Here is a 60,948-nt window from a genome sequence, read left to right as displayed (position 1 = left end):
GACAAATCATTCAGTAACTGCATGAAATAAATGTACATTTTATATTATTTATTTATTGTAAAAGCTCCTCTCAAATTAACGGAACGTGTTTTATGATCACACATATTGCTATATGCTTACAGTTTACTGCTGAAAGCCAGAAATCTTACATGCTCTTTGTATTTATTTATTTATTTATTTAATTTTTTTTTTACAAAAGTCATTTTTACAGAGCAGATCACTGAAGAGACGCCTTTCAGTAGAAAAACAATTTTTGAAACTTCATTTATTATGAGGATTTTTTTTTTTTTTTTTGAAGAAAAAAGCTGTGATGTTATTGATTAAATGTTGATCAAATGTTATTGGACAGGCCTGCGTGTTGCTCTCCAGCCTCTAGGCGGCAGCAGCGTCTTCAGCGCAGCAGGAGAAGAAGAAGATCAACATGGTGGAGGAGAGTGGGATCCGCGTGGTTCGCTGCGGCGGCAATAAAATCAGCTTTAGAGCTCCGATCATCTCTAAAGACAGCAGGTATGAGCAGAGATATGATGAACCCTAAAGGCTTTTCTGGCCGGCCGGGTTTCTGGGTGAGGAACAGGAGCGTCCTGTTAGAATTTTCCCGTTCCACCTTAAATCGTGCAGAGGTTTCAGTTAAACTACTGCACCATTTAAGGTGGAACGGGAAAGTTATCATTTTTCTTACATTTCTAACAGCGTTTCCTTCTAAATCAGAGGCACAGCTTTACTCCACATGTTCGTTTAAGCAGTGAACGGTGCCAGAGCGAGTGTTCATGTGTTGATGGGCCGTCTAATCTTACTTGAATTGCAGACTTAAAGGGGAACTACACTGTCTTTTTAAAAAGAATCTGTATAATTTAGTGTTTGAGATGTGAACAAAGTCATTCAGAGTGTCTTGATGTGAAATGATTCATTATAGACAAACTTACAGGCTCAGAATTGTTTACAGTGGGGATGATAGGAACCAGGGGTGATAATGCCTACAACACAAGCAGAGCCGTTTTAGTTACTGTCCCAAACCACCAGTGAACCCACACGTGTCTTCTGAGTTATCATATGTGATGCTCATGATTCTAAATTAATCAGAAATCTGAAAAAAAAGTAAATGAAATATTTACCTAAGATCTCCCTCCACCATGAATGGGTTGAAAAGTTTATTAAAAATAAAATTTAGACCAAAACTTTGTCACAGAGCTACCATACAACAGTGTCTCCATATTCACATTTTGTGTAGTAACTTTCTGAGAGGGAGGCATTAAACTCTTAAGACGTCTGGTTCCTATCACCACCACTCTGAGCAATTCTGACTACAACACAGCATTTCACTTTAAACCACTCCGAATGGCTTTACCTCTCACCCATTCACTTGCGTAGAAAATTTGACACTCAACTCCCTCTTGATTTCAGGGGAAGCATACAGGCTACCAATACTATAGCAATAGCATTACTGAAACCTAGAAATGCCACAGAATTTATGCTGAGATTTCTGCAGCCAGGTGGAAAATGCTCATGTACGTAACGTGGCCTGATTGTCTTCAAAGTATTCCAGAAGTATTGAGCAGTTCTTTCACATCGCTGTCTGATTACTTGCGGTTAGACTGTTACACCTAACTCATTTCCCAGATGATGCTTATAGATGATGGATGGTATGTGCCAGCTCCCTCTCATATGTTTATTTATGTGCTCATATAGAATCGTTCAAACACTTTGAGCAAAATGAATGTTTCTTCAAACTGATTTGAAGCTTTGAAACCCGGATTCCACACAGCACCCAGTGTCATACAGGCTAACAGCCTATGGAATGTTTATATATGTATTTATTATGAACTGACAGCTGGCAGCCTCTTTTTTATTCACATTGTTCAAAGCTGATATGAAGAAAAAATGCAACTCTTATAGCTTTGATTTCAGCGCTTTGTCAGTTACACACACACACACACACAAGGCAGGTGTACAACCCCAATTTCAATGAAGTTGGGATGTTGTGTAAAACAAATAACAGAATACGATGATTTGCAAATCCTTTTCAACCTGTATTCAATTGAATACACTACAAAGACAAGATGTTTAATGTTCAAACGGATAAACTTTATTGTTTTTTGCAAATATTCACTCATTTTGAATTTGATGCCTGCAACACGTTTCAAAGAAGTTGGGACAGGGGCAACAAAAGACTGGGAAAGTTGAGGAATGCTCAAAAAACACCTGTTTGGAACATTCCACAGGTGAACAGGTTAATTGGAAATATTTTATTTATAATATATGCTGCCATCCAAGCAACGTCTTTTTCAGGAACGTCCTGCTTATTTCAGCAAGACGATGCCAAGCCACATTCTGCACGTGTTACAACAGCGTGGCTTCGTAGTAAGAGTGTGGGTACTAGACTGGCCTGCCTGCAGTCCAGACCTGTCTCCCATTGAAAATGTGTGGCGAATTATGAAGCATAAAATACGACAACAGAGACCCCGGACTGTTGAGCAACTGAAGTTGTACATCAAGCAAGAATGGGAAAGAATTCCACCTCCAAAGCTTCAACAATTAGTGTCCTCAGTTCCCAAACGCTTATTGAGTGTTGTTAAAAGGAAAGGTGATGTAACACAGTGGTAAACACGCCCCTGTCCCAACTTCTTTGGAACGTGTTGCAGGCATCAAATTCAAAATGAGTGAATATTTGCAAAAAACAATAAAGTTTATCCGTTTGAACATTAAACATCTTGTCTTTGTAGTGTATTGAATTGAATGTAGGTTGAAAAGGATTTGCTAATCATCGTATTCTGTTGTTATGTTTTACACAACGTCCCAACTTCATTGGAATTGGGGTTGTAATTAGAATTATTGTATGCAGAAGCTCAAATCCTTCTGATTGGAGTGAGCTGAGTGAGCTACACGTAATAATGCAGAATTTGTGCCCTTCAAAACTTCTACTTTGAGCACATGAGTCCCATGAGAATCAGAAAGTTTGAGACTGTCTACCTCACCTGTACCAGCGATTTCTGCATGTAAAGGGCAAAGATGGAAAAGACCTGTCAGTTTAGAATCAGACAGTGATTTTATATACGTATTATATGCACATGTATACATATACGTATATGTATGTATTGTTTGCTTGTTTGTTTGTAGGTTCCTGTTATGTGCTTCAGGGGATTTAGTCAAAGTGTTTAGCACCAGCACAGAGGAGTGCGTCCATGTGCTAGAGGGCCACACAGGCCAAGTCACCGGCGTTATCTTGAATCCTACCAACCACCTCCAGGTCTGTATTAATCTCATCTTGTTTTTAACCGAACAGCTTCAGTGTATTATAGAAGTGCTTGTGTATAGATGAATTGCACAAGATTTGCTGGAAGTTTTTTCCAACTCCAGACTGAGAGGCTTTCACTGAATTGCTGAGTTCAAAGTTCTGCCATCCCATCTGTACCATCAGAGCTTATAGGTCCCCAAAGTCATGACGTTAATTCTGTAGTAGGCGATGTTAGGAACAAGCAGAGTTCAGATTTCAGTGAGGAAATAAATGGAGTTTTTGGAAATTTTTGCCTTCTCGTCCTGTGGGGATACGTTTTGCCGCTGATTGGTAAACATTACACCTGTTCTGCAGCAATGGAAGTAAATTGGTACAAACAATTCCTACAGATATCCCAGCATTTGTCATTATTACTCTGTGTCTGCACAAATCACAAATCTGCCTAATCCCTCATACTGCACTGCAGGATGTAGTATATTGACATATAAGACAAAGTGTCAGTGAGGACAGTTTCAGGCACTTGGAAACTGGAGGAAACTCTGATGGAAGGAGGTATGACAGACCCAAAGCCCCAACAGATCACAAGACAAGTTTCTGAGGATCAACAGCTTGTCTCACAGGACATTTTACTTGTAATGCCTGAAGTAAGAAAGTCTTAGTTTGGAGCTGCAGGTTTGACCAGTCAAGGAGTAGTAAGAAGGCCATGATGGTCTGGGGCCCCTTTGCTGGATCCAAAGTCGGCAACTGGCACCCTGAACCAAAAAGGCTGCCCAATCATTTTTACAGCAAAATGCAGTTAAAAAAAAGTGGCTGCTTTGAGTCAAAAAAATTGGATAAAATTTAACCAGTAATTATTGATATTCATATATTGACTACTAATCAATCTTGTAATTCGGAGAATCCCGTGACCTTGATTTAAAAAAAAAACATACACAAGACAAAAACATATCATGTTGGGGGGCAGTCATGGGCTGGAGGTTAGGGTACTGGCCCTGTGACTGGAAGGTTGCTGGTTCAATCCCCAGTGCTGACAGTCCATGACTGAGGTGTCCTTGAGCAAGACACCTAACCCCCAACTGCTCCCCGGGCGCCGTGGATAGGGCTGCCCACCGCTCCGGGCAAGTGTGCTCACTGCCCCTAGTGTGTGTGTATTCACTAGTGTGTATGTGGTGTTTCACTTCACGGATGGGTTAAATGCGGAGGTGGAATTTCATCGTTTGTGGGATTAAAAAAGTATCACTAATGTTTGGAACATTCTTGTTTAACGCCACGCACGATAGTGGGGACCACTAGGTCCATTACGTGCTGTAGGTCTGCACTTTTTCTCTCCCCATTGATTGCATGCTAAATAAATGTGTATTTATGTGCATAAACCACAAATCAAAGTTGTTTACTTTCTCTTTTTTATTTTTCTTTAAGTTTTACTCAACATTTTCATTGTTTGGCTGATAAACTGAATTATGGTGGACCATAGTTGTTTTTTGTGGGCTGTGGCTTTCTATGTGTTTTTTGCTCTTTATTAGCAAAATGAATCCAAGAAAACGGTCACCTGACTTTGAAATCGCTTGCTGATGGTCACAGTGGTCATCAGTGCTGCTGTTAACTGACTTTTATTTAGTACATCATTATTAAGTGCTCGTAAAGCAGGACTCCTTTAAGATTAAGCTATAAACAGAAGGAAGCTGTAACCTTACTGCTTACTTTTTACTCTGCAGGTCTACTCTTGTTCAGCAGATGGCACTATTAGACTGTGGGACTTCATTGATGGCATCCTTATCAAGGTATAGTTAAAAAAAAATGTGTCAAAAGCTCAAATACATGTTTTTAGAACAATTTCTAATTTTCTGTTGGTTCTGTTTTTAGATATTTGTTTGTGGATGGCCGATATTCTCTATATATGTCTCAGAGAAACACGTTGGAATCGCTTTTATTACTATTCACATGGAAAGTAAGAAACATGGTGGTAAGTATTAGACTTAATCTGTCCTGATGTGATTGGCTTAGAGCAGTGGTCCTCAATCCTGCATGTTATACTGTTTTTTCCCTGGTCTAAAGTGCTGGAAAGACAGGATAAGTTATATATAAAGTTTTATGTATTCTAAAATTTTAACAATGGATATAATGTTAGACTGCACACAAGTAGAAAATGCTTTTTTAACATTTAATTTAATAATCATGTCATTCATCCCAACCATTGACAGAACTGAAGCCCTATTTGAGCTGGATTTGTTTTACCAGAGGGGCTCTGGTAATGTAATTTGACTGGTCGATTTGTACTGGATAAAGTAGTCATTATTTAAATGGTCGTGTAAACACCACACTGATTCCTTAGATCCGAGTAAGGTCTAGAAATCAGATAAAGAGAGCTGGATTTTAGCTCAGTAATCAGATTTCTCAATGCATGTGAACTCTTACTCTGATTTCTTTTGGATTTCTCGATCTGCACATGTGCGAAAATGGACGGTGGTACCAGAAATAAGCAAGTAGTGTTGCCAAGAGTTGGCAGCAAAACATTTTTGAAGCACTGTTGAAGCCAACTCCTGCTTCACAAAAGGAAGATTTGAAATTTAAAAGGAATTTAAATATTCATTTTCTAGAAGTGTTTTTTTAAACCTGCGGCGTGAAGTTTGAGTCTTACATTATGTTTACGTCACGCCGCCTTTTCTGAGTTTTTTTTGGCTGGTAGACCAAGAGTTTTCCCATTATCTGGTTACTCAAGTTCATGTAAACTCTTTGATTGGATTACTGACCAAATCTGATTTTCTGCAGTTATCAGGTTAATAAGTGCATGTAAATGCGCTCATTGCCATTCCCCTTATTGGACAATCAGCAATGTTGATTACAGTACATTTTTTAAATAATAAAGGAATAAATGTCCATTTTAACAATTATCCTTATCTCTTAATGGCCAAAAGACAGGGGTGTAATTGTCTGTTACTGGGATTTGTTATCACATTACCATTAGGTTATTACTATTTTGAAGAATTATGGAAGGCAGTTTTTTTTTCTGGAATTATTACATAGCAGATTTGTAAGAACTGTGGATGTTGTGCTAAAGTAAAATCAGCTGTTAAAATTTAGTAGTTATTACTCAAATTACACTGCCTCCTCAGGTAAAACTAACCCATCTCAAACTGGGCTCAGCACACCTGGTTCACTTCAGGATCAGTTTGTTAATTAGTTCATTAGTTGCATTAAGTGTGATGGGAGTAGAATGTGCATGGCAGTGGAACTCCAGGACCAGGGTTGAGAACCACTGCTGTAGAGCAAGATCAGTTCTCACATTCATCTTCCAGCCCTTTTGGTGTGTTATTAACAAGTGATTGCTGGTTTTTGTGACTTGTTGCTACATGATTTATGTTCAAGATATGTTTGTAGACACAAGTTTCAAAGTCTGTGTTTGTGTCTCCAGAGAACTTCCAGTTGGTGGCCTTACATCTTCCCAAAGTGCCGGAGCAAGAGGTCGAAGCAAGAGAGATGTCGGCTGTTTTGTGTAATATCAGCTCCAACCCTGGTTCCACAGCTATGGGCCGAGGGGTGAGTATTGTTAGGGCTGTTTTGGAGCACCTTGAGGTCTCCTGTATGGCCTCTGTTTAAGAGCTAGGCTTTAAGTGGGTGGAATTCATGAATAAACATGTTACGTAAATATTGTTCATAATGGGTTTGTTAATTTAGTGCTTGTTCAAAGAAAGCCAAGCAGGCTGTACAGTATTTGTCCATGTAATTGTTTGTAATTACAACTTAACCATTAGGGGCAACAACTCATCCTGTTATTTTTTTTGTCATATTGGAGCATTTCATCATGAAAAAAAAAAGTAAGGTAATTATGGAATGATAATGTCGTCTAGACCTAGGGACTCATCCTCTCTTTTCCGGAATAAGTGCAAACCTAATCTAGGGAGGAGTCAGAACATTCAAACATCCGTGAATATTAAATTAATATTAAATTAGCTTTTCAAATATGTAGATTGGCTTCTCTAAAAAAAATTTCATATTCAAGAGCCATGAGATGTCTGAACTCTGTACTTCAGCAGAGGGCAGCCTATACTCTGCTTCTTCCATTTTAGACGGTTTCTGATGTGTTTAGTACAAAGAAGGAAGCACATAAAGACCACTGCAGTGTGCTCACTGCCCCCTAGTGTGTGTGCATTCACTTGTGTGTGTAAGCGGTGTTTCACTGCACGGCTGGATTAAAATGCGGAGGTGAAACTTCCTATAGTGGGATTAATAAGGGGCACTTAACTATATATATATTTTGATATTTTTTGCAGGGTGAATATGTTGCCAGTGTTATGGGTCGCCAGCTCACTGTGTATTTCTTCAAGAAGCTGAAGACATACCGGTAAATCGCACACTAACAGTGATGCAGCTGTTCTTTTAATAGAGCCTGTGAGCTCAAGGGCGTGCTAGGACATGCCCAGTCACTGTTTACCTGCCTCTGTCAGGGGGCCCATGTTTTCCTCTTTGACTCTTCCACAGTTTCCAATTACGAAGTGCACGGGGGAGTGGCAGAGTCCACTATCTAATTCTCGTTTATTTTTAATGAAGGTTTTCCTTGAAGGCCACTGATAAGAAAGGTGCCAAAAATGCCTTCACCTGTGTAGCTTGTCACCCTAAGGATGACTGCATCGCTACTGGGCATGAAGACGGCAAGATCCGTCTGTGGTGAGTGAGTGGGCTGGGTGTCAGATGTGAATCACTCAAATTAAGTTACTCATTTTTTATAACAAGTTATTTGCTCTGTTTTTCTGTTCATCAAATACTATCCTAACAAGAAAAAAATGCTTTGTAAGGCATGTGAGCCATTCTAAGCACCTGCCTAGGAGAAAAAAACTGTCTTTTTCTCATGAACAGGAGAAACTTCAATCAGAAAAAAGAGTACACATATTCCACTCAACACTGGCACCATGATGCTGTAGGCACCTTATGTTTTACCACAGAAGGTACAGTAACTTACTGACCAGCGCAATCTAGCTTTCACACATCTTGGGAGGATATTTTTTTTGTTGGTGGATTTCTTTCAGAATCTGGCTTTTAAGCAACTCCTGTCCTCCTCTGCTACCTGGTCCTTCTATACAGGCATGCACCTGCTGAGTGGTGGCGTGGAGTCTGTGCTCGTCCAATGGCATTGCGAAGAAGTGAACAAGAAGGATTTCCTTCCTCGTCTGGGTGGAGCCATCTCTCATATCTGTGTGTCTCCAGATGGACAGATGTACAGCACAAGCCACTTGGACAACAGTAAGAGCTTCAACACATCAGCCAGCTCAATAGACCGAAGCGTTTACCAATATGATAACGTAATTAACACATCAATGTGGTGAAATTAGTTGAAGTTCTAAAGGCATCGATTCATTATGCATAGTCATAACTAGCCTTGAACCGAGAATTGATCCTTACAAACATAGATTTTATGTTGGTGGTGTGTCAAGGTATATGGACACCCGGGGGCAGTCATGGGCTGGAGGTTAGGGAACCAGCCTCGTGACCGGAAGTTCGCCGGTTCAATCCCCAGAGCCGACAGCACATGACTGAGGTGTCCTTGAGCAAGACACCTAACCCCCATCTGCTCCCCGGGCGCTGCGGATTGGGCTCCCCAGGCAAGTGTGCTCACTGCCCCCTAGTGTATGTGCGCTCACTAGAGTGTATGTGGTGTTTCACTTCACGGATGGGTTAAATGCAGAGGTGAAATTTCCCTGTTGTGGGACTAAATTTTTTGGAAAAGCAAGCTTTTATTTTGACCACTACATGAGTGCAATTCAGGTCATGAGAGGTAAAGTGCGAGAGACTGAAGGAGGCAGAGTGAGAGAAAGTGGAGTGGAGGTGCCAGCAGGAGAATAAGCAGCACTTGCCCTACTACTAACTAGTACAAGAAACTAGCACAGTTGGCCTGGCTGAATTTTCTATCTCTTCATTCGAAAGAATGCCAGGTTGCAGCTGCGCTAGTAATTTATCTAATATTTACGAACGAATGAGAACCGAGAAGCGTTTTAACAAGAAATCGCACAAGGAGAGACTCATAGCTTGTGGTTTGCAGCCAGTAAGCCTTAAACATTACTGAAATACGGTCTGAAGAAATGGCTCTTTATATTAGAAAAGTGTGTTTGGCCGTTTCTGTGGATGATATTTAAGTAAAAGGTGATATTTGTGTCTACTGCTGTCAAGCGTGAAACTTCAGTTCTGCAGGAGCAAAATGGACCAAAATACTTTTATAGCACTCGCAGAGATGCCAGGTTAAAACTGAGAGAAGTAAATTTCTGTTGCATTTACATTATTCACAGCATCGTAACTTTTTGGGAATTTGGGTGTGTGTGTGTGTATGTATGTGTGTGTGTGTATGTATATATATATGTGTGTGTGTGTATATATATATATATATATATATATATATATATATATATATATATATATATATATAGAGAGAGAGAGAGAGAGAGAGAGAGAGAGAGAGCAGTCGTGGGCTGGAGGTTAGGGATCCAGCCTTGTGACCGGAAGGTCGCCGGTTCAATCCCCAGAGCCGACAGCACATGACTGAGGTGTCCTTGAGCAAGACACCTAACCCCCAACTGAACTGCTCCCCGGGCGCTGCGGATTGGGGTACCCACCGCTCTGGGCAAGTGTGCTCACTGCACCCTAGTGTCTGTGTGCTCACTAGAGTGTATGTGGTGTTTCACTTCACGGATGGGTTAAATGCGGAGGTGAAATTTCCCCGTTGTGGGACTAATAAGGGTCTCTTAATCTTAAAGAAGACAAAGACTTTGACGGCTTAGTCTTGTGAACTAAAACTGTGTTTGTAATAGCTGAGTGCAGTCAATTATGTTTTATGCATATAATTTATAACATGTTATTTTCATGTAATATATTCATACTTTGGGTTCAGTGTCATGCCCCTACCTCAACGCTATTATTGTATATCATGATAACAATTGTGCCATGAAAAATTGAGTTGTCCCTCTCTTCTAATCCTTGACAGAGATCAACATCATTCACTGCAGCCTGAAACTGTCGGCGGTGATTCAGGGCCTGGTCAAAGGTGTGTAGTAACAGCCTTTTTTTACTTCCCTGTGACTCAGCTAAATGATTCCCTGCCTGTAACTTTAGCTCTTCTCCTCTGTTTCTCTTTCAGGAAACATTTGGACGGATCTGATGATTGACCCACGCACCAGGGCTCTGGTGATGAATGGAAGGCCAGGACACCTTCAGTTCTACTCTCTACAGCAGGACAAACAGCTTTACAGTGTAAGCATGAAACAGCAAACACAAGGGTCAGGTTGCCTTGACTCCATGGCTACAGTAACGCTGTGTTGTGATTCGGCGCAAATTTCTTTGTATCGTCAGCTGTAATCAGTCCTTCGCTCCTCTGCAATAACATTGTGCTCAAGAATTCATAACAACCAGTTTAGTTTTTTTGCATTAACTTTATATTTGTCGTATTTAAATAATCTGCCATAGTCGTGTCTTGTTTCAGGAAGTTGTCAAGTTCGTTAAGAGTTCACTTGCTTTTTTTTTTATCTAAAAGTGCGTCAGCTGATGGCAAGCAAATGCCTGAAGTTATGAAAGCCCAAGAAACATTTAATGAGAGAATCTTTGGTTCATCTAAGTACTTAGAGAATGTGACTGAAACAAAAATTTTCACATTGCATCACCGTGTGCTTCTCTGAGCACATTTTGGATGTCCCCAGTACTTACAGAACGTCAGCTGCATCTTTCATTACAGCATGATTAGTCCTGCTTAATTTGACTTATTGCAGCACAGTATGTGAAACATTTCAGAAAAATGTGTTCATTGTTTTCGTTATGTTTTTAGAGGAACCCCATCATTGAAAACTGACATTTCCTCACATATCTGACACAAAGGAGTTTGGAGTGGTATGAAAGCATTTCATTTCAGAACGTACCACTCGCTCCCTCGTCCTCACAGCCCATCCATGGAAACTAAGCTGAAACAAGAGCCTAATATGAATTGTTTTAGTAAAGTCATAAAAAAGATGCATTCACATATATCTGCCTTCTCAGCCTTCAGTAGTTTAGCTTTGTCCGTTCATGCTGAAGTTTTCAGGAGCGCTTCAGGCTGGACTTCTTCTTCTTCTTTCGGCTGCTCCCTTTAGGGGTCGCCACAGCGGATCATCTGCCTCCATCTTGCCCTATCCACTGCCTCCTCTACTTTCACACCAACCATCTCCATGTCCACCTTCACTACATCCATAAACCTTCTCTGAGGTCTACCTCTTCTCCTTCTACCCGGCAGCTCCATCTCCAACATTCTTTGCCCAATATATCCACTATTCCTCCTCAACACATGTCCAAACCATCTGAACCTGGCCTCTCTGGCTTTATCTCCAAACTGCTCCACCTTCACTGTCCCTCTGATCTGCTCATTTCGAATCTTGTCCATCCTTGTCACTCCCAACAAAAATATCAGCATCTTCATCTCTGCCACCTCCAGCTCAGCCTCCTGTCTTTTAGACAGAGCCACAGTCTCCAAACCATACATCATAGCAGGACGCACTACTGTCTTGTAAACCTTCCCTTTCACTCTTGCTGCTATCCTTCTGTCACACATCAGCCCTGACACCCGTCTCCACCCACTCCATCCTGCCTGCACCCTCTTCCTCACCTCTTTTTTGCACTGTCCATTGCTCTGGATGGTTGACCCAAGATATTTGAAGTCATCCACCTTTACGACCTCTACTCCTTGCATCTTCACCTTTCCACCTGCCTCCCTCTCATTCACACACATGTATTCTGTCTTATCTCTACTGACCTTCGTTCCTCTCCTCTCCAGTGCAAACCTCCACCTCTCCAGATTCTCTTCCACCTGCTCTCTACTCTCACCACAGATTACAATGTCATCTGCAAACATCATGGTCCATGGAGCCTCCTGCCTGACCTCATCTGTCAACCTGTCCATCACCATTGCAAACAAGAAGGGGCTCAAAGCTGATCCCTGATGTAACCCTACCTTCACCTTGAAACCATTTGTCACTCCAACTGCACACCTCACCACTGTCTCACTATCCTCATACAAGTCCTGCACCACCCTAACATACTTTTCAGCTACACCTGACTTCCTCATACAGTACCACAGTTCCTCTCTTGGCACCCTATCATATGCCTTCTCTAGATCCACAAAGACACAATGCAGCTTCTTCTGACCTTCTCTGTACTTCTCTACCAACACTCAATGCAAAAATTGCATCTGTGGTACTCTTTCTGGGCATGAAACCAAACTGCTGATCACTGATCTGGACCTCTCGCCTTAGCCTTGCTTCAACAACTCTTTCCCATACCTTCATGGTGTGGCTCATCAACTTTATACCTCTGTAGTTACTGCAGCTCTGCACATCACCCTTGTTCTTAAGAATGGGGACCAGTACACTGCTTCTCCACTCATCAGGCATCCTCTCACTCTCCAGGATTTTGTTAAACAACCTGGTTAAAAATCCACTGCCTTCTCTCCTAAACATCTCCATACCTCCACAGGTATGTCATCTGGACCAACTGCCTTTCCATTCTTCATCCTTTTTAAAGCTGCCCTCACTTCCACCTTACTAATTCTCTGCACTTCCTGATCCACTATCTCTCCCCCCGTTGTCCTCCTCTCTCTCTCGTTTTCCTCATTCATTAGTTCTTCAAAATACTCCTTCCATCTACTCAACACTCTCTGTTCACTCACTAGTACATTTCCCTCTCTATCCTTTATCAGCCTAACCTGCTGTACATCTCTCTGTTTAGCCAAATGATACAAGTCCCTTACTCCTTCTTTACTGTCCAGCCTCTCATACAGCTCGTCATAGGCCTGAGCCTTTGCCTTTGCCACCATTCTTTTCGCTATGCGACTAGCCTCACAGTACTCCTGCCTACTTCCTTCATCTCTCTGATTATCCCACTTTTCTTAGCTGCCTTCTTCTTCTGAATACTCTCCTGGACTTCCTCATTCCACCACCAACTTTCCATGTCTTCTTTCCTCTGACCAGACGAAACACCCAACACATTTTTGCCAGTTTCTCTCACCACCTTAGCTATAGTTTCCCAGTCCTCAGGTAGCTCCTCACTGCCCCCAAGGGCCTGTTGCAATTTTTCCCTGAACTGCCTGCAACCATCCTCCTCCTTCAGCTTCCACCATCTAATCTTTGGCTCTGTCTTCACTTTCTTATTCTTCTTTGTTTCTAATCTCATTCTACAGACAACCACCCTCTGCTGCCTTGCTACACTTTCCCCTGGCACCACTTTACAATCTCCAATCTCCTTTAGGTCGCATCTCCTGCTAAGGATATAATCCACCTGTGTGCACCACCCTCCACTCTTGTATGTCACCCTGTGTTCTTCCCTCTTCTGAAAATACGTGTTCACCACAGCCATTTCCATTCTCTTTGCAAAATCTACAACCATCTGACCTTCCGCATTTCTGTCTTTCACACCATACATACTCAGCACCTCTTCATCCCCTACGTTCCCTTCACCAACATGTCCATTGAAGTCTGCACCAATCACTAATCTCTCCTCTCTAGGGACACCATCTACCACTTCATCCATCTTACTCCAAAATTCCTCTTTCTCCTCTAACTGACAACCAACCTGTGGTGCATTTGAACTGACCACATTCAAGATTACACCATCAACCTCCAACTTCAGGCTCATGATCCTGTCTGACACTCTCTTTACATCCAGAACACTTTTCACAAGCTGTTCCTTTAGGATTATCCCTACTCCATTCCTCTTCCTCTCTACACCATGATAGAACGCTTCAGGCTGGACTTTTTAAAATTTCTTTTATTTATTTAAGCACATACAGTGCAGCTAGTCGTTACAGAGTTCATTCACATATATAAGTCTTAAAGGTACAGTGAAGAAAAACACTGTATATTAAGAGAGAAAATGATCTTGCAAAAATTGACTCCTTTCACACAAACTCACAAATAATGTTGTAAGTTGACATCAGGGGAGCAAATGAAAATACGAGGGAAATATAGGATCTGGACCATTCAAATATAGACCGTAGACCTTTTTCTAGAACTTATCAAACCACTGATAAACATCGTGACACGTCAAGCATCAAGAAAATATGCTGAAAGATCTTGATTTAATACTTTTGCTTAAGAATTCATTAAAACCAGTTCAGAGTTTTTTCTGCATCGGTTTTATATCCGGTCGTATTTAAATAATCTGGCATAGTTGTGTCTTGTTTCAGGAAGTCGTCAAGTTCATTAAGAGTTCACTTTTTGGGGGGGTTCAGCTGATAGCAAGCACATGCCTGAAGATGATTGAAAAAAAAAACTGTTCAGTTATGAAAGCCTAAGAAACTTTTAATGAGAGAATCTTTGGTTCATCTAAGTACTTAGTTTAGAGAACTGGACTGAAACAAAAATTTTCACATTGCATCACCGTGTGCTTCTCTGAGCACATTTTGGATGTCCCCAGTACTTACAGAACGTCAGCTGCATCTTTCATTACAGCATGATTAGTCCTGCTTAATTTGACTTATTGCAGCACAGTATGTGAAACATTTCAGAAAAATGTGTTCATTGTTTTCGTTATGTTTTTAGAGGAACCCCATCATTGAAAACTGACATTTCCTCACATATCTGACACAAAGGAGTTTGGAGTGGTATGAAACCATTTCATTTCAGAACGTACCACTCGCTCCCTCGTCCTCACAGCCCATCCATGGAAACTAAGCTGAAACAAGAGCCTAATATGAATTGTTTTAGTAAAGTCATAAAAAAGATGCATTCACATATATCTGCCTTCTCAGCCTTCAGTAGTTTAGCTTTGTCCGTTCATGCTGAAGTTTTCAGGAGCGCTTCAGGCTGGACTTCTTCTTCTTCTTTCGGCTGCTCCCTTTAGGGGTCGCCACAGCGGATCATCTGCCTCCATCTTGCCCTATCCACTGCCTCCTCTACTTTCACACCAACCATCTCCATGTCCACCTTCACTACATCCATAAACCTTCTCTGAGGTCTACCTCTTCTCCTTCTACCCGGCAGCTCCATCTCCAACATTCTTTGCCCAATATATCCACTATTCCTCCTCAACACATGTCCAAACCATCTGAACCTGGCCTCTCTGGCTTTATCTCCAAACTGCTCCACCTTCACTGTCCCTCTGATCTGCTCATTTCGAATCTTGTCCATCCTTGTCACTCCCAACAAAAATATCAGCATCTTCATCTCTGCCACCTCCAGCTCAGCCTCCTGTCTTTTAGACAGAGCCACAGTCTCCAAACCATACATCATAGCAGGACGCACTACTGTCTTGTAAACCTTCCCTTTCACTCTTGCTGCTATCCTTCTGTCACACATCAGCCCTGACACCCGTCTCCACCCACTCCATCCTGCCTGCACCCTCTTCCTCACCTCTTTTTTGCACTGTCCATTGCTCTGGATGGTTGACCCAAGATATTTGAAGTCATCCACCTTTACGACCTCTACTCCTTGCATCTTCACCTTTCCACCTGCCTCCCTCTCATTCACACACATGTATTCTGTCTTATCTCTACTGACCTTCGTTCCTCTCCTCTCCAGTGCAAACCTCCACCTCTCCAGATTCTCTTCCACCTGCTCTCTACTCTCACCACAGATTACAATGTCATCTGCAAACATCATGGTCCATGGAGCCTCCTGCCTGACCTCATCTGTCAACCTGTCCATCACCATTGCAAACAAGAAGGGGCTCAAAGCTGATCCCTGATGTAACCCTACCTTCACCTTGAAACCATTTGTCACTCCAACTGCACACCTCACCACTGTCTCACTATCCTCATACAAGTCCTGCACCACCCTAACATACTTTTCAGCTACACCTGACTTCCTCATACAGTACCACAGTTCCTCTCTTGGCACCCTATCATATGCCTTCTCTAGATCCACAAAGACACAATGCAGCTTCTTCTGACCTTCTCTGTACTTCTCTACCAACACTCAATGCAAAAATTGCATCTGTGGTACTCTTTCTGGGCATGAAACCAAACTGCTGATCACTGATCTGGACCTCTCGCCTTAGCCTTGCTTCAACAACTCTTTCCCATACCTTCATGGTGTGGCTCATCAACTTTATACCTCTGTAGTTACTGCAGCTCTGCACATCACCCTTGTTCTTAAGAATGGGGACCAGTACACTGCTTCTCCACTCATCAGGCATCCTCTCACTCTCCAGGATTTTGTTAAACAACCTGGTTAAAAATCCACTGCCTTCTCTCCTAAACATCTCCATACCTCCACAGGTATGTCATCTGGACCAACTGCCTTTCCATTCTTCATCCTTTTTAAAGCTGCCCTCACTTCCACCTTACTAATTCTCTGCACTTCCTGATCCACTATCTCTCCCCCCGTTGTCCTCCTCTCTCTCTCGTTTTCCTCATTCATTAGTTCTTCAAAATACTCCTTCCATCTACTCAACACTCTCTGTTCACTCACTAGTACATTTCCCTCTCTATCCTTTATCAGCCTAACCTGCTGTACATCTCTCTGTTTAGCCAAATGATACAAGTCCCTTACTCCTTCTTTACTGTCCAGCCTCTCATACAGCTCGTCATAGGCCTGAGCCTTTGCCTTTGCCACCATTCTTTTCGCTATGCGACTAGCCTCACAGTACTCCTGCCTACTTCCTTCATCTCTCTGATTATCCCACTTTTCTTAGCTGCCTTCTTCTTCTGAATACTCTCCTGGACTTCCTCATTCCACCACCAACTTTCCATGTCTTCTTTCCTCTGACCAGACGAAACACCCAACACATTTTTGCCAGTTTCTCTCACCACCTTAGCTATAGTTTCCCAGTCCTCAGGTAGCTCCTCACTGCCCCAAGGGCCTGTTGCAATTTTTCCCTGAACTGCCTGCAACCATCCTCCTCCTTCAGCTTCCACCATCTAATCTTTGGCTCTGTCTTCACTTTCTTATTCTTCTTTGTTTCTAATCTCATTCTACAGACAACCACCCTCTGCTGCCTTGCTACACTTTCCCCTGGCACCACTTTACAATCTCCAATCTCCTTTAGGTCGCATCTCCTGCTAAGGATATAATCCACCTGTGTGCACCACCCTCCACTCTTGTATGTCACCCTGTGTTCTTCCCTCTTCTGAAAATACGTGTTCACCACAGCCATTTCCATTCTCTTTGCAAAATCTACAACCATCTGACCTTCCGCATTTCTGTCTTTCACACCATACATACCCAGCACCTCTTCATCCCCTCTGTTCCCTTCACCAACATGTCCATTGAAGTCTGCACCAATCACTAATCTCTCCTCTCTAGGGACACCATCTACCACTTCATCCATCTTACTCCAAAATTCCTCTTTCTCCTCTAACTGACAACCAACCTGTGGTGCATTTGAACTGACCACATTCAAGATTACACCATCAACCTCCAACTTCAGGCTCATGATCCTGTCTGACACTCTCTTTACATCCAGAACACTTTTCCCAAGCTGTTCCTTTAGGATTATCCCTACTCCATTCCTCTTCCTCTCTACACCATGATAGAACGCTTCAGGCTGGACTTTTTAAAATTTCTTTTATTTATTTAAGCACATACAGTGCAGCTAGTCGTTACAGTTCATTCACATATATAAGTCTTAAAGGTACAGTGAAGAAAAACACTGTATATTAAGAGAGAAAATGATCTTGCAAAAATTGACTCCTTTCACACAAACTCACAAATAATGTTGTAAGTTGACATCAGGGGAGCAAATGAAAATACGAGGGAAATATAGGATCTGGACCATTCAAATATAGACCGTAGACCTTTTTCTAGAACTTATCAAACCACTGATAAACATCGTGACACGTCAAGCATCAAGAAAATATGCTGAAAGATCTTGATTTAATACTTTTGCTTAAGAATTCATTAAAACCAGTTCAGAGTTTTTCTGCATCGGTTTTATATCCGGTCGTATTTAAATAATCTGGCATAGTTGTGTCTTGTTTCAGGAAGTCGTCAAGTTCATTAAGAGTTCACTTTTTGGGGGGGTTCAGCTGATAGCAAGCACATGCCTGAAGATGATTGAAAAAAAAAACTGTTCAGTTATGAAAGCCTAAGAAACTTTTAATGAGAGAATCTTTGGTTCATCTAAGTACTTAGTTTAGAGAACTGGACTGAAACAAAAATTTTCACATTGCATCACCGTGTGCTTCTCTGAGCACATTTTGGATGTCCCCAGTACTTACAGAACGTCAGCTGCATCTTTCATTACAGCATGATTAGTCCTGCTTAATTTGACTTATTGCAGCACAGTATGTGAAACATTTCAGAAAAATGTGTTCATTGTTTTCGTTATGTTTTTAGAGGAACCCCATCATTGAAAACTGACATTTCCTCAAATATCTGACACAAAGGAGTTTGGAGTGGTATGAAAGCATTTCATTTCAGAACGTACCACTCGCTCCCTCGTCCTCACAGCCCATCCATGGAAACTAAGCTGAAACAAGAGCCTAATATGAATTGTTTTAGCAAAGTCATAAAGATGAATTCACATACACTCACCGGCCACTTTATTAGGTACTAATAATAAAGGTTGGACCTCCTTGCTAGTAAAAGGTTGGACCCCCTTTTGCCTTCAGAACTGCTTTAATTCTTTGTGGCAGACTTTCAATAAGGTGGAAACGTTCCTCAGAGATTTTGGTTGGTTATTTGAGTTCCTGTTGCCTTTCTATCATCTCAAACCAGTCTGCCCATTCTCCTCTGACCTCTCACATCAACAAGGCATTTTCATCCACACAACTGACCGCTCACTGGATATTTTCTCTTTTTTGGACCGTTCTCTGTAAACCCTAGTGATGGCTGTGTATGAAAATCCCAGTAGATCAGCAGTTTCTGAAATACTCAGACCAGCCCGTCTGGCACCAACAACCACGCCACGTTCAAAGTCACTTAAATCCCCTTTCTTCCCCGTTCTGATGCTCAGTCTGCACTTCAGCAAGTTGTCTTATAGTGTATATACAGTGGTTAGCTTTCAGCAGTCGGGCTGTGTCTGTTTATATGCATGGATGTCCCTGTGAACTCTAACAGCTCTCCACCTGCATCTTAAGAGGTCTCTTTTCCCACCACAAATAAATGGTCTCCATCTTCGTTCACAGCTGTGGTTGTTATTCATGTACTGACTAGCGTTTTGGTGTCATGCTCAAAGGTTTTGATAGTGTTTTGATGCCATATATTTGGTAGAGAAATAAAGTGTTTTATTTTTATAAACGTATTTAAGGCACAAGGTTATTCAAAGGATTCAGGAGGATTTTAGTCTAAAGCCTACATTGATTAAAACTCAACGTGTTTAACTCTGACTTTGAACTACTTTAGTACACTGATTCATGGCTGATTCAAAGTCTTTAACATCACTGGACACGTCACCCAACATGAGCATTTTAATTCGGTATTGATAAGAACATCTGCTAAAAACTGAAATGTAGTGTTTGCAGACGCATCTGTAGTTATATTTAGTCGACAGTCTGTCTCTCAAGTTCTCTGAAAGCCTGACTGTTATGAAGAAGCTACTGATGCTGCTGATTCAGTGCTGGATGTGCGAGCGATATACTGTATATTTAATGAAGCAGAAAAAAACAGCAAGAGAGCGAATAAGTGACATTATTTGTAATTAAAATAATGCTGTGGTCACTTTGTACTGTTACTGGTCACTGGTTTTGTAACGTTAGGCAGATGAGCCAGTGAACTACACATATAAAATATCTATCTGTAGTGTTGATCTGAGTTCATTTTAACAGCTTTTGCACATTAAACGTTAACATGCGTGACATGATATTATTGCTCAAACACTGAAGTAATTAGACATTGTTATGTCAGTTTACTTACACAGGAAAACAGTAATTCTGTTTTCTGATGGATGTTCTCACATTAAACTGTCAGCACCCATGATATATTTTAATTTTCCCAGTCATTAAAATAACAGCATGGTCATACAGTGACATCACGTGAGACAGAGGAATAGTGTGGTGTGCTTGTAATGGCTGGGAATCAAACCCCAGTCTGCCAAGTGGAGGTAAATGCTATTATTCACCGTGTTATGTCTACTGTATATCTAGGAGGAATTTATCCCTAATATATAATATAATGTTTAATGACGTCTGAGCCCATTTGAAAAGGTTTTTTTTAAACCGATTCAAATCTAATTTTTAAAACCTGAAAGCTTTAGAGTATTTAAATGTATTCATGTTTTCCCCCTGCAGCTGGACATTGTGCAGCAGGAGTACATCAATCAGGAAGGACTGGACCAGTTTGAGGTGATGAGGGCAGCGTTCAGTGTCGGAGGCACTTGGCTGGCTACGGTAGAGGAGAGGGGACGCTGCACATCAGATCTGGAGTCTTCTCTTAAACTTTGGGTCTACAATGAGAAAGCTCAAAGGTACACCGGTTATGAAATGCTTATTTGAAATGATTTGCACCCTGTTTATTGTGATCAAAAACTCATTGTGTCAAGACGGTCGTGCTTTGGAAGTAATCCCACGGTACAGTACCACAATGTTTCCTTATAAAACGCTTTTTTTCCACTCCTTGTCCTGAACTGTACTGTACCCGTCTGTACCTCCCTAGCTTTGAGCTGAACACCACCATAACGGCCGCCCACCAGGACAGGATTATGCACATGTGCTTCAGCCCCTCCACAGAGACCACCATGCTGGTGACCACAGCCTGGGACAACCAGTTCAAAGTCTGGCTACTGGGACTAGACTCGGACACACAGAGTGAGTCCCACCCTACAGATTCTAATTTACACACCAGAGCTGGATTTTCCATTGTTATAAACGGAGTGTTCATATTGAGCTTTGCAATTAATCACATTAATTTAATTTGCAATTAATAACATTTGGTGCAGTTAATCATGATTAATTGCATGTGTCCTGTATATACCGAAGGCTATGTTAACATTACCAGGCTGAAGTGGCACAAATCTGATTTTTGCTCTAATGTGACTCAGATCTGATGATTTCAGGGCTGTGTGAACACGCAAATCTGATCTTTTCAAATCCGAGCTAAGCCACTTTCATATGTGGTCCTAGATCAGCTACATATCCTTGATGCGATGCTCAGATGGGAATTCATGCTTGTTGTGTTTTTTTTTTTTTTTTTTTTCGTGCACGTGCCATCATTCAGTGTTGCCATGGCAGCAGCGCCAAACAGAAGATGTAGGGAAAAGACACACATCTGACCCTTTTCACCTTTGACTCGATCTGATAATGAACAGCTGATCAGAGTTAATTATCTTCTCAGCAAAGCTCCTTCTGCTCGTTAGTTTCTGATGATTCTGGACGCGATTCATTCACACGACGTTACTGAGCAGGATGTGCACGTGGGTCATTTCAGGACGCCGGTTCGGTCACATTAATGGCAGATTTTAATCACTTACCTAAACGAGTGTGAACCATCATGTCAGAGAGATCGGATTTGAGCAATGAGGCTTGTAATATGAACGTAGCCAAAAGACATGTTGAACCAGAAGCTGGTTTTGTATGAGAGCACTATAGATGTGGATTCATTCATATGACTAATTCATAAGGTTAAACTAGGAAAATGCACCAACTACTGTAAAGCAAATAATGCTGTTAATTTTTCACATTATATGCCAGCCTTACACACTTTTTTTTTTTTCAAAGCAGGAGCAGCAATCACAACAAAAATAAGATGCTAACATTGATAACATATTCCAGTCCTTGCTTTAGATTTTGTTGTTTTCTCCCAAGTTAACAAACCAAATACAAAAATACAAGGGAACAAACCAAAAACCCCACACAATCCCCGTTTTGCATTTACAAAATCCGCTTGTGCCAAACAAAACATATCCATTAGCACCCACCCGTACAGAGACGCAAAGACAAACGCACCAGACATGACCAAAAGACACTCAGCCTTACACACTTAATGATGGTTCTTCAAGGATTTCTTTAGTAAAGAAAATGGTTCTGTTTAGAACCATGAGCAGTCCACGAACCTTTTGCATGATTAAAGTGTTCTTTGCATCGTGAAAGTGTTCATCGGAATGATGGAAAATGTGAGGAAGATGGTTCTATATAGAACCTTTTTTTTTTTTTAAACCACCAAAAAGGTTCTTCTTCTGTTACAAGCTGGAAATCATAACAATAGAGGAACCCTTTTTGGTGCTATATTAGAAGGTTCTTTGAGTGTTCATGGTTTCATATAGAACCATTTTCTTTAAAGAACCCTTAAAGGAGCAACCGTTTTAAGAGTGTAATTTACATAACATATGTTTTTTTTATTATATTAAATGCGATTTAAAGAAAAGAATTAGACGTGTAAACGGTACTGAAAACAAATTAAACGACAGGCTCATTTCTTTTCTTTCTTCAATGTTTACTGTTATATTTTTCCTTAGTTCATCTTTCTGTATTCATATTGCTCTTCTTGTGTTACTGTTTTGCTTCTCTGGTGTGAACCCTGGTTCCTCTCAGGGTGTCATCTTCTTGCTCTTAGGGAGTTTCTCCTTGCCACTTGCATCCTTGGCTTGCTCTGTTTGGGCCTGGACCCAGATTTTCTTGTAAAGTGTTTTTTTTTTTTTTTTTTATGGCAGCCTATTGAAAGAAGCACTATACAGATACATGTGAATAAATAGATAAATAGTGACACTTAATTAAATGTTCAGGCAATTTGGTTCAATTTTCCTGTCCACATTTTACCTTCATGCCTTGTGTAAGTCCATTTTGGCTCTTGTTCCATGGCTTTTGCTTGAAACTCAGGACTGCAGATCTACATGGCTTGCATTTAACGTTTTTGTGTGTACTTGAGGTTGTGGAAGCCCCTCCACAAGCTTCTTGTTACTTGCTCAAGCTTTCTCTGCTTTTCTCTATGCAAATGCAATCATGTGCATCTTCACAGAAGTACAAGTTGTGAAGCTATTGAGAAGCTGTTGATGGACTCCAGTGGAAAGGTTATTCTGCTGTGGAAGGTTTGGGAAATGTTGATTTGCATTAGCACAGACACAGAGACCTCTATCCAGTCCAAATTGGAGCAATCGCTTGTTCACTTCCCCCACTCCCTTCCTCTGAGAACAGCTTTAAACCAGTGATTAACAAAGCTGCTGTTTCTGAACGTCATGGTGCTTAGTTGTTCTCGTTTTGGCTACAAGCTAATAAATTGTAACTAAGCTTTAGTTATGAAGTGAGAGACGTGAATAAAGATAACGGCTCCAATCAAACTTATTCTTGGTAAAGTAGAAGCTAATAAGGCAAGTGAGACTGAGTTTAATTTCTCCAAAGTGGAATTGGGCCTGAACCCCCCCACCCCCCAAAAAAATACTGACCTCAGCCTTTTCTTGTTTTTAGAGGAGCACGCATCCTGGTCATGTGACTATGTGGGCAGCTACCATGGCCTGCAGCCCACTAACTGCTGTTTCTCCAGTGACGGCTCTCTTCTGGCTGTAAGTTTCAAGGAGGTGGTCACCATCTGGAGTTCAGATACATGGGAACTTCTGACCACGCTGTGCCAGCCCCCAGGGCCCATCAGGTGAGGCCTACAGCTCAAAAAAAACTGCTTTTGACAGTGCCACAACACAAGGGTTGGCACAAAATGCCACAGGCAATGTCAGAGCTTCCTATGAAGGTTGAAGCAACAGTTTGGCTGGAAACAAATTTGCACACCTCAAATATACTTGGTCATTCCACACGTTTAGTGTCTGAAGTTTGCTTCTTTAGTTTTGCACTGGGGCTATGAAGCTAATGAGTAAGCACCAAGTTAGCACTTTGCAGACTGCATTACCTCAATTATACACAGGCTGCGTAATTAAGTAGTCTCATGTAGTACATTCTGACACTGTATGATATTCTGTTATGTAAGATTAAAAGCAGGGCAGAATTCAGCCTCTGAGATGGCTGCTTACGTTTTAAGTCGTATCAGTGTTGTGTGTGTGTTTGCACATTTTTATAGATAATCTTGTCAAACAGTGTGAGAAACCACGTAAGCAAGTCTGTTTGAGCTTACTTAACAACGGAAGGTAGGCTGAGGTAAGCTGAATGAGGATTGTTTTATTTTTACCTTTAAAAAACAAAAAAAGTGTAGTTCTGTTGTGGAGCTTGCAACAGGAGAGTAAAAGAGCCACATGCAACGCCTGATCTAGGCATTCAGTTTACCTGGAGGCTATAATCTTTCATCAATCTTTCATGTTGGTCCATTAGTGTCATAGCTTCAGTGCAAAGCACGTTTTGTCTTGGAATGTGGATTGTGCAAATCTATTGAAATTGTGCACAAAAACATTACACTGATACAACTGTAGAAAGGTGGTAGCAGCCCCTTTGAATTTATGCAGGTTTTTATCTGTCTTAGAGAAAAATGTTACATATTACATTTACAGCATTTGGCAGATGCTCTTATCCAGAGCGACTTACAGTTCAATCATTTTTACACAGTTAGGCAGAGATAATGTTAGGAGTCTTGCCCAAGGACTCATATTGGTATAGTCTACAGTGCTTCCCCTAGACAGGGATTGAACCCCAGTCTACATAAGGAGAAGGCAGACTTGTTGCCCACAACACTATACCAACAAACATGTCTTCATAGCTTCAATATTACGTAAGCAGCTCTGTTGGAATCACTTAAACAGACACCGTTTCTGTGATTTTATGCATGCAGTTTATGCTAAACTGCTGGATGTAAACCATTTGTTAACATTAGCCTTGTAGCTTCAGTGCAAAATTAAAGATGTAAACCTGGGACTCCAAACATGTTTTGTCCTATAAACATCTTTTGGGGGTTGGAATGAGGATGTGGGACACTTGTGTAATTTTCTTTTTTTGGGTCAGATCATTGCTTTAAGATGATCTTAGCAATACAGTGCTCTGGCCCAGGCCACACAAGGTTGCTAGTTCTGTATTTGGGTTAAATTCCTGAAATGAAGCTGGCTGCCAGATCAGGATCAGAGTGCTTTGTGAAGCTGGCACAATGCACAGTTGGTTTACACATGAACACCGTAGGAACATGATGTAATATCTAGGCTTAATCTTTCGAGCCGTTTGTTAAATTGGGTCTTTTGAGGTCTCTAAATGGAATGTTTATCCATCACACCAATGAGAAATCCTTGGCAGTTTCCAGGAGAGTGCATTCTGTTGGAATTGGAAGTCATCAGGGTGTGATTTTCTGGATGCATTACAGTGTGCTGAATTTTGGGATTGTGCAATAAAATGAAACAGTGACTGCAGGGAAGATACAGTGCTAGGAGCAGTTATTTTCAGTCATTGGACCAACATAAGGGCAATAATCTCTGTTCCTGATTAGATTTTGCAGTAGGTCCTGATTCTGAAATATCAGCCCAGTCTGATTGGGTACATTTTGCTGACATCATGTTGAAATAAATAGGTGGCAGTAGAAAGTACATTTTAGATAGCGTGAGTAAGATCAAGCTTGCATGCCGTTAAGCCTTTTAGCGGATTTATCATAGTCTCCAGTCTCTAGCACTGTTCTGCTGTCTACAGAAATAATTAAATGTATTTATTAATGCAACAACATTGCCTTTTTTTTGCAATACATGAGTTGTTAAAGCTTTTGAATGTAACATAGCTAGAAATGATTGCATTTATTGTTTGATGATGGGGAAAGTAGTGTTCTAAAAACCTCCTTCTGCCAGCCAGGCTAATCTGGTGAAATATGTCGGGGAGTATGACTGGCTCTTGAGGCTGGGTGGGCTGGGATATGATGGGTCAGAAAGGCTGTTCTCTAATTGCCTTTATTCCCCAGGGAGCTTTGTTTCGGCCGGCTGAGCTGCTCCAAGTACCTGCTTGGCACCACTGCCAAAAACCTCTTCTGCTGGAACCTCCTCACCTGCTCATGTCAGTATCCACTTCAGTGGTTCCCAAACATTTACAGCCCTGCGTTTCCTCAATCATTACACGTCTTGCTGAGTTCTCCCCGCTCATTAATAATGTTAGGGATGCTGAGCACAGGCATGTAAAGGGAATAATTTGTAATCCCAAAAGCAGCAGCACAGGGTAGTGGTTAATGCGAGGGCTCATGCCTGTCTGTGGAAGTTTCGCAGCTGTAAAATAAACAGGGAATAACAATGTTCACGAGCATTTGCCATGGGCCACATACATGACCTCATCTGCTAAGCATTTAACAGCGCTAAAATGATTGTTTTTTATAACGGTAAATAAGACACTGACTTCACGCGCACAACCGCACATGATAAACTAATGTTGTATTTCCTGAATGTGTGGTGCGCTGAAGGAACTAGAGTGAAACATCTTTTCAAACGCAGCCTACAAATAATCATAAACATAAAGATAAAAAATAAAGATAAAACCTATTAGAGATGGGTTTGCCTTGTGCTGGATGTTATGAATATCACTCTCACTTATCACTCGTGCATATATGGCAGCATAGTCCGATTTTATTTCATTCAAATGCAGATTTTGCAAATGCTAATTACATTGCAGAGTTACGATGGCGTTCCCATGTAACTGTGCACTATTTAACACATTTCAAATGCAAAACATGCAGTTTGTGTTTTCATTTGTGTGAAATGGCTATAAAAATTTAATATGGAAAAGCAAATATGTTTTATTTTCATTGTTTTAACTGCAGGATTCTGACACTCAAGTGCAGTAACAGTCACCTATTTACAGTGGCATTTCTCCATTGTCCCTTTTCAGCTCTGCCAAAATTAAAACTGTGTTTGACTCTTGCGCTCAGTTGCACTTTCACGGTCACTAACACACTCCTGTCACTACTGAGGAACTTGAGTTTAGAGTGTCTTTTGAGGGGAAGCGAAGTAAAAAGTCTCAACTTTGCGCCAGTACCGCTATAGCTACACACTGAGAATACTGAGCAGCAATAAGCCGAGGATAAATATGTTGAAAGTGATTTTAATGTTGTGCTCTGATAATATAATTTGTGATTCTGACATGCCGATTTGTACAGGATAAAGGGTCTGTGTAATTACCCCAGATATCATCTCACTGACGTCAGTGTCATGTGACAGGTGCCACACTTTCAAACAGTAACAACACATTGTTAACAACAACACAGCTAAATGGAAATATGGACAAAAAGCAACACTGGATGAGGGTGAAGACTTGTATCAAATGCTGTGGATTTCAGTAGTCTTGTCATGAACTTGAGGATAAAAGCTTGGATCAAAGGCTTGGAGCTCCATTTAGCTGCTGTCTTCAGGCTGCTGCCTGGTTTTGTTGTTATATCACTATGACGTTGATTTGAGCAGGACTGCTATCACTGAGGGAGCTCAGAGTTCAGATCACTTCAGAATCATTACTTAGCAGACTTTTTAAAACTAGAAATAATGGCAGATTCACACTGGATTAAAATCACCAATCTAACAATCACTAAATTGACAGCACCCAGGTAAAACTAATCCAGCTCGCTTAAGACACAGCACATGTAAATGTAAGCAGTGTCATTCAGAAATCTGCCACTGGCTTTGTAAACTCAGCATTCAAACATCCACTCATATATTTCAGTGAGGCTCACTTGTTCAGGAGTTGTTAAGTGGACAGGAGGGATGGGAGAGACGTTTGTCTTTACGCAGTACCAGTTTGAGAGCCACCACACTACGTTGTGTTTATGCCATAGTCACAAAACTGACTTTGACCTGTTGTGCGTTCTCAGACAGTCACCTTTTAGTAATCAGTGTTGAACTGGGTTTTTGTGTTTTGACTGTTTTCTGTTTGTGTGCTTTGTTCCTGTATCCTTTATATTCACTGTTGACCAATTTCCTCATTTGCCTGTAGTGGAATGGAGCACACCGATGGATGTGTGCTTGCTGCGGTCAGACCCCCTGTCTGAAAACGTGGTAGCCTTTAGCCTCCACTCTGGAAACACTGACTGTAAGTATACATAGGATCAGTCTCCTTTCACTGTGAAATTTAAGCCGAGTGTGCTATGTTCATTCTCACTAATTTCCCAACCTCAGTCCTGAAGAACGCCTGTACTGTGCTATGCAATGTTTTCCCAGTGTCTCTGCACCTGTTCAAATTCAGGGAGAATTTACTGAATTGATTTGACCGAGTTTAATCAGGTGTGTTAGAGGTGGGAAAATGCTGAATGGTGCAATACAGGGCTGTTCTTGGCCTCGGAACAACTCGAATAAAAGTTTGTTCAAACAGAAAATTGCCGGTTTGTTTAACCTTTTGAGGTTACCAGCACAAGAATCATTAGCACACCAGCACTGTGTTCTAACTGCTGTGATGAAAACAATTCACCAAAGAAATGATATCCTGTACACGGGTGGACAGGATGGAGGCAGGCTGATATATTGTTCAGCAACAGCTGGCGTACAGTCTGATTTGGAAACCTACGAAGTGCACATGTGGTATGTGTTTCTGATAAAATGGCCAATGAGAGTATCAGTGTGATGCATAGTGATTGGATAGTGTAGTGGGAAACACCTCTGCCTTCTACACTGTAGACTGGGGTTCAATCCCCACCTGGGCAAACACCCTAAACTATACCAATAAGAGTCCTTGGGCAAGACTCCTAACACCACCTTGGCCTACCTGTGTAAAAATGATCAAATTGTAAGTCGCTCTGGATAAGAGCGTCAGCCAAATGCCATAAATAAATGAATGAAATGAGGCAGCCGGTGGTCGTTTATGTATTAAATGGCCCATATCCTACATTTGTCTTGCATTTTGTCTCCCCTGAGGTGCACTTGTGAAGTGTGTGGTTTAATGAACCCAAAACAGTCATTTATTCCTACATGACCATTATCAAACTCTTCTATTCCAAAAAAGTATGGATTTTTTTTCCCATGATACTCTTTAAGCACTTTGGCCAGGACAGAATATGCAAATGGAGTGTCAAAGTTATAGGATCCATAGCAGTCGTGCTAACAGGCTAATGTCCAGTAGCACAAGGAAAATTATATTTTTAAACATTAGTTAGCGCCTGTCTTTGTCACACTGTCCTCTTTCGTCCAAGTTAACTTACCAATTCAACACTCTTTTGGTACTAGTTTGCCTTACAACACCCTGCCTGTACCTCTCTGGCATATTTTAGACCAAAGCCTTCTCAGAACTACCATAAAACATTCATGCAGTCGTTGGCATCAGGCAGCACATTGGTGACTATTTGAAGTAATAACTTTCTGTTAAAGAGCTTTTACAAACATTTAACACTTCAGATGTCTGGTTCCTATCACCGTCACTGTATGCACTTTAAACACGGTTAGCTTCTCTTGGACAGAGCATTTCAAATAAAAGCACTTTGAATAATTTAGTTTACATAGTAACCATTAAAATGATGCAAAAATGTAGAAAATGGATTAAAGTCCTCCTGAAGTTGCTTAAATGTTTAAAAGTTGAACATAAACGTTGATGGAAAATGGCATTAACGCGGTCTCTTTCCTCTGGGCAGTGTTTGTTTTTAGACCCAGTGAGCCCCGGCCTCTGTTTACTCAGAAGGCCGTGTGTGGTGGAAAAGTGCAGCGCTGCGTCTTTTCTCCGAGGGAAGAGCCTCTGGACAGCTGTGATGAGAGATTCCAGTGGTTGAACAGATCCCGTCTTTACTTCCTCACAGAGCTAATGGTACCTGCTTAAGAATTAAGCACTGCCACACTCATGCCTGACCAGGCAAAATGCCACTCTTGACTTTTTTTTTTTTAAAAAAAAACCTTACATTCATATTATTACTGCTGTGGTATGTGCACTGTTGCTTGAGGTTGTCCTGTTCTGCTTAACCCTGTACAAATATGCCCTGACCTGTCTGGTGTTATTGACTTTTCCTTATTTTAAGGAGTTATTGACGTTTAGCACCAAAGCAGAGGATGAGAGAATATTGAACTCAAGGAAGCAGGTCAGTATGTGTTTTATCAGCGCTGTCCAAGCGTTTTGTTTCTCTGCTGATGAGTCCTGTGTATTAGGGGTGTGAATTTTAACTAACTTTGATATATTAGATTGTATGTAAGAGCTAATTGCAGGAAGGAAAAAAATAAAGGCAAAAGTAACAGACATTGGATGACATTTAATGTAGGGCTCTGTAGGCTCACTTTAAGGTGACCACATCGGTGCTGCACAAAAACTTAACAGCATGCAGAGAAATACATCCTACTTCCTGTTTTGACTTTTATTTGTCTGCAGAGTCATGGTAGATTGTCATGCTTAGTCTTGTTAAGGCTTAGGGAAAGCCACTCAAGCGCTGTGGACTACTGAATTCTAACTAGTTATCTTATTGAAGGCAGCACATGTTGCTGTATTTTGACTGGGTCTTCCTGCAGGAGCTCATGCTTATTGCCATTATGTGCTATTTCAGTTTTTCTGTCTAATAACAGATCTTTTCCTCTTAAGGGCAAAAAAGTGTTATGTTGATGAGTCTACCCACATGTTTTGCAGAGCTGTTTACTTTCCTCAAGTGTTTTGGAGGGAGTGGGTGCATTTTTTTCTGCTTTTTAATTCCATCACATTTGTGTTTGTATATGTTTTGAAAATGGAGATTCATCATCATCTTTTCTACTCAGTGGATGATGTACTAGCAGTTAGTTTGTCGGAGAAATATTTCCACTGTTTCTAGGCCTAGCAAACATCAGTTAGAGTAGGTAGCCTTGTTAGCACCAGAGCTGGATACGTTATCTCTGCCCTCTGTCATGTCTTTAACAAGAAGTCCTTGGCAGCGCTCTCACGCTCATGTACTTGTGTTTCATAACCGCAAAGTGTAATATAATTTCTTGCGTGCAAATATGAACAAAACTTACATTTTAAAGTTCTGTTAAAACCTAAAATGAACATTTCCGTCAATGGAATCTGTGTATTTTCTATTTTCTCTATCTTTCTGTGATCAAACGTAATGAATACCTGACCATTTCAGTATTGAAATAACAGCACCTTGAACAAGTAGCCGAGTCCTTGAGCGTCCCTGCTCTGAATACTGATGGGCCTACGGTGCTGAATTTAAGCTGTGAAAATGTGCTCTTTTACAGCTTCTGGTTGACGACAGCGTTGCTGTGACACCCTTCTACCTGTTGCTAGGCAAGCACAGGCAGCAGCAGGAGGAGAAGCAAAACTCTGGGGTCAGTCAGGCGGCTGACCGAGTTCAGCCACCTCAGGCATCTGTAGCCATTAAAGAGGTCAGTGAGCCCGATCATGTGATAGTATGGAAAGAGGATAAAATGTTTTGATGGTTTTATAAATATTTAAATATTTTTAGGGAGTGAATTAATTTAACTGTCATCTGAAATTTTTTAAACAATGGTGCACGTCTTCTTCCCGAGGCACAAATCTGAAGAATTTTTTTTCCAAAAACCAAAGTTTGTGCACCCCTTGTCAAATGTTCATGTTGCTTTTTTAAGTGAAAATAAGTTCACATCCTCTACAGAGAACACACTTCTGTATATCTTAATGCACACTTACTGTGTATTTGTTGAATTAAACATATTTCTTTTAAAATTTGCAGAAGAATGACATTTAACTTTGTTCCATGGAGAGGATGTGTTGACTTACTTTCATGTTTGAGGTCTTAAAGCTATTTTATACTGTATATGGTGAAGTTTTAATCATTAAAATCAGTATTTTGGTAATATGGGTCTACTGATTTTTAACAGTAGAAAATTAAAAATTGATTTGGAGTAATATGAAAATTACACATGCTAAAAAAAGTCAAATGTTGTAACTAAACTCAGCTCCATCACTTTAGACTAATCAGAAAACGTCTTGAGGCGTTTTTCTTTATGTACTCTTTGTAATAGTTTGACATGAATAGGTTGTGTACCTTGGTTTGATTTTCCTTGTCATGTTTTAATTATTTACCTTTATTTTTTTCTTTTGTTTTTATCGATTCACTTATCTTTCTTATCTATGTGCTTCCAGTTGCTGCACACCCCAGCGCATGTGCTTCCTGCAGCCTCGTTCCTGTGCTCAATGTTTGTCAATTCCCTCCTCATCTCTAACACTGGGAGCAGGTACGGCAGCTTACGTTTCTGCTGAACTTTGTGACTCATTGGCTTATTCTTTTAGTATCACTCCACCTGGTAGCCAGCTTTTTTTTTTTTACACTAAATGATTTACATTTTTTATGATGTGGTCATCCGTTTACTTATTTTGTACTGATCATGGCCACTTTCTGTGGCCTTTGTGCTTCCTGTTTTGACTTCCTTTTATTTGACTGTTGACTCATGGTAGAGTGTCTTGCTGAGTCATGATAAGGCAAATTCCACAGGCGTTGAGTATTGAATTGTTACTACTTACTACTTATAGAAGGCGACACGTCTAAAATGTGGTATTCAGTATATTGACTGAGTGAGTCTGCCTGCAGGAAGTCGTGCTTGTAGTCATTGTCATATTTCAGTTTTTCTGCTAACTGCACACACTGACTTTTGCACAGTCACTATTTGCAAGACTGTTTTTTGCAAGATTATTTCCCATCATGCACCTGGTAGAAACTTACAAGAAGAGAAACCCTTTTCCTTTCCACTCTGTAGTGGTACAAATGGGCAGATATGTTGGCTGGGCATGTAAAGACCTGGGGCTCAGAGCAGTTCACTGTAGAATGATATATTCTGGCATTTTATCACCCAGTTTTTAAATTAACCTGTAAATGTGCAGTTATTTATTAGTAGTATTATTTATTTATTTATTATTTAAAATTAAGCTTCACATAGCAACAAAACATGTAGCGATTCAACATTGTTTATGGGTGTTTCGAACTAAACCATAAAAAACAAACAAAGTAAGAAACCACTAACAGAGAGCATAAAAATGGAATAAAAACATTGAAACATTGAACGCAATTCATAAAGTCCTCTGTGCATTTCATTACATTACTGTTACAGGCTCTGTGAACTTGAAATATTAAAGCAGCCAGTTTGCATTTTAGTTTAATATTATTGTTTTAAAGTGGAGCAGATTTGCCTTTTTTAGAGATTTCAGGCTCTGACACAAATTTTCTATCTCTCTTGCTCTCACGTGCCCCCCTGGCACATCGTTGTTTGTGTGAGCTGACACTTAAAACTTATGATAATATTAAACACGGTTGATTTTATCGCAGCGTCAGGGCAAGAAAAAGACTGAAGACAGCCACCCTGACCACACAAAACAATAAAGATTATGCAAGCGCGCCCTTGGAAATCTGCTGCAGTGAAATCTCTTGAAAAGCTGTTTGGTGTAAGGCCAGCATAACGGACCTCTTCCTCTTAAGCACTTGCACTGCAGTCCTACTAGAAATAATATTGAGTGCAGTGTAAAAATGAAGTTTCACGTTTTGATGAGTCTGCCCACAGAAGGTCATGCATGTTTTGCAGAGCTGTTTCCTTTTATTTATTTTTCTCAAGGTTGCTCACAAACGGACAGTTTCTTTTGAGATCCCTTTTCAGTGTTGGAGGATAGAATAAGGGGGGGTGAGGTTTTTTTGCATGACATTTTTAGTTTTTATATATTTTATAAGGTCTTGGAAGCCTTATAAGGTCAGCCTCCTATCTCCCGAAGATTTATCTGTTTTGTTCTCACTAACGTTTGTCATGTTTCCCCCAGAGAAGGGAAGGAGCCCGCAGAACAGGTTGAAGAAAGTGAGAAAGAGGAAGATGATTCAGAGGAAGAGATGGAAACGCATGACTATGAACAGGAAGTTCGTACACAGGGCTCAGTGGAAGAGGCGCCACCACTGCTGTCCAAAGCGGAAGAAAAAGAACTGCGGAGAGTGCGAAAGACTGACTTCAGCTGGGTCACAAACCTGGCCAGCTCTTAGCCATGACCCTGTCCACACAGACACACCATCACCAATGTCCACGGCTCCAATGGAATTAAAAATATGTAGGAGTTTCTCCTGTTGGGATCCACAAATGAGTTAACAAAGATGTAGATTGAGCTGAGAATTATTGTATATTCTTACTTTTATATCAGCAAAGCCTTTAGAATGATAACACCCCTGAGTGAAACACACTGTATGTCCAAAAGTGTCCAGGCACCACTTCTAATTAGTGAATTTAGCTACTCTAAGGTGTGCTCACAACTAACACTGCCATTCAGTTAGGCACACTGTCTGTATTCTCCATAAAAAAAAAAAACGTTGACCAATAGAATAGAACTTTCTGGCGCAGCTGCGGATGAGGCTAAGCCTAATGTCCAGTGCCAGGCATTACCTAAAGAGCTAAAAAGCCCCCCAGCATTGGGCTGTTGGGACAGTGTAACTGCATTCTCTGGAATGATGGAGCTCCATCTAGTTCCTTTGGTATGCGTTGGAGTTTTGTTTATGATCTAGAATCGAGGATCCAGCATCAGTACCTGACCTCCCTAATGCTATTGAGGGTAAATGCAATCAAATCTTTGCAACAGTGTTCCAACATTGAGTGCAAGGCTTTCCCAGAAGAGTACAGGCCGTTACTGCCTCAATGTGGAAACAAGCTCTCTAATGATCCCTGTAGAAGAAGCGCTGGATGAAGAGCTGTCTTCAAACTTTTGGATATATAATGTATAATAAGAGCATTTGCAATTCTCTCCATTCTCTGTTGGTAAAGAGTGATTGCCACCTTTCCTGACACACAATCCTTGACCGCACTCTGCTTCAGGACAGGTGTGGAATGCAAGGACTTTGGTTTGGTGCATGTTGATTGCAACAATCTGTATTTTCTGTTTTGGTTTTTTTTTTTTTTTTTTTTTTTTTTTTTTTTTTTATTGTTTCTTTTTATGTCAAAGTACCTGGAGAGTAAGAAGGCAGCTCTCAGGCTTGAGACTTGATATTAGTTGCCAATTTTTGTGTTACTATGTCAGAACATCAAACATGTATCAGTTGTAATTTATAAAGTAAAATTTGGACAAAAATGTTGTTGGTTCTTGTGAAACACCCCCCCCCCCCCCCCCCCCCCCAAAAAAAAAAAAAAAAAACCCTCACTGGGTGAAGGGGTGGGGTGGGTTGGGAGGGGTAGGGTGTGACTTCTGTCTTGGCATTTCTATTCCCTTTCTCAACAGGTTTTACAGGTTCAAAGTCCAAGATGGTCAGACAGTGTCTGAACTGGGTCAGATACCTTTTCTCATATTGATGTGCCTTTTGCCATGTTTTTCCCCCTTCCATAGTTGCCATTGTTTCAAACTACAAAGGAGTGAATTTTGTCACCTCTTTCCCAAATCCTTGGTTACATGTCATGCGCTATATGATCCCTACTGAGCCCACTGTTGTTGTTGTTTTCCGGGCTCCAGCCACCAATGGTCTAAGGCACCTCTGCGATTTGAACCCAAGCAAAAGAAAGCAGTGTTGCACCTATTTGCCTTTTTTTACATTTACAGCATTTAGCAGACGCTCTTATCCAGAGCGACTTACAAGAAGTGCTTTGTCAATCTAGAGAGAGTATCTTTTTTGGCCTTTGATATTACAAATCTTGCACTTTGGGTACCCTTGGTCCAAAGCTAGGGCTCTGTTCAGAAATTTAAATGCTTTTTGACCCTCAACAGATCCAGCCAGGGCCCTGTTTGCCTTGGTTTGATTCACCGGATGAAATGATCAAGCAAAGACTAGAGCTTTAAGACCCCCTTCCAAGCCCACTTCCAACCAGTTATGGCCCACAGCACAGCTGTGATATGAACCCAAGCAATAGAAAGCAATTCTACACAGTAAAGTAATGCTTTTGTTTGGTGCATCCTCAGGAGTGCACTGGGTTCATCTTGAACCGTCTGTGAACTCCGTCCCAGAAAGATGGGGATGGAAGCTGAGTCAGTGCCCACTTTGACTGAATCCCCCACTGTTTCAAAGGCAATTTGAGGAAAAAACGTTTAGCTTTGAGTCAGAGGATGGTCTATTTGTGAATCCCTGTTTGTAGAGAGCTGAGTTTAACCTGTTAGTGGAAGGCGGTTTCCTAGAAAGTTCTACCCATCTATCATTACCACTTTAAACAGCCTCAAAGGTCAAAGATCCTGATATTTCAGTTCCTGCTCTTGACAAAAGATCAGGTGGTAATCTCCGGTTTGCAGTGCGTATGCTTTCCTGGTTCATTTTAATGTGTAATGTAATATGACAGTTTTATGGACACATTAGTTTTCAATTTCTCCATGTGATGAACTTAATGGAGTTGAATGGAGACTGTATCTTATCTCTTACCCACATTTATGTCAGGCTGAAGTTTATGTGACTGGACTTCAGCCTGACTTTGTTCTTACATACCAGCAGTTCTTCCACTGCTTCTGCGCACAGCTGCAGGAGGCCTAAAGGAAGGTAGTTCCTTGCTGCTGGTGTTCTTTAAAGGGCCGATATCATATGGAAATGAGTTTTCCTTACTTTTTTGGAATGAGTTTGATGTTTCAAAACATACTTTAAAGTTTCAAAATATGACTGCTATTTGAAGAAGGCACACTATATGGCAGTCGATCAGAACAGAGGTTATTTACATGCACAGTAGTAACTATGTTTAAAGTGGATCATGGATTTAAATAAACAGACTAACAGTGCAGGATTTGGGCCTTTTAAAGCTTGGTGAGGATTGCAAAAGTTACCTGCTGGATTGCATGTAAAACGCATTCGTCGAAATTTGTTGTTTTAGGCGTAAACGTCACATCAGCCATGTAGATTTGAAGAGCTTTAATTTGAGGAAGAAGAGGGTGAGGAGGGGCCCTGCAGCCAGGAGAGATCTCTGAAGAGTCCTCCTAACAAGCAGCATTTCAAGGTTTTTTTATTCAGCCAATCAACTGAGCTTTCAGTAAACCTGTTCTTTAGATGGGCAGATTGAAGGTGTGCAGTGGTTTCCTAGAGATCATTCAGTCAGGGATGTTCCCTGATTTTACATTTCTCCTCTTTCTACAGCAGCAAACTGCTCTGATTGGGAAGCCACAGATTTTATTCCCATTTTTTTTTTGTTTCATAAAAGTACAGCTTGACTTGTTATTGAACATTTGTGAACGTTGACATTTCAGATTTAAATGACCCTTCAGAAATATATGTATTTCACTTGTGAAGTGAAAACCACATGTCTACAAGTAAGCACTTTTTAAATTTATTTTAAAACATGCTCGTGATTTCCCATGTGGTCACACATTGTTTCACATTTGATAACACATTTTTAACATGTGGTGTCTACCAAAACCACGTGTTCTCTTCACATGTGAATGTGAAATTCCTGTGACTTTTCTGTGATGGGAAGTGAAGGTAAAGGTAAAAAACAAAGCACAGTCATGTGAGTTAAGTTAATGAACGTTAAGTTCATTCTCACATGTATGATTCCTTTCTTCAGTGGTTTTTCAATCATGTGCAAATAGTTAATGTCTGTAAAGTATCATTATTTGTGACCAAGACTGTCAGCACCTGTTTGGTTTTTCTAAACAAAGTGAATGCATTTTGAACCCGTGAGAGCTGAGAGAGCTTCTACCAATTACGATCAGCAATGTGTCAGCAAAGAAACCTTATTTGCCAGTACAGGCCTTTCAGCAGACAGAGCATAAAGTGACCTCCATTAATATTTACTGCTAATGAGGGGTTTCAAAAGATGTCTAGAAGTGCTCGTGCCAAACTCACACAATTCGTACTGTAAAAATGTGTCATCTTTGTTTAAAATATTTGCTCCTCTTTGATTTGGCTGTTTCACTTAATGTAAGGTCAGTGGTCACCAGTAATCGATCAGTCTGTCATAAAGTAGTCCAGTTTTCGTGTTTGCCTAGTGTTAAGTACAATTTTTGATGGCGAAGTCTTGCTGATTTTTTTTTTGCCTTGTCTTTATTTATATGACTTTTAAAAGGCAAGTAATCCAAAATTAAACAAAAGTAATCAGATTGCGTTCATTTTTTAGATGTTTTAACCGTTAAATAGTCTGAAACGGTACACATTCTGAAAGTAACCGTCTCAGCCCTGCTTATTAATGCAGCTGAGGTACCACAGAGCAAAGTAGTTCATAAATGGCCAAGGCTGGCTTGTCTAAAATGTGGCCTGCAGGTCAGAAGGTTACCTTAACCCAATCCTCCTCATCCACTGACAGACCAAAATAGCTTTATGCTGAATATAAATTACAAAATTCTTATTTTTGTTATATTTGAGTAACAAAATATACTGTATTGCACACAAAAAGGAAGGAGTCCATATGGTTCTGTTCATCAGGCCATAGAGGAACCACTTTTGGTTCCCTAAAGATCTTCTCTATGGACGGTACTTTGGAGAACCATTTTTGTAAATGAGATACAAGCGTGAAGAATCTGCACATAAAGTGAATGTTCTAGGACAAACGCTTAAATAGGTTTAGAACAGGCCTTTGGTTCTCTTTCTGGCAGGGAGAGAGAGAGAGATTTATAGCAGCAGCTGGCCGACTCTGGCTATTTGAACGGCAGTGGTGAAAAAACAAAAAGGGCACCTACTGCACGACATGGGACTCCATGGTGCTACAGGGCAGGAGTGGAATGCAAGAACTGTGGTTTGGCTTATGTGGATTTCAACATGGTCTTTTCTGTTTTTTGTTGTTGTTTGCTTTCACCTCAAAGTACCTGGAGACAGGATGAGTAAGAAGGGAGCTCTCGGGCTTGAGACTTGATATTTGAACCACAAAAGTTGGCGACTCTGTCAGAACATCAAATGTGTCAACTGTAATTCATAAAGGAATTTTTGGACAAAAATGTGTTGGTTCTTGCAAATCCCCCCACCTCCTGTTCACCCCTCACATGTTATCGCTCAACAAAAAAAAGGGAAAAAGAGAAGTGTGACTTAGCATTTCTATTCCCTTTCTCAGCAGGTTTTACTAACATTTATTTGACAAACACACATTCTGACGTCTGAACGTTTAAGAAGGGGTGTGGCTAAAACTGAAAACTTAAATGGATGGGAGAGAAGGTAGTTTTTAACAAGAATGAGTAACGGCACTTTAAACTGTGTCATCATGGCAACAATTTAATTCGTCTTTTACTATCAAATACAGTTAACCTAACAGAACCCAACCATGTCTAGATTACATCAACATGCTAGTTAGATATTGGCCTCACTTATCGGCCCCTTGCAAAAATGCAGAAAAGACTTGTTAGCAGCCATGCAGTGTGCTTTGAGTGTGAGCAGGGTTTGAGAGATAAACTCAAAATCTTATCAAATGGCACTCACTTTGGGAAACCCTGTCCTAGAGGACACTGCATCTCATTTTCTCCATTGGGAGAATGTTTATTTCTCCATTGCAGGGCTTCATTGTGTATTTTTTGCCTTTAAGAAGGCACTGAGTTCTTTTCATCAGAAAGTTATGTTTATCTCTTTGTGAGGGCACCTATAAGTTAAGTTATACTTTATTAATCCCACAAACAGGGAACTTCCATCTCTGCATTTAACCCATCCGTGAAGTGAAACACACCACACACACACCACACACAAGGGGCAGTGAGCACTTGCCCAGAGTGGCATGCAGATCCTCATTAAAACAAGTTTTTGAATTTCCTTGCTCTAGAGGACGTGTCAACATATGGCATGAAACTCAATCCTTTTTTCCCCTTAGCCTTTTAGAGGAAGTGCCAATATGACACCTCCTTTTGTTTTCGCCACTCATTTTTCAGCCAGTCTCTACAACATTTAATGTGTTAAAATGTAAACCTTCGCAGCTGTAAAGGTTGAGGAATTCTTAGACGCTCCCTAATCAAGTTCTATGTAACCCAGCAGAGCCGTGTAGAAACAGCCCGATGGACCGTGTTTCCCCGCTATTGAGGCCGCGGAGCCTCTCGATAGTTCCCGGATGTTAGCAGCAAGTAATCGAGCGGTTGCGATGCCCTTTTAGCGAATAAAACGATTAAAGAATCAGTTTGTACACAATCAGCGCATCTGAATCAAATTAACATGTATATCAAAGCATGTTAGTGGATTATCCCCGATTAAAATAGTAGATTTAGGGAACATTAACAGATTAGGCTAGGACACTGAGTAAAGTTAGCAACCCGTAATGTTAGCCATAAACAGCCTAGTAACGGAATTCCCTGCTGTCAATGTCGTTTAATCCACCGATGTTGAATATGATCAAAAAGGGCTTCTAAAGGTGATTCCTCGCGTGATGGGTGGGAGTTGAACAGGTTAGTTAAATATGAGCTTGTGGAGGTGGAGGAGCTGACGGAAGAGCCATTTCCGTGATGCGTCACCGTAAATATGGACTTTCAGGAGTGAACAAATATGAGACTTAACCCTACGGATTGGGTGTTTGCAGGCTTTGGGATTCTGTTGACTATGATCAACGATGAACACATAGGCAGCATCACTAGAACGGCTTTTCTACACCTTCGCAACATTGCCAAGATCAGACATGCCCTGTCCTTGCGTGACGCAGAAACACTGGTACACGCCTTTATTACTTCTAGGCTAGACTACTGTAACGCCCTACTGTCAGGATGTACGAGCAGGAGTCTAAGCAAACTTCAACTAGTCCAAAACGCCGCAGCCAGGGTCCTCACTAAAACTAGAAAATTTGATCATATCAGTCCAGTGCTATCATCACTTCATTGGCTGCCTGTTAAATTCAGTATTGATTATAAAATCCTTTTATTGACGTATAAAGCCCTACATGGTCTCGCTCCTGAGTACCTGCAAGACCTTATTTCCCATTATGAGCCATCACGACTACTCAGATCACAGAGTGCTGGCTTATTAATAGTTCCTAGAATTCCTAAGGCTGCAGCTGGGGGAAGAGCTTTTTCTTATAAAGCCCCCAAACTCTGGAATGATCTTCCAGAAATTGTTCGGGACTCAGACACAGTCTCAATCTTTAAGACTAGGCTGAAAACTCACTTGTTCAGTTTAGCTTTTGGTAGGTAATGTCCCCCCTTAGATAAAGGCAGCAGATCCAGGGGTCCATGGACACAGGGAATTATAGTAAACTGAGACGCTGGTGCTGTCGTCCCGCTGCTTGCACGTGGTCACTCAAGTTTGTGGACAGTGGAGCGGAGGGATGCCAAACTGTTTCAGAGTGCTGCCGTGTCTGTGTGTCCTTCTGGTTCTCTCCTTTTAGCTAAGCTGTCATGGTCAGATCTGCCGGAGTCATTAGCCACACTCTGTAAATGTTCACATTCCCTGTTGTACGTGCAAACAGACAGAATAAAACAAATTCCATCTCTCTGCTTTTTTCCGAGTATACAACTGCCCACACGTCCAGCCGGACACTGAAGGACGACTGAATGTTGAGCCCTCCTGCTACCCACTTCAGACCAGCTGCCCACGCCCCAGCTACCACCACCTACCTTGGACTAATGTTTTCATAGACTCCTAGTTATTCCTACTACTAATACTACTGTTATTAATATTAGTAGCATAATCACTTGTAGGTAGTTTGACCAGAGGAGGATGGGTCCCCCCTGGTGAGCCTGGTTCCTCCCAAGGTTTCTTCCTCAGTTCTGAGGGAGTTTTTCCTTGCCACTGTTGCCCCTGGCTTGCCCGCCGGGGGGTTTTACATTCTTGTTAAAACTTTGTCGTTTCTGGAATTCTGTGAAGCTGCTTTGTGACAACATCCGTTGTGAAAAGCACTATACAAATAAATTTGATTTGATTTGATATTATCTGTGCATCATGTTGCAGTTTAGTTGACTTTGGACTGATGGTCTGAAGAACCACAGGGGGGTTCAACTCAGCCTAAAGACTCCCTACACTAAGACAGCCCCCAGCCTGCACCCTGAGTCTCAACTCCCTGGGCCTGCAATTCTTTATGTGTTTCTTATTTTTAAGAAGCACATCATTAAGCTTCCTGGTGGTGTGGCTTTTGTTTGTGAAACGTATGCAACGTTACGTTGTTGTTGAAATCTTCAGTGATGGTATGTAATGTAGTAATTGCTCCTGCTGACTTGAGCAGGCAGTTTTTTCTCCCCTGTTTCAGTGGAGAAACCAAACATTTCTACTCCTCTCCATGCAGCAGAGCAAACCATGCTGGGGCCTATGTGCAAGGACACCATGGAGAAAAGGGCACAGACAAACTGCCTGCCAGGCTATTCATGTGTGAGTTAGTTAGCTTTATTTAATCAATCCATTGCAGTAAATGTGTGCATAGTAAAAAGACAAGATACATAAACTATGTTTATATGCGGACATATATACACTCACCGGTCACTTTATTAGGTTCAATTGCTTGTTAACACAAATAGATAATCAGCCAATCACGTGGCCACAACTCAATGAGTTCAGGCATGTAGAGGTGGTCAAGACAAGGAAGAAAGGGGATTTAAGGGACTTCGAACGTGACGTGGTTGTTGGAGCCAGACGGGCTGGTCTGAGTATTTCAGAAACTGCTGATCTACTGGGATTTTCACACACAACCATCTCTAGGGTTTACAGAGAACGGTCAGAAAAAGAGAAAATATCCAGTGAGCGGTCAGTTGTGTGGACGAAAATGCCTCATTGATGTGAGAGGTCAGAGGAGAATGGGCAGACTGGTTCGAGATGATAGAAAGGCAACAGGAACTCTAATAACCAAAAAAATCTCTGAGGAATGTTTCCAACACCTTGTTGAAAGTGTGCCATGAAGAATTAAGGCAGTTCTGAAGGCAAAAGGGGGTCCAACCTTTCACTAGCAAGGTGTACCTAATAAAGTGGCCAGTGAGTGTAAATAGATGTGTTTTATTGTCCCGTCCTGTCTGGATGTGATGTGTTATATATTTCATATGCAACCCAAATTTCTTTGGCTCCTTCTCCTTCTGTCCTTTCTGAAGGTCATAAAGTTTACAGTAGATATCAAGTCAGCCTTGGGATTGCTGAAACAACCATTAATTAAATATGTGTTAATGTTAAAAAATTAATCTGATCTCAATTTTGAAACATTTCTTCCCTTCCCCTCCAAGTATATCAGTAAAAATGATGGATATGACTTATCTTAACTACCATAGATGTTTAAGTGCATGATATCTATAATATTAAAAACTCAAAGCAATAAACAACAAAAACACACTCTGAAACCATGTTGACGTTAACCCAACATGTTAATAAGGCAGGTATATAGTTAGCTGTTTAATCCTTAAATATCAGCGATTCTTACTTTTAAATATATTGTTGTAACTACACACACAAGTTGGTTTTCTATATAAATATTGTAAATCAATTCATTTATTGACTTCTAAATACCAAAAGACTCGGTTCTGTTGTGCGCTACGTGAATCACGTGCCCATCAAGCGTTTTGAACTTCCGTTGACGTGACTCTACATGGCTCCACAGCAACTCCAACATCTTGGTTGTCGTCATGCCAGCAGCAGAGACGACCGTGATTGATCGGTGGGTTTTTAATCTCCAGCTATGGCTAATAAGATAATGTCAAAAAATCGCATTTGGTGTGCCGATTTTTAAAAAGTATAAGCTAATTAATTAATAAGCTGCATTACCTGATAATGTGTGTACTTGCATGATCAGCTAAACCAAATTAAGATTAAATTAGAATTTTTTTAGTCTACTGAGAAAGACCATTAGAAGCCAGTAGCATTAAAATCTAATGGTTATGCTTTCTAATGGGAATTGGCTTTATGGTTTCCAATAGAGATCACTAGTTTCCTGTAGAAAACTTTTAGGTCCCATTAGGAAACCATCAAATGCATTTATAATCAGCCACTTGTTACCTGTTAAACCATTAGAATCGTTTACACTGTGATATCAACCCATTAAAAACCAGAACACCTTAGAAAACCATCAGGAATCAAATAAAATCATCATAAAATATGTTACATAATTTCTTCATATATTGTTTTGTGTTTCTGGCCCCCAATACAAACTCTATGCACCCTTGGTTCAAAGCTGGGCCGCTTTACAGAATTTGCAGCACGTTATGACCATTAACATGTCCAGGTCCCTCTTTGCCTTGGCTTAATTTGCTGTCTTACATAAGCAAGCGCAGATTAAAGCCAGTCCATTAATCAAGCCAGTTTCAAAAGGTTTCAGCGAATGACCAGCGCAGGAATGTGACCCCACACAATGACTGTTGGGACCATGCCAGGAAGCTTCTCTTGCTCTCTGATAAGCCTGCTCATACGGCTCTTTACTCCTCACTAAACCACATCCCTCTTATTTTTTCCTGCAGAAACCACAGAGAAGTGACATGTAGATGAAAGTTTCTTTATTTCAATTTAAAGCAGGCACGTGCAATACAACTCCTGGGCTGTTTGCTCTCCCTCCATCGAGGTGGAGTGTACAACATACAGTCATTTGTGCGCAAAACCGATTAAAGAGCCAAACCTGCTCCAACAATACAAATTGCGATTATATGTGTTTGCTTTTAGGGTAAGTCACATTTAACTGGATGTCTGATTTGTCTTTTGTGCAGCATATACAAATGGTACATGTTTAACACTAAAGGATTACAGTTGGGAGGAAAAGCAAAGCCAGGAAGCTTTTCATTTCAGACACTGAACACTGGAATAAAAAAAAAAACTTTACAGATGTACAAAAAAAGGATTCACACATAAGAAAACACAATGACATGACACAAATCATTTTCCACAAACATTCACCAATGTAGTAAATTTGCTAAAAAGTCTAATGAAAGAGACCTGAAACAATCTCACAAGAAGAGCTCAAGTGATAAGTGCCCTGTTGCTGAAAATGTGCTTTACATTTTCGGGGCAAACATCAAGGCTGAAGATCAACAGTGGGTTGTGACACCTGTGTTTCTGTAGAGGCCAGCTGCCCTTCGCTAAAAAACCCCAACATAGCAGCCCACTGCTGCAGTGCTGACTCAGCATTCTGCTTCAAGTGCAGTATAATGCCCTCCCTGTTTCCTACATATGGCCAACCCATGCTGCTCTCTTGCCTCGGCGTTATACAACTATTACAAAATGCCTCGCGTGTCACTCGTCAGCTGCAGTTTCCAACAGGGAGGTCATTTCAATAAGACAAAGTCTGCACTTTCTGGTTTGGCTGGTTGTTGGATAGCCAACACCAAACATGGCCTAAAATATGTGGAAGTGTTTACTTTAGGTCTGCAGCAACAGGTCTGCAAGGTAGAAACTCTGAGTAAGACTTATGGTGTCATATAAGCAGCGTGATTTTTCCAAATGGGCTAAAACTTCACGAAATCCTGTTTTTGAAGGCATTTCAGGCGAGGATGGGGGAAAAGGTTAAAGCTGGGACTGGGGCAGGTCCACTAACATTAAAGGGGAATTCTACTTATTTTTCAATATGTCTGAATAATTCATGGTTGAGATTCATTCAGAATGGTCCGACTGCAGAGAAGTTCACAGATTTTTCTGTACAGTAGTGGTGACTGTAACCAGAGGTTCTGATATATATACATTGCTAATATAGCCAATTTACTCACAAGCCAAAAAGAGCGTTGAACCTAGTTTTTTGAAGTAATGTTGATAGTGGTCAAATAGTGGTAAACTTGAAAAATTAAGCTCTATTTTGCCTCAATGTTTCAAGTACCTCTGTGCCACGAGTATATGTTTAAAAACAAATTTAGGGAAAAAACCTTTCATCAAAACTATCAGAAAACAACGTCTCTGGTATTTGGCAGTGAATTCGCAACCATGTCATGCAACAGCTTTGAGATGCCTCTTTCAGAAGCATTAAACCGTCTGATCATCTGGTTTCTTTCACCACCAATGGCTCTAGAATGGAGCAACTCACAACAAACCTCTCTGAATAAATGTACTTACATCTTAACCATTAAATCATGCAGAAATGCTGAAAAAATAGTGGAATTCCTTTTTGGAAAACTCTTTGCTATTGTTGGTGCAAGAAGGCAATGATTAAAAAGTGTATTTAAAAAATCAGGAAGGCCTGAATTGAAGATGCATTGTTTGAGCTTATGTAATTAAGTCTAAATCACTTAAAGTGCTTGTGTAACAATCTTAATGAAAACAATAGAATCAACTTCTAGAATCAAAACAAAATCAAATGATAAAAAATGTGAACAGTGGTTGGGGCTTGAAGTTAAATTGCCATTTAGGTGTTGTGAAATGCAACAGGGCCTTACGTCAACAGAAACGGCTACACAATATCAGTCCGCACCAAAAATATCTGGAATGTTTAAAGGCAGAAAAACGGTTGTTGTTCCCTCACTTCCCCTTTCTGAAAGATTAATTCCACTTTGGATATGTATACGAAAAAAGCTATATATGCGGGTGCATAGCTTTTGCAATAACATATTAGCACCACTTAAGCTGACATACACAACATTGACTATAGATGTAATAATATTCCTGAATGAGTAACTTCCATTCGCCTTATTAAAGAGACATCACCCCGGTAGGCAAAAAAAAAAAAAGCAACAAAAAACAAAGCTAAAACTTAACTGCCATTAAGTAACAACATACTGCTAAAATTGTACTGCAACTCTACATGATTAAGCACGCATTAACTACAAACAGGCAATCAGGCAAAAATGTTGAATAAATGTCCCTGTGGTACAGTCACACAGGTCACATGCAACATGCTACAGCAGCCAGGCTTACTGCTGAGCTGTACTAAAACAGCAGCCAGGTTTACTGGAGAACTAATCACTGAAGGCAGGTATTTGTCTATGTTTTGCATTTTCACTTTTGCATCCTTTCTGAAGCACCTCAAAAACATAAAGCATGCAAGATGTAAGCTTGTGAAGACAGAACTGATCTGAACTATGGGCCTACTGTCTGATTGCCTTGCTTTACTAACATATGACTAGCTTATGACTAATGAGATCTATGCTCTGGGTTGAATACAAGTACATATTCTGGCTCTGCAAGCATGTTAGTACAATATAGGTCCCATGCACAATGTCTCTGAGTAAGAGAGTAATACAGATACTATTGTAGTGGGGGCGGTGTAACGTCTCTTTAATGGCTTACACAGCAAGTGAGGGAGGATCTGCATCCGTTTTCTGCTCGGGCGAACAGCACAGGAAAAGCCGACTCCTGAGACTCCTGAAGGCGAACCTGAAGTACATCATGTGCCCCATGGCAACGAAGGAGACGGAGATGATAACTAGCAGGCCAAAGGCTTCGGGGTTAGGTGCGAGGATGACCATGACAAAGTGCAGGAGGTCAAGGAGGTAGTTCATAGAGTTCTGGACGCCGTTGATCACCCCTCGCTCTGCCTCGGCCACATTCTCTTGGATAAGTTGGGTCACGGTCAAGTCGAAAGACCAAAGACCTGAAGAAAAAAAACGGGGGGAAATGAGTCACCGGGTGTCATGCACTTCTTTTACTGCCACATAAACGCATCAGCAAGAATACATGATGATCGATTGGCATCAAAGGTTGACTTTACAACTACAACTGTCACACTGACATAAAATCACAGCCTTTTTCCTCCAGCAATACAGTAATTAAGATGAAAAAGAAGCACATTACACTTGCATTTCTTTTCTTTTTAAACAAATATTTGAGGTGGCAAAATCACTAACTTTTAAAAATCTATATTTTCACTATTTTCTCTGTATGCTAGACATGCATCAGCTTGTAATGCACTGATTAGGGTGATGCAAACTGAATGCTGAAATCTAGGCTTGCACAATCATAAAATAATAATCTTATTTGTTTATTGTATCTAACTATCAAGCCTTGTCCTGTCACAGTTATGTCTGATCGCATTTACTGACTGCAATTATTTTCCATGTTGTTCTTTCACAATCATATATTCACGTCACAACAATCAGAATGTGAACCGGCTGCATTTTCAGAGTGTTTTCATTCATTAGTCTATGGCAAATGTTTGCAAATAAAAAAAACTGAGTCATTTTACTGCTAATCAGGCATGTCATGAGTCTTACAACAAAGGTTCTCAACAAAGGTTCCTACTTCTGACTATTGTTATATCACCTTCAGATGCCAATGGTTAGTTTTGTTTTTTTGTTTGGTTATTTGTTTGAGCTTGAGCAGTTTCTCCTGTCAGTTGGGAGCTACTAAGTATCAACAGCTAGGAAGCATAATAGCTAAATAGCCAATTCGGCCACTTCGGTTGCATAAAATAATTAAATAGGACTAAACTGACTGTTAATCTGAATAATTTATGTTTACATTAATCATCAGCTACAATTTTAAGATTGTAAAGTGACCAAATTGGCTGGTAAGCTATCTTGCTTCCCAACTGTTGGGACTTAGTAGCTCCTATTTTAAGATTAAGAACTTTTTTACTTACAGGTATTTGTTTTAACCCAACTGATGAACCAAATTTACATTAGTTGTTGCAGGTAAATGATAATTGGAGTCAGCTAAAAATAACTGTGATCAGCTCTAATCATTTTGATCAGGCGATTATGTAAAAACTGTGACAGGCCTAGCCTAAATCATCACAAACTTGTTTCAAACCAAACCAAATTGATATGCAAGTCAAAGACAGGCTTGCTTATGTGGTTTCTGACACTTTTGAAACCTAAATTTTGTCTACAAATAAGTAAACTGCAGACACCAGACACGTCTTGGTAGATCGATTACATTTGGGACTGTGAGTTTGGTTTTGCCTTGTCTACTTACTGCATGTCTACTTACCAACTCTAGCAGCAATTACACCAGCAAATAGTAGACTGATGGACATGTAGGACTCAATGTGTGGCATCTCCTCAGCCTGCATGGAGACGTTGACCAGGCCTTGTGCTTCAGTGGTTAACATGCTGGACATGGTGGGGGCCTCAGGCAAGGGGGCGTTGTTGCCCAGAAGATGGCTGATCATGCTGTCGAAGGGCGAGACACTCAGGTCGAAGGGGCTGCCGGGGGCGAAGACGGACACCACGCAGAGCATCAGGCAAGACAGCTGGGCCATTCCAGCGATGAAGCCGGTCCGGATCAGGCCGCACTTTTTCCGCACCCAGGTAAAGGCCACCGTCCCACAGATACCCGACACGGCCGAGGCACCCATGAGCAGGCTGAGGATGGAGCCGTTCAGGCCCTGGGTGTAGGCGTACCCCGTGGTGATGCAGTCAAAGCCCAGTACAGTCATGTAGAGGAAGGCCAGGGACATTCCAGCAAAGAAAATGGACTGGTTATAGTAGGCCACCCAGCCATCCCGGAAAGTGCGCAGGGGTTCAGACATCTGGTAGCAGCAACCTGGGTTCTTCTCTTTATCAGACTTCACTATAGCAGCCTCATTCATCAGCTGAGAACCTTCTGCAGGGCCTTCTGTGTTCTCCAGTTCTGAGAAAACAAAAAACAACACAAAACACACAAGTTAATCACTACAAACAATGTGAATCGTGAAAGATGCATCAATGATTACCAAGAAATGTACTGCTTTTCCTTTCTTCGGGCATGATTAATATAAAAAAGACAAAGTCATATTAGAGAAAGTCATATTTTGCAATGTTTTGCATGTGAAACCAAAAGTATCAAACTTCTCAAAGCAAGCATCCTAATCGAGGATCACCCTGACATTATCTAGTAAATATGAATACAATGTAAGGAGGGACCTGTTCAGACAAATGAATAAGGGCCCAAAAAAGTAAACAGTGCAAATAACAGTATAAGAATCTGGCTTCCCTACATATCTGTAAAGGATAGAGTGTTAGAAACCCACAAAGGAAAACAAATCTGCTGACTCATAGTGAGTGTTTCATAAGACAGGGTGTTATCTCGCAACTGCTTCCAGTGGTTTTCATCAGCTGCTTGCAAAACAGCCCTACAAACAAAAAAAAAGAAAAAGAAGAATAAGAAGGAAACCTTTCTGAATGTTGAGGTGCTTCAACTCCTGGTCACCAGTGTCTTTCTTGCCTGCCTTAATGGCCAGTGCTGGAGTCTTCTGGTAGACCTTCCAGAGGAGGAAGTACTCCAGACACATAGAGCAGAGGTTCCAGCCAGAAATGAAACCGCAGCCCATGAAATGAGATCCGAAGGCCATGATCTGGCCCACCAGCATCGGAGCCAGAATGTTAGTCAGCTGGTCGATTATTCTCACCGTGGCATTCATGTCTGAAACAAGAAGAAAAACATTTTCATATGAATAACTTGTGTCAGCAAATATTTCATGTGAGCTGCACCTGCCCAGATTGCTTATGGCCCTATAAAATCCTATAGCAATTGTGTCTCTGCAGGTTTACTGAGTTCGCCTAAGACCCCAGAACTTTAGCCTCCAGAACTTTAAATCCGGTTCCAACATTCCACCAAGGCAGCGGCATAAATAACAGGAAATGTTGCATTGTTATTGTTAAGTTGTATTAGCCAGAGGAAACGAGATTTCTAAAATGGTCAATTATAAATGCAGCTCAAAGGTAGCAGCATTGATTTTGACAGGCGCTTATCTAGTGTCATCAGTGAAAACCCTACTGAAACCTGACCTGCCAAGCTGCTGCGGTCATCTCCAGCCACAACGACCACCCAGTCCCTCTGAATGGTGATGGACATGGCAGTGCTGGCCAGGTTCGCAATGTTGGCAATGGTGATGACCAAAATGTAGCATGTCGTCTGTTAAAAAACCAAAAGAGCTGTTATTAGAAACCTGCTGCAATTAAAACTGCATTACTATTTTCTACCACAAACATGATCACATAAAGATTGTAGTAGCAGAGTCAAACATACTGACTATGCCGGAACAAAATGTTGTATCTTAGCTGTCCAAATACAATGATGAATTAAAATGGTCTTAAATAACTGCAGTTACATCTTGGTACATTAACTTACATTACAAATTAAGTGTTTTTCTTGTGAAGTTAATTTCACTTTATACAAATTTATTTATGCAAAACTACAATCAAAACATCCACCTATTTAACTACTACCTCTTGAGGGGAAAAAAATCTATAATCTTTATTTTGCTAAATCATCACAAAACTTCAAAATTAATTAAACATGAATTTGTAGCTCTCGGTTAGCAGGTGGCATGAAGGTGTCAGCTTGCAAATTAAGAGTAAGGTGACTTTGCTGGTAAAAGTGTTACACAGCATTACCTAATACTAGTGCTACTACTAATAATAATAGTAATACACTGTGTCAAAATGTGGTTATGAGGTTTTCTTGCAGCAGCGCCAATAGGCTATTTACAGGGATGAATGGTTTCACGCTTTTCAGGCACTGTCCAGAACAAAAACAACAACAGAGCTTACAGTACACTGTTTGCCTTATGGGTCCTGCATTATCCCAGTAACAGTGAGAAATACAGCCATGCTGTTTTGTTATTGCTGTTGTCGAGTTACAAGTGAGCCACACTGGAACACGGGCTGCACGGGCTAATGCTGGCTCAACAGCACGTCTCCTTTGCACATGAGACCTCTGCGTCCTGCTGACAGAGCACTGCCATTTCGCTCTCATGTTCTGTCAAATCCACACACGGACACTCTCGAACTTTAAGGAAGGCCTCTTAAAAACCCTCAACTCAACCCTACCCTACCCTTTCTGGTACAATAAGGCTGAAATGTCCCAGAATGGCTTCTGAGGAGTCCCAGCTGTTTCTAGCTTAGGAATTGGGGGGCTTTTCCAGAAGCATTTTTCTGGAAGTATTTGGCAAAACTAAAACAAAGCTTGGCATTTAACCCTTTAAACTCTCAGGGACTCATATGAGGGTCTCTTATAACTACATGAATAACCTATTAGTTTCATAGTAATTAACAAATAATTATCTCTCTTAAAAAGGGGGTTCCTCAAAGGTTCTTTGGTAAAGGAAAAGTTATCTATAAATCCATTACAACTCAAAAAAGCCTGTTGATGCATAAATAGTCCTTTTCTCCACCTGTTGTATGTGGTTCTTAAAATAACCTTTTAAAAATGGTTCCCTATAGCACCAAATAGGGTTCCACTCATGTTACAAGCCAAATAAGCATTTCTGGTCCTATACAGAACCCTTTTGCTACATACAGCTTAATACATAATAAGTCTAAAGTTCAGTAACTGAATAACAAGCTTGCAGATTAAGAGGTTAAAGCACAGAACAGCATCAAAGTCTTTAATATTTTACAGTTTCGAGCTTCCCACAACCACCAACCAAATTACTGATCATGCACAACTCAGTAACATCACAACCTTTTTAAGTGTACAGCATGATTGTTGTGCATTTATTCTTGTAGCACTACAGTTATAACTATAAATAAATACTCACAAGCAACCATCCATTGTAGAGGACAGTGAGCTGTTCTTTGAACTGGAAAACCAGCATCAGAAGTATACCGCACAGGATAACTGCACCGTTCTGGACGAGCAGGGACGTCTGGGCCACTGAAATGAAAGAAAATCGACTTTAAGCTGGAAAAATAATGTTTTTACCGCATGAAATGTTCTAAGGGTTTTTAGCACTTATTATTTACATTACAGGCAGTGAGTCTGTACATGTGAACAGATCTCCATGAGACTGGACTGGAGGGGTTAGGTCAGGCTTTTTACCTCTGAGGCGTGGGTTTTTGTCCACCCAGTCTCCTATAATGGCGCCCAGTAGCAGGACCGAGCCGGCCACCACCAGGCCATACACAGCGGTCAGGAGTAAACTGTTGCCATACAGCTCGACCAGGAACACTGCTACAGCGAAGTTCCACATACGGTCCCCCTGGAATGCAGGTGAAAGGTCAGTGGCAAAGCACGAGCAGCTATCTCAAGCAGGAGAGCTCGTAAAAGAAAGCGCTGCCAGCAAATCTGATCATTATGATTGGTTTTAGAACAGACGTCACTTGGGTTCCAGGACATTTGGGGCGCACGACAAAAACAGGATTACACAGGTATCGGCAGGTATTTGAAATCATATCACAAAGCATATCACAATCAGGCAGATGTTTAGACGTGACCAATATTTGAAAACAATGCTTGATGACGTATTTATTTTATTTGAGATAAGCAGAATGTTTAGGCAGCGGTGGGCTAATGGCCCCCTACAAATACATAACACATTTGCAGTCCAGGTGTATTTGACTTGAATGTTTATGTATCGGCAGATATTGGATATCAGCCAAGAATTCCGATATATTGGTGCATCCCTGACAAACACGTAGCCCTGTTTTAAGGTTTTCTGGTTACTAGCCGAACTACACTTCACCAGAAATGATGGCAGCTCGAAAGAAAGCACCATCAGCGAGATTTCACAGTCTGAGCGAGTTTTGACACCATCAGTACCTGAAGGAACTGGTCAAGCTGGACTGGCACACAGAATGCCCTGCATGCGCCTTTGAATTTCTGCTTTGTATTAAACCAAAGGGCAGACTTACCCATGTTGACAGGGCATGTCCAAGGTAGATGAGGAATTTTGCAGACGTGAAGAAATCACGAACAGAGTCTGCAAAAGAAAACACGTGTTTGTAAAAGGCTTGAATACTGCTGTTTTTAAATGACGCCACGGTTTATTGCAACGCACTCAGCATGTTGAGTTTGCAGCTTTTCTTCTGTTTCAAATCTGTAAAAATAAAGTAAAAATAATTAAAAAAAACTTACCACAACACCGTTTCTTGGATGTTGTGTTTTCCATGTCGACCAAGTTTGCGGCACTTTTTTTTTCTTCCAGTGAACCAATGTAGTCTAGGCTGCGTTTATTCCTTCGTGTCCAATAATCCCCAGCAAAGAAATAACAGAACAACAAAAAGAGATATTTCCTACGAAACGACGCGAATATTTCTCCCCTCTCCCCTCCAAACTTAGCTATCACTGTAGCTGAAGTTGGAAAGAAATAAACCCCCTTAGAGGGCTGGGGTTTTAAACGTTAAAAAAGAAAAAAAACCCGACAATTATCAGCGTTTATTCCTCTCGCCGCTCGGACCCGTCTGCTCTGTCCGAGCCTGTCGGCGTGTTTATCAATACAAGGCGCAGTCTGCGCATGCGCACAGCGTGACGCGTCCCTAGAAACTGGGCTGCTTTGTTTTCAAGGGCGAAAAGCCCACCCATCCTGTGTTATTCTCTTATTCTCTTTTTTTACCTCATACTTTGCACAATAACTTGATTTAGTCCTTGGGCTCTTTTCTGAAAACTTAGAACACACTGCTGCTATTCAGCTGCCCAAAGGTTTTGTCTTGGGGGTGTCAAAGTGTAATGTTTGTGGTGGGCTGAAGGCCAAAAGGACAAAACAATACACAAACACAGAAGGTGGACAGGTTTTTTAACAATGAAATAACATTTCTGTTACTAAAATGGTTCAAAATGCAGTTTTTCTAATGAAAACAATGATTTACTTTAAGAAATGCTTGGCTATTTTTAATTTATGTGTTCAGCATTTATTTATTGAGGAAAGCTTTGTTTATGAAAAATAAGACACAGTGACTTGTGCGAAAGCTGTGTCTTTTCTAAGACGCATCTCATTCTGGGACGCGTGGGGTGCTGGAGCCTATCCCAGCTGTCACTGGGCAAAAGGCAAGATACACCCTGGACAGGTTGCCTGGCCATCGCAGGGCAGACAGACAAACAGACACACTCACTCCAAGGGGCAACTTAGCATGTCCAAACGGCCTAACTGCATGTTTTTGGACTGCGGTAGGAAACCGACACAGACACGGGGAGAACAAGCAAACTCCACACAGAGAGGACTGTGGTTGCCCGGCTGGGGACTCGAACCCAGGCTCTCCTTGCTGTGGTGCTACCCACCACGTCACCGTGCCACCCACCACCGCTTTTGGAGTCAGGTGTCTGAGACCTGTTATCATAAAGCTCCAACACGAATAAAAACGGAGCTGAAGTTCACTGTGTGACGATTCACTTCACCGTATAACATTTACAGAACAAGCTGAGCAAATATAGGCCAATTGATACTGTAGGCCTAAATGGACAAAGGCCTGAATAGGATGCTGTTTCTGTTTGCAAACAGCACTTACTCAGAAAGATCTCCCCCTCACACTCCCATCTCATAGTCCCATATTCACTGAGGTCATTCTGCCTCAGCCTCAGGCCTGGGGAGCCGCAGGAATGTGCAGTTAATTCAGCTGATGTAACCTACTACCTTACCTGTGTACATGATGTAAGCTACGACCAACTTGAAGTCCTGTGTTGCTGTGACTCACGTTCAGAAACCTGAGAGGAAGAATTCAGCTCTTTATTTGGACATAATGCCGCTGATACCCTTACAACAATATCTATTGTAATACAATAAGAAACTGTCAGATTTCTACAACACCTCTATAGCAGCCTATTATATGCTCACTTCTTATGCTGCTCTTGTAGTACTGCGATAGAGTAATTTGTAATTTTTGATACCCTGTAGTAAACGGTAGTACTCTACAGTCCAGATTTACCATAAGAATCTTATAGGAATCCTGTAGAGATTTTTTTTGCACTACTATAGAGTTTCTCATTGGAGTAATTTTCTGGAATGTAAAGTCTCTGAAGAGTAATTAAGTGTGTAAAAGGTTGAAGTCATTATTTTGGCCTAAAATAGAAGCTGAGAGGTTTAGCTGAAAACTTCGAAAATCTGTGAAGTGTTACTGACTGGTCTACGATAGTAATGCTACGTGAAAGTCAATGCAATATGTCACTTTTAAAGCAGGCGATATGTCACCTAGCAGTACAATGAAAAATGAGTCCTGCCTCTCTTTCTCACTTTATCTCTCTCTCTGTCTTTCTCTCTCAATATTCACACAGGATATGTAAATGTGCTTGTGTAGCCTCAGCTTGTTCACATGTAAGCCATTAGCATGCTGCCATGGACTCCTGTGGAAAGTGCTCTGTGTACTCCTGCCCTCCTCTTTTATTGATTCTCTGCATGGAAACTCAGCAGCTTATCAGTCCCATAAACGTGACATCTCAGGCGCTGATCTCTGGTTGAAAGAGATGACGCTGTACTTTTCAGAGACAGAGGAGATTTTGACTTTTATATCTTGTGAATTTGACTGTGGAGGTTTTGCAGGGAAGCTGGTCTTGAGTCAGCATTTTTACCTTCATACCTGTAGATATCATGCCTGTACTTCCAGATACATAGATGCCAGTATACATTCACTGTATATAAAAATAGGACAATTTCCTTCTCATTGCATGAGTAAAAGTCTGAGTAGGAAGGGTAAGATAGCACAGGAAACTTTAAACCACTTTAATCCTAAAAGGCTGCACTCTATAAAACATGCAAGCAGAACTGAACACTTGGAAACAATAACTTCATGGGTAGGTCTCTGGAGCTACACTGTTTATTATTCATTTAAGGAGTATGAGTTTTTTTTTTTCATAGTTTTGCTGCACTGGCCCCAGATGATTCAAAGGGGTATTCCAGCTGGTTTTTGCGTTTTTCTGCATAATCCTATGCATTTATATGTGTGTGTGTGTGTGTGTGTGTAGATGGATAGATAGGTTTTACATATAATGTCATTTTTGCTTGAATAAAAAACCCACTAAAGATATTGTGTCTCTGGTATCTGGCAGCATATTCATAATTATATAATTTTAGAGGCATTACTCTTTAGACAACTGCTTCCTATCATAATAATAATAATAACAATAACAATAATAATAAGCATCATCATCATCATCATCATCATCATCGTCATTATCATAATTACAATTATTGTTATTAATTATTATTATTAATATTCATAACAATAACAACAATAATAATACATTTTATTTACACATTGTCTTTTATACATTCAAAATGCATCTTAAAGTGCTTAAAGTACAACTCTGAATGTTTAAATCTTAACAGTTGAATTATAGAGATATTTAGAACAATTTATGAATTCCCTTTTAACAACTGACACACTTTAAAAAACTGTTTATTATTAACTTCCCCCCTCAGAAAGTCAAGGTGACATGAGAGCTTTGTACGTCTACCCACCCATAAGCCAGGGTTTCTATTCTCAGGCCCACATGGCTGCAGCGCTTGTGGCGCGGCAGCTCTTTAGCCAACACCACAGAATTTTGGACCACTGACAGCCATTTCCAAACAGGTTGGCTTTGATTCCTCCTCACTCAGAGACAAATTCATTCTATTTAGGTCACTGAATGCTTACTTTCTCTGACAAAAAATGCTAACAAAAAATCCCTGCAATGTAACATCCATTTGAAGGCTACATTCAGAATACTGCACAAGGTCCATGAAGCACAACAACCTGCTGTTATGGGGATGTTTCCCTGTTTCTTTTCTGCTTTTGTCTATTATGGGGCAGAAGTTGACCTTGTTGTCTGTTCACTTCTCCAAAAGGAACTGGTTTGATCCTGAGAGCCTGGCTCCTCAGAGTGGAAATTTGTGCTGATTACCTCACATTGACCATACTGATTCAGCAAGGTTTTGGAGATGTGAAAGTGTTAAGATCTGATCATGATCACTGTTCTGCAAAACAGTGATAGGATTCACGTGATATTTGCTTGATATATGCCCAAAAGTTTGTAGCTCATTCAGTATTTCTTTTGAAGTAAAAAATGTTAATAGGGAGTTTGCTCACCCTTTGCTGCAGTAACAGCCTCTACTCTTCTAGGAAGGCTTTACACTGCAACAGGGGTCATCAAATAAATCTGACCTCTGGCCAAACTCTCACAAAGTCTCGCATTTAGCCACAAGAGCATTAGTGAGGTTGGGTACTGATGTTGGATGATTAGTTCTGGATCACTCTAATTTGTCCCAAAAGTAGGAGACTCCATCCAGTACTTTTGGGACAAGTTGGAGATTTAGAGCTCTAACATCAGAATGCAGTTCCACTGTTCCGCAGCCCAGAACTTGGGGTCATGCGCTGACCCTTGCCATTTGGCATTGTGACCTTAAGCTTAAGTATGTGACTGCTCCGGAGTGTCCTATTCTATTGGTCGACAATTTTCTATAGATTATACAAGCTGTATATGTGCATTGAACCTCTGTATCAGGACCTTAAAGTAAATGAATAATTTGAAGCGGTGTCTGAATACTTTTGTACATAGTGTATGATGTAATGAACAAGCCGCTTATCCTTCTGGATTGTGGGGGGAGCTGGAGCCTATCCCATATATATCCCTTATATTCCCATTCTGAGGGGCATAACTTTCCGGAACAAACCAATTACTTTTGGAGAAGTGAACAGACAAGGCCATATATATGCAAATACATATATTTTTCAGTTTTTGATACTTTCATGTATATATATAGAGGTTTTGACCCAACAGCAACGATGCATATACAGTGGTGCTTGAAAGTTTGTGAACTCTTTAGAATTTTCTATATTTCTGCATAAATATGACCTAAAACATCATCAGATTTTCACACAAGTCCTAAAAGTAGCTAAAGAGAACCCAGTTAAACAAATCACACAAAAATATTATACTTGATCACTTGTTTATTGAGGAAAATGATCCAATATTATATATTTGTGAGTGGCAAAAGTGAACCTTTGGTTTCAGTATCTGGTGTGCAGCTATAACTGAAACTAAATGTTTCTGGTAACTGTTGATCAGTCCTGCACACTGGCTTGGAGGAATTTTAGCCCATTCCTCCATACAGAACAGCTTTAACTCTGGGATGTTGGTGGGTTTCCTCACATTAACTGCTCGCTTCAGGTCCTTCCACAACATTTAGATGGGATTAAGGTCAGGACTTTGACATGGCCATTCCAAAACATTAACTTTATCTTTCTTTAACCTTCTTTGGTAGAACGACTTGTGTGCTTAGGGTCGTTGTCTTGCTGCATTCTCTTGAGATTCAGTTCATGGACAAATGTCCTGACATTTTCCTTTAGAATTCTCTGATATAATTCAGAATTCATTGTTCCATCAATGATGGCAAGCCGTCCTGGCCCAGATGCAGCAAAACAGGCCCAAACCATGATACTACCACCACCATGTTTCACAGATGGGATAAGGTTCTTATGCAGGAATGCAGTGTTTTACTTTCTCCAAACATAATGCTTTTCATTTAAACCAAAAAGTTCTATTTTGGTCTCATCCGTCCACAAAACACTCTTCCAGTAGCCTTCTGGCTTGTCCACGTGATCTTCATCAAACTGCAAACGAGCAGCAGTGTTCTTTTTGGAGAGCAGTGGCTTTCTCCTTGCAACCCTACCATGCAAGCCACTGTTGTTCAGTGTTCTCCTGATGGTGGACTCATGAACATTCACATTAGCCAATGTGAAAGAGGCGTTCAGTTGCTTAGAAGTTACCCTGGGGTCCTTTGTGACCTCGCCGACTATTACACGCCTTGCTCTTGGAGTGATCTTTGTTGGTCTGACAGTGGATTGGTGGAGTCCAAACTCTTTAGAGATGGTTTTGTTACCTTTTCCAGCCTGATGAGCATCAACCACTCTTTTGCTGAGGTCCTCAGAAATCTCCTCTGTTCGGGCCATGATACACTTCCATAAACACATGTTGTGAAGAGCAGACTTTGATCAATCCATCCATCCATCCATCCATCCATTCATCCATCCATCCATCCATCCATTTTCTAAGCCACTTCTCCGTCAGGGTCGTGGGGGGTGCTGGAGCCTATCCCCTGTTCTTTAAATAAAACAGGGTGCTCACTCACACCTGATTGTCATCCCATTGATTGAAAACACCTGACTCTAATTTCACCTTCAAATTAACTGCTAATCCTACAGGTTCACATACTTTTGCCACTTTCAAATATGTAATATTGGATGATTTTCCTCAATAAACAAATGACCAAGTGTAATATTTTTGTGTTATTTGTTTAACTGGGTTCTCTTTATCTACATTTAGTGAAAATCCAGTGATGTTTTAGATCATATTTATGCAGAAATACAGGAAATTCTAAAAGGTTCACAAACTTTAAAGCACCACTGTATATATATATATATATATATATATATATATATATATATATATATATATATAGTATTAAATGTATTAACATAACAAAATCTTGTATCTCACTATTTTTGTTGTCTTTCTATTTTTTTATATAATTGGAAAACTCTAGCTGCCCTTTACTTTGACTGGAGGTTAAGATGAAGAACAGATTAAATGGTCCAAAATAACTTGGAAAAAAAATCTCACTACATTAACTTACACTGAGAGCTGAGTTTTCATTCTCTTGTAAAGTTATCATTTTGAAGACATGAGATTTTGATCCAACATCAGTGATATGATAAATTATATGTTGCAGTTTCAGCATTATTTAGGTAGATCATAGGTAGCCTTTATGTGCTGTTATTCGTATTTCCCTTAAAATCTACTTATTACGCCCAAGTTTTATCATTCAGTACCTGCATGAACTACAATGCAAACTGGCTGGAGTTATTAAGCTACTGTATGTATGCATGTAATAAAGATTTTGACCTGCTGGTCATTTAGAGTGCTTATGTATTTTTAAGCAAAGGCCAGATGTCTGTTATCTTATGCACCTGATTGCAGTGGTACAGTAACATAAGACAACCTAACAGAGTGTGATCCAGTTTCACTAGAAAACACCTTTTTTTAACAGGAACATCCTCATGTCATGTCACTATGAGTTTGGAATATGAGGTATTATTCTGTGGTCAGTAGATTAGCTGCATTACCCTTTCTTACACCACTAAATAAAAAGAAATTACCAAGCCAGAATACCTCATTGTGTGTGGTGGTCATGCACATTTGTTGTCTGCCTTTACAGGCCATGACGCCTTATGCTGTGGGCTTAGATGAAAAAGGGTGGATTATTTGGCTGCATTCTGCTCTTGGACACCTAAAAATACGTCAAGAATCACACTTAAAGTCTGAAAAATAAAAACAAATTACTCAGGCATGATGACTGTGCTGTTTTGTTGATCTCCATTGGCATTGTGCTTGACAGTGGTTTGGCTCTTGGTATCCTTTTTTGGTCATGTGACCTTTCGGATCATGTATCATTTGCTCTCCTTTCGTGGAATCTGCTTGCCTGGGCTTGCAGTGGAACGAGACATCTTCACGTCTAGCTTTAAAAACACGTCTCTTTAACTCCTACTAATTGTTTTGACATATTCTTAACACAGTTCCCACAAAACGCTGGTTCTTTTGCTTGATTTGTTTGCTACTGCTGTTTGTTTTTTTGCTGAGGCATGAGACGTGTTTGTTGTAAAGGAGTCCACTCATCCTTTGCATTAAGCAAACTCTTGGACGTGGATGGGATCCAAGCGAAAAGAGACATTACACAGGTGTGCAGAGTCAATAGAGCGATCTGCAGAGTCCATACACTGCTGTGGCAATGAC

The 60,948-nt window shown here is 40.7% G+C and overlaps 2 protein-coding genes across 2 annotated transcripts; one reads left to right on the top strand and one right to left on the bottom strand.

Moving 5' to 3' along the window:
- Positions 1–410: 410 nt before the first annotated feature.
- wdr75 (WD repeat domain 75) lies at positions 411–34,226 on the top strand. The gene is made up of 21 exons (XM_017713503.2): positions 411–507; positions 3,115–3,244; positions 4,948–5,013; positions 5,096–5,195; positions 6,645–6,769; positions 7,504–7,574; positions 7,781–7,897; positions 8,087–8,175; positions 8,312–8,470; positions 10,203–10,262; positions 10,356–10,468; positions 20,403–20,578; positions 20,767–20,918; positions 23,511–23,691; positions 25,915–26,006; positions 27,924–28,019; positions 29,548–29,717; positions 29,926–29,985; positions 31,106–31,252; positions 31,992–32,083; positions 33,651–34,226. Exons 1-21 carry the CDS (start codon positions 422–424, stop codon positions 33,862–33,864), a joined length of 2,496 nt encoding a protein of 831 aa, XP_017568992.1. The 5' UTR covers positions 411–421; the 3' UTR covers positions 33,865–34,226.
- A 9,883-nt stretch (positions 34,227–44,109) lies between these two features.
- slc40a1 (solute carrier family 40 member 1) lies at positions 44,110–53,663 on the bottom strand. Its single transcript, XM_017713504.1, has 8 exons — positions 53,326–53,663; positions 53,103–53,170; positions 52,291–52,450; positions 52,010–52,125; positions 50,256–50,382; positions 49,642–49,890; positions 48,478–49,119; positions 44,110–47,140 (listed from the first exon to the last, which is right to left on the bottom strand). The coding sequence occupies exons 1-8, from the start codon at positions 53,357–53,359 to the stop codon at positions 46,833–46,835; spliced, it is 1,704 nt and encodes a 567-aa protein (XP_017568993.1). The 5' UTR covers positions 53,360–53,663; the 3' UTR covers positions 44,110–46,832.
- Between the last annotated feature and the right edge of the window lie 7,285 nt (positions 53,664–60,948).

This window comes from Pygocentrus nattereri, chromosome 6, assembly GCF_015220715.1.
Source record: "Pygocentrus nattereri isolate fPygNat1 chromosome 6, fPygNat1.pri, whole genome shotgun sequence".
Taxonomy (NCBI): domain Eukaryota; kingdom Metazoa; phylum Chordata; class Actinopteri; order Characiformes; family Serrasalmidae; genus Pygocentrus; species Pygocentrus nattereri.
This window is presented reverse-complemented; position numbering and strand designations above follow the sequence as displayed.

What these genes read in the sequence shown, in the direction of transcription:
- wdr75 (XM_017713503.2), top strand. Translation starts at nt 422, where the DNA reads ATGGTGGAGGAGAGTGGGATCCGCGTGGTTCGCTGCGGCGGCAATAAA. An exon ending in TACAATGAGAAAGCTCAAAG is followed by an intron (nt 20,579 to 20,766) that starts GTACACCGGTTA and finishes GTACCTCCCTAG; the next exon opens with CTTTGAGCTGAACACCACCA. An exon ending in ACTAGACTCGGACACACAGA is followed by an intron (nt 20,919 to 23,510) that starts GTGAGTCCCACC and finishes TCTTGTTTTTAG; the next exon opens with AGGAGCACGCATCCTGGTCA.
- slc40a1 (XM_017713504.1), bottom strand. Translation starts at nt 53,359, where the DNA reads ATGGAAAACACAACATCCAAGAAACGGTGTTGTG. An exon ending in ATCCAAGAAACGGTGTTGTG is followed by an intron (nt 53,171 to 53,325) that starts GTAAGTTTTTTT and finishes TTTCTTTTGCAG; the next exon opens with ACTCTGTTCGTGATTTCTTC. An exon ending in GACATGCCCTGTCAACATGG is followed by an intron (nt 52,451 to 53,102) that starts GTAAGTCTGCCC and finishes CCTGCATTCCAG; the next exon opens with GGGGACCGTATGTGGAACTT.